We start from the raw sequence: 55,000 nt of genomic DNA on the forward strand, positions 1-55,000 counted from the left end.
GAGGCCTGGGATCAATGTTCCGTTTCCCTAAGGCTGGCCACTGGCGCAACACAATCAACAGTAGCAGCACAGAATCCTTTGTTCCAATTATTAGGTCTTGTTTCCTTCTGCAGCGAGGACCCAAACGATTACAATCGATGTCCATCAAACATTAATAGCAGCACCGAATCGGAATCAGCTCATTGGAATTCCATACGGGGAAGGGAAGGGGTTTCAAACCTTGGCTAAAAGAAACATCCGCTGATGTCATTAGGTGACGTCGTGACAGGAAGGCCTGCGTGGTAATAGAAGATCATACTTTAGACATCATACTTCAGTGTACTGGAGGACATGGATTGTGTTATTCATCTTCATCTGGTGCAAGTATAGGGACATGACGCCGTCTTCCTCACAGTTGGTCTGAATCCAGTAACAATAGAAATAACAATAAACTTTATTTGCTAAAACAATAAACTTCCTGGGCGCCCTCGTGGCGCACCGCATAGTGCCTCGCACGCCTACGCGGCCGTCCCGGGTGCGTTCGCCTCACGCTCCCGGCGATATGTGTCGCATGTCCTCCCCACATCTCCTCCCGCTCTCTCTCCTCTATCGGTCCTGCGTGACCAGAAAAGCTGTAAAAATGCTAAAAAAATTATAATAATAAAAAAAAACAATAAACTTCCAGTACTCAGTATCCTGTATGATGTGCAAAAGAAAAGGTGTAACGTGTCTTTGAAAATGTATTTGAAATATGGATGGATGGAATATGGATATGGAGGAACTGGATGATCGGGCTATATCTGATGGATAAAGCTTTAGGTTATACACAACTGTCCTACTAGCTTTACATTCAGTATTGTCTGTATACCATTTAATTTAGGCTGAGCCTATGAGAAGGTATAATAATAATAATAATAATAATAATAATAATAATAATAATAATAATAATAATAATAATAATAATAATAATAATAATAATAATAATAATAATAATAATAATAATAATAATAATAATAATAATAATAATAATAATAATAATAATAATCATCATAATCATCATAATCATAATAATCATAATAATAATAATAATAATAATAATAATAATAATAATAATAATAATAATAATAATAATAATAATAATAATAATAATAATAATAATAATAATAATAATAATAATAATAATAATAGGTGTGACTGGTTAACTGATATCATAAACAGTTGTTGCCTTCCTGAGGTTGTTGGCACTGTACCAGATAAAGATGAATAATGTTGAATTAATGTTTTAGTTGTTGTTGTTGTTGTTTGTTGTTGCTGCTCTGAGAGTGCCAGAGCACAGGTTCATCATGTGTACTCTCTCTAAAGCCACCATACGTAGTGTACAGGGCAAAGCAAAGCTGGTCCAAAACAGCCAACCTGTGAGGGGGAACTATAAGCTGTTCTATAAGGCCATGCAGTCTCCTCTGCCGACCGAGTAACAACAAACAGTATAAGCCTCTAAACGGGGAGGCGGTAGTGCAGGCACCAATGCCCCCTATGGAGTGTTAAATGTATTAAAGCCAGGCACGGAGCTACGTCTGGTCCATGTTGGCTCGGTTCATGTCCTAGTTAATTCATTTAGCCAGTCCTGCACACATCATCAATGTGTGTGTGTGTGCGTGTGCGTGTGCGTGTGCGTGTGCGTGTGTGTGTGTGTGTGCGTGTGCGTGTGTGTGTGTGTTAACGGGGTCTGTAAGCCATGATCCCAAGAAAGGCGTGGAAATGGGATTAGTATAGAACCACAAACTACCTCTGCACAACTGGCCTGAACTCTACAGGAGGATAGATGCAGGGGCGTGTGTGCGTCTGCGTACATCGGCGCTTATGCTCTCATACTTCTATGTCGCCCATACAAGGATAAAATAGGAGCAAAAAGAACCCATTTTGGCCTGTCCTCACTTTAAAGTAGGTCAGGTTAGAGTTAGGGGTCAGATTAAGATTAGACATGTTCCGGTGCACGGTGAGGTTAAAGGATGAATAGGGAATGAAGTAGAACAGTCCTCACAGGTATAGTTATACAAGAATGTGTGTGTGTGTGTGTGTGTGTGTGTGTGTGTGTGTGTGTGTGTGTGTGTGTGTGTGTGTGTGTGTGTGTGTGTGTGTGTGTGTGTGTGTGTGTGTGTGTGTGTGTGTGTGTGCGTGTGTGTGTTTCGTCCAGCCATCTCAAATGCCATGCGTTAAAATTCAATCTTCCAGCAGCAGCTCGTTGTAAACAAGGAAGCTCACCAGCATGTCCTCCAGAGAATACTGACCAATTCCTTGGAGAGAAGAGAAATTGAAATTGCAGTAGACACAAGTTGACATGTAATCTCTGAAAACACAACACATATGGCTCAGAAGAGTAAATAAATAGCTAACAGAAATTAATTGCGTCGTAATATCACTGGCCTATGAGATACTCTGAGATGATTAACTGCTCCCGCTGAATGTGTTTGTGAGTGTGCGTGTGTGTGTGTGTGTGTGTGTGTGTGTGTGTGTGTGTGTGTGTGTGTGTGTGTGTGTGTGTGTGTGTGTGTGCGCGTGTGTGTGTGTGTGTGTGTGTGTGCACACGACACGTGCACACACATGCATACATACATTTAGTCATTTAGCTGATGCTTTTATCCAAACACAAGCACAAACACAAACACATTTAGCAGGAACAGTTACTCATCTCAGAGTATCACACACAGGGAGAGAAAATGTGTGTGTGTGTGTGTGTGTGTGTGTGTGTGTGTGTGTGCGTGCGTGCGTGCGTGTGTGTGTGCGTGCGTGTGTGTGTGTGCATGACACGTGCACACACATGCATACATACATTTACATTTAGCTGATGCTTTTATCCAAAATCCAAGTTCTGTACGACACATCAGCAGGAAGGGTACAACTCCTTCAGCTGAGTAACAATGTTCATCAAAGGAAGGCTAAATCTGATTACTTTTTAGACTTAGTCTCGAATTCCTACTCTAACCCAGCTAAATTCTGGGGTGCAGTAAACCTGTCAAAAAATAACCCTGCTACATTGCCATTGTGTATTAATGTGGCTGATTGTAAAATCTCGGATCCTCAGGAAATTTGTCTTGCTTTCAATAAACACTTCATTGAGGCTGGGTCCTTATTTGACAGGTTGTCTACTGGGCTGGCTCCACTGGATGTTGACTCTGACCCTAGCCCAATCTTCGATCATGCCTTGTGTGTACCTACATTTTCCTTCCAGCCATTTTCATCTAGTGAAACTCTCAATATCTTGCAATCCATAGACCCTAAGTGTTCTACTGGTGTGGACAATTTAGACAATTTTTTTTTATAAAACTGGCAGCCCCTGTCATTTGTGAGCCATTGTCACACATCTTTAACCTTTCTATTGCATCTGGCTTAGTCCCGCAAGTTTGGAAATCTGCCAAGGTGCTCCCCTTGCATAAAGGGGGGATAGGGATAAGATGGATAACTATCGTCCTATCTCCAAACTATCATGCCTAGCCAAAGCACTGGAGACCTTGGTAAACAACCAATTAAAAACTTTTTTCTCAAGTTGCTCAGTGCTAAGTACTCACCAATCAGGTTTCAGAGCAAATCATAGTACTATTACAGCTGTTACTTTGGTCACTAATGACATTATTTCAGCCCTGGACAATGGGAAGCATTGTGCAGTTCTCTTTGTAGACCTCTCAAAGGCGTTTGATACAGTAGACCATCACTTGCTTTTGAATAGTCTAGCTAGCATTGGCCTGGATAAAGCCGCTTGTGCTTGGTTTCAGGACTATTTATCTTCAAGGTGTCAATCTGTGAATTCAGGTAACTTTCAATCTGATTTCCTGCCATTGTCTAAGGGTGTACCACAGGGTTCGGTATTGGGGCCGGTCCTCTTTACAATCTATATTAATGATATTGTTTCTAGTCTTTCAGCACTAGCAGGTTGTCAGGCTCATCTTTATGCGGATGATACAGTTGTTTACTGCATTGCGGATACTGTTCAGGAAGCTATTGTGAACCTGCAGCTTGCGTTTGACACTCTCCAAAATGCTCTAGCTAAGCTCAAGTTAGTGCTTAATGCTAGTAAAACCAAGTCTATGATGTTTTCTAGAGCCAGGGTTATAGATTATGACATGCTACACCTAACAACAGCAAATGGTTTGTATATTGAAAGAGTTAGTGAGTATAAATATCTTGGTATATGGCTGGATGATAAACTTTCTTTTAAATTCCATATAGATAACCTAGCTACAAAATTACGGCAAAAGATTGGTTTCTTGTACCGTAACCACGCTAGTTTTCCTATGTTCTGTAGGAAAAGAATTGTACAGACAATTTTTTTGTCAATATTGGACTATGGTGATGTCATTTACAGGCATGCGTCTGCGTCTACATTAAGGCCTTTGGATTCTGCCTACCACTCCGCCCTAAGATTTATTACGGGTGACAAATATGATACTCACCATTGTCTTTTGTATGAGAGGGTAGGCTGGCCATCTCTCTCGTTGCGACGTAGTTATCATGGGTATCTTTTTATCTACAAAGCAATTATTGGCAAACTTCCACCTTATATTACATCTTTGTTGGTCTGGAGTGCTGTCACCTACCAAACTCGTTCGAATGATCGGCTTGTGCTCAGGGTGCCTCGAGTTCGGTCTGAGCTTGGAAAGTCTGCCTTCTCCTATGATGCTCCATACACATGGAATACCCTGCAACAGACTCTAAAGCTCGGAGCATTCCCGTCATTCATGGAGTTTAAAGGCATTGCACTTGACCTATGTACTGAATCATGTAATTGTTTTTAATCCATCATTGTAGTAATTGTAATTCATTGTAATTAATAACTGTTATGATATTTGTGTCCTTTGTTAACTCGTCATCACTGTAAATGAGGGAAACCTCAGTGCTTTCACGAGTATAAATAAAGGTTTGAATGAAACAGTGTTGAAACTTGGATGCATAGTAGTAGACATACAGTATTAGTATAGTAGGTAATAATATAGACAAGGGAGATTCATTAGTGGAAGAGTGCATGATAGTAGAAGACAGTAAGAAGGTTAGTGTTTGTTTTAGTTTTTTTATGTATTCTCTTTGATGACCCTCCCGGAGCTCGGATAGGAGTGGGTCTGAGGCAGCCAGAGGATGTAGAGCGGTGGGGTCTTGAGGGTATGTAGTTAGAGACCATTGACCGGAGGTAGGTGGGAGCCATTCCGTTCGATATAATATATACGATATGCCAGGTCAAGGACCTTGAAGCGGAGTCGTGCGGCGATGGGGAGCCAGAAGCGTGACATGGGCTGACTTTGGTAGGTTGGAGATCAGGCGGGCCGCTGCGTTCTGAATGAGTTGAAGTGGCTTGGTGGCGGTGGTCGCACTGGTCGGTAGACCAGCAAGCAGTGCATTGCAGTAGTCCAGGGGTTCCCAAACTTTTCAGGCCGGGACCCAGAAAATAAGGCGTCAGAGAGCCGCGGCCCAATGCACATCGTCAGGCTTTTTTTTCTTTTTTTTTGCCAGGCGACCGATTTTTTAAGCCAAATATCACTTCAATCCTATTAAGTTAGTTCAAGTTAGTTATTCATTTATATGTGCTATTTATGAGAGGGCTAACTTGTTGCAAAATAATAATGATAATAATAATAGCCTCATTAAAATACTATTGTTGCTTCGGTTGTTTTCAGCGTTTTATGTGCATAATCTGTTATTTAGTTTGAAATGTTTGTTGAAATAAGTAGATTTTTCGTTTTTGTTTATTTATTAAGTTAATATAAAACCATATAGTCACATTTTAGAATACAATAGAATATAATTTTAGAATACAACTAGAAACACTGTCCTGGCCTGCTTCTAAGTTCAGTGGCCTGAAAATAAATAAAATAAAATTGTGAAATCATCTCGCGGCCCTCCCGTGGCTGCTCGCGGCCCACCTTTGGGTCGCGACCCCGACTTTGGGAACCACTGCAGTAGTCGAGGCACACACACACACACACACACATGTAGCAGGAACAGTTCATCATCTCCGAGTATCTCATAGGCCAGTGATATTACGACGTACAGACACACACTCACACACACAAGCATATACGTATGTATTATATGCATGTTATTGTACACACAAGCACACATACACTCACAGACATATACTGTAGCTACATGTAGGCACACATACGTACACGTGCACACTTGCACACACACACAAACACCCACACACTAAAAGACATGCATGCTAGTTATACTCCTGCTGTTGAGTTGGTCCCCTGGTGCCGTGTGGCTGCCCACTGCTCCTAAATTGTTAGGATAGGTCACATGCAGAGGACATATTTCCCCAAGAGGATTAATAATAAAGGTACAATGTAACACCACTCTCAAAGTGAATCCTCCGATTCCATTATCCTCTGACTGAGGGGTCTTTGAACAATTGTGTAAATCGGAAAATAGATTTAAAATGGCAGTAATGGAAAAAGAAAATCCTGTGTTATGTGAAACCGGCTGCTTTCTGCATCTGAATGTGTGCAAATACGTGCCTCTGTCTCTTCCATTTGAGTCAATATTAAACCACAAAATGACATAGATATGCTGACTGTACATATTCTGTTTCTGAAAGCCATTACTAACACAGTTCATTTAGGCAGTATTACTTTGGCAACGGCCTGGCAGTGCCCTATGGGCCATTTCATAGTCCTGATGGCTGCTAGGGTCCATAAGCTGTCTGCGCCCCCGATCGATCTTTCTGTCCGTGCATACCTAGCGTTCGTGTACAACAGAATTGACAATACAAAATATGGCTCATGCATGCTCATCAAAGAGATGAGCTTGGAGTATGAAAGGCAAAGGACGGTGGGTCATCTATCCATGTATGTGTGTGTGTTGTATACACTGCACCCTGTACTCTGAGACTATGTTAGCGTCTCAAGAATAAAGAGGCTTTGCACATCGATTGTCTCTTGTCATGCTTAACCCACATACTTATATTGTGCTGGTCCTCAAAAAAGAAAGTTTTCCCCAATCTTTCTACAATGAGGTACCCAAGCCATCCTACGCTCTCCATGTGCTGGATTTGAAGAGGCGGGCTGTAACTAATGGTATTTGGAGTTTGGTTTGTGATTACAGGGGCAACAGTGGCTTAGGAGGTAGAGCAGTCGTCTGGTAATCGGAAGGTTCCTGGTTCGATTTCCGCTCCTCCCGGGCAGCGTGTAGAAGTGTCCTTGAGCAAGACACTTAACCCATAATTGCTCCCGATGAGCAGGTTGGCACCTTGCATGGTTGCCTCCGCCGTCTGAGTGAATGGGCAATTATTATTTTATTATATATTAGGTGAATTTGATGATAATCACCTGCTATTTGATTACAACCACCTGTTGTTTTCGACCAACATGTCTGTCATCGAATATCATGAATAGGTCAACACAGAGTTCTGTAGGCTAAATGTGAGCAAGACCAGCCGAACATAAAGTTCTGTATATTGTATACGTATCAGCCAATATTTTTTTTGCAGAACCTGGCATAACACCTTTCCCTTTGAGGAAATACGCCGAATCGCTCTTTATTTTTTTATATACAGGTATATCTCACTTCTCCAGACACACACCATTCCAAAGATGATTACAACTATTTCCACTGCTCCAAGGATTTAGGCATTTGACAGCAGACATGACGCTTATGTCAGTTTAACAATCGGATACGGCGAAACTGCTCCTCGTTCTGGGTGGTGTTTCGGTTGTTTTGCAGAGATATTCAGGAAAAACGCAGGATTGTGGGACGTGTTCTCTCCTTTTTCTCCAGACGCACACCGTTACAAAAGTGTCAGTTCCACGACATTTCAGTTCAAATTAAAATGAATGATTATAGACAAACAATTAACATAATCTCAAAATATGCTGTAAATAAAGTTCTGTTTGACACATACAATAAATACATTTAAAATCATACATATAATATCATTATTATATGCTAAACTACACTGTAGGTTACATTACTAGGCCCGGCAAAAACCAAATAAGCTGGTATGTACAAAATATACATATCGCTATAGAAATATTCGCTGCTGGCGGGACAAAACCTGGTTTTACAAAGTCTACACAATGGGAAAGCATTAAACCAATCATCTGTCTAAACCTTGTAACTCTATTCGCCCTCAAATCTGTGTTCGTTTTTTTCATCTGCTGAAAAGTTGGGTTTTTGGAGTTATGAGGTTTTGTCCCGCCAGCAGCGTAAGTCCTTTAAATTATTTTACTACTGATGATGTAACGAGGGGTGTCTCATTTCTTAGGTAAAGATTTCAACCCCTTCCCCTTGTAGCTCCGTTCTGAAGGGCCACTACCCACTCCAAAACTAGGGGTAGGGCCAAGGGAAGGGAATTGGGCCTAAATGTGAACAAGACCGCCTAACATAGATTCCTGCAGGATAATGTGAGAAAGACCAGCCTAACATAGAGTCCTGCAGGATAATGTTACGGTTGGAACGTTTTCAAGGCATGATGTGGTGTGGAACCCAATTTGCAGTATAGGACGAGGATAGGATAGATAGGAGACGGTAGGCGTTGGTTGCTTCTTTCAGGATAACGTGCACTTTATTGACACACAGGAATATAATATAAACACAACACTAAGAGAGTACTCACGAGTCACGACGGTGAACAACAAACAAAAGTAATGATCCAGCAAAGGACAGCTGGATCGACAACACTTATATATCAGGACTAATTAGAGACAAGAGGATGATTAGTGAAATGACACACAGCTGGGTAATGACTACACATGAAACGTAACAACACCAAACAGCACATAGATACAGACACAAGGAGACAAAACTAAATTAGACAATGGGGCACAGTAAGGACAACAGATGAACACACAACAGATTGGTGATGACAGACAGGACATTAATAAATAAAAGACAACAAAGATGAATGCACTGAACTAGTCCCCCTGGTGGTTGAGAGACGTAGTTCAGGCGTGGGAATTGTCCATGGACAGATGAGGGTTGTGGGAATTGTCCATGGACAGATGAGGGTTGTGACGCAGGACCGGGGGAACCCTTACAGGATAATGTGAGAAAGACCAGCCTAACATAGAGTCCTGCAGGATAATGTGAGAAAGACCAGCCTAACATAGAGTCCTGCAGGATAATGTGAGAAAGACCAGCCTAACATAGAGTCCTGCAGGATAATGTGAGAAAGACCAGCCTAACATAGAGTCCTGCAGGATAGTGTAAGAAAGACCAGCCTAACACTGTAAGAAAAAAAGCTGCAAGAAAACGGTAAATGTCTGGCAGCAACGGTTTCCAAATACTTACTGTCAAATTACAGTAAAATCAAATACATTTACAGATTACAACCTTTATTTAATGGTTAATATTTTGATAAAAGGTCATTTACTGTATTTTTATGGTATTTACACTTAACGTAGAAAAACAAAGGTAATCTGTAAAATAATACAGTGAATTTCCCATGAAAAAACTTCTTTTATTTTTACAGTGTAGATTCCTGCAGGATAATGTGAGAAAGACCAGCCTAACATAGAGTCCTGCAGGATAATGTGAGAAAGACCAGCCTAACATAGAGTCCTGCAGGATAATGTGAGAAAGACCAGCCTAACATACACTGTAAGAAAAAAAGCTGCAAGAAAATGGGTTTTGCCTCGTCTTTGTATGGATCTGACAGTCTGAAACAAGCTGTTCAGAATGATCGCTCGTCGTAATGTCAGAAGGGGGAGACAGGCAATGAATTATCCTTAATGAATCAATTAGCTGTGCTTTTGGGAGCCAGGAACACTGCCTACCTAATCTACTGAATCTACTGCCCAGTTTGGAAAATATTTGTACTCTTTTGGAGTGTGGGGTAGCCAGGCTTTGCACACAAGCATACACAGTTCTGCAGGATAATGTGAGAAAGACTAGCCTAACATAGAGTCCTGCAGGATAATGTGAGAAAGACCAGCCTAAGAGTTCTGCATGATAATGTGAGAAAGACCAGCCTAAGAGTTCTGCATGATAATGTGAGAAAGACCAGCCTAACATAGAGTCCTGCAGGATAATGTTAGCAGGAAAATGGGTTTTTGCCTCGTCTTTGTATGGATCTGACAGTCTGAAACAAGCTGTTCAGAATGATCGCTCGTCGTAATGTCAGAAGGGGGAGACAGGCAATGAATTAGCCTTAATGAATCAATTAGCTGTGCTTTTTGGAGCCAGGAAGACTGCCTACCTAATCTACTGCCCAGTTTGGAAAATATTTGTACTCTTTTGGAGTGTGGGGTAGCCAGGCTTTGCACACAAGCATACACGCACACAAACATTAACTGTGTGTGTGTGTGTGTGTGTGTGTGTGTGTGTGTGTGTGTGTGTGTGTGTGTGTGTGTGTGTGTGTGTGTGTGTGTGTGTGTGCACGTGTGCACGTGTGCCATGCCTGCTTGTGTGTAAACAGGCTTCAATAGAGTCTCTTCATCTCTAATGCTGCTCTCTGGTGTGTGTGTAACCTCCGCACGGCCAGTCAGGAGGCTGGAACAGCAATTTGCTGCTGCAGCTCTACTGATTACGTCTGCTTACGTGCGGAAACCAGAACTCACAAACACTCTTGTTGCTTGTTCTTTTCAAAACAGCGCTTCGATAGCGGTTTGTGAATAACCGAGGACTAAAATAAGGACACACTTCTCGAGCCACTATTTCAGTCTCTGTCGTAGATTAATCTGGTGAATTATTTATGCGTTATCTGTTAGCAGGGAGAGAGACGATTGCTGATGGAGAGCAAGCAGGAGGGAGGGGAATTACTATGAGGATTGGTTGGCTGTTTATGTCAGTGCTGAGTTACCATTCGTTTAGTTTTGATGGTAATTAATTGCAATACATAAAATTGTATTGGCTATATGCACACTGCTTTTAACCTGACAACCATGAGATACTGACTCCTGATGATCACACACACACACACACACACACACACACACACACACACACACACACACACACACACACACACACACACACACATACACACACACACGCACACCCACACACACACACACACACACACACACACACACACACACACACACACACACACACACACACACACACACACACACACACACACACACACACACACACACACACGTATACACATGCGCACACACTCGCACAGCAGGAAGGCTCCAAGCTCCAGCTCAATTTCACCTCCTGCTGATAATGGTCTATATCACAAAAGCCTGGTTGGCCTAGGTTACAAAATCCCTGTCAGCTAAAAATAAGCCAGAGTCAGCAGACCCAGAGCCCCTATAGCAGCAGAATACCTCATTGCCCGTCTCTTCCTCGCTGCTTTGCTACTTTCTTGATATCACATGCTGAATAAGAGCCTATCAGTGTCCACACTGATGGCATTAGCAGACTCTCTCTACTGTATGTGGATGGAGAGATAGGGATTAGTTCTGCCTGGTTGGTTCCCTCCCACCTGTTATAATAATGCTGTGCTGTGTGAGGAGAGGACCTGTGGTAGAAAACGACCAAGTCGAACAAGCGGATTTGGTGTGAATGGAGGATAACTTTAGGGCAACTGATCTGTGAAGTATAAAATACCCAGGCCTAGATCACAATCACATAATGGCCTTGTATCACTGGTCTCTGACGAGAACAAGTTGCAGGTTGAAAAAACCCTCAGCTCAGAACTCGGCCGAATCTGCACCTGGCTCGCTGATAGAAAACTATCATTACACCTGGGTAAAACAGAGTCCATTCTCTTCGGATCAAATAACAAACTCAGCAAGACCGACGGCTTCTCAGTTACAGTGGGTGACAATATTGTCACAAGGAAAGATGAAATTACATACCTAGGTTCCATCCTAGAGGCAAATCTTTCCTGTGACAAAATGGCATCCAATGTAATAAAAAAAGTCAACCAACGAACAAGATTCTTGTACCGGATCTCCCCTCTGGTAAACAAGAATACCCTGAAGACTCTGGCAGGAGCACGCATTCAAGGGTACTACGACTATGCTTGCACCTCATGGTATCAAAGCACCTCAAAGGCACTAAAAACAAGATTACAAACATCACAAAACAAACTGGTCAGACTACTGCTGGACCTGACTCCTAGAACCCACCTCACCCCTGCCCACTTTGACTACCTAGGATGGCTTAGAGTAGACGACAGAGTACAGCAACTTGCAATGGGCCTGGTCTACAAGATACACTATACGACTAAGGTACGCATGTACATGTCAAAATACTTCCCAAAGGTCAGTGAATACCACGACCACAACACCAGAGGGAGCTCCACAAATCATGTTCAACCCAGATTCAGCTCAAACAAGGGACTAAACATGTTTCGCAATTATGCCACATCAATGTGGAACGCCCTACCCAAAGCTGTAAAGGAATGTGAATCCCTACCCACATTCAAAACCGCTCTTAAAGAGCACCTACGGGAGGCTGCCATTCAAAACTGGCCACTGTAAATGTCCACCACCCCCCACCCCCTCCTAATAGACAGTCTCCTTCCCACCGTATGTATATTTCTCTCCCACCCACCCACCCCCTCCTAATGTAGGCCTACAGTCTCCTCCCCACCGGATGTATATATTCTCTCCCCACCGTATGTATATTTCTCTCCCACCCACCCACCCACCCCCCCCCCCTCCTAATGTAGTCTCCTCTCCTCCCCATCATATGTAAATATTCTGTTAGGATCTATGGGTAACAGTACTGTATATTTGCATATCGTATATGTCACAAATGTAACAGTACTATATACCTGTATCATGTCATGTATGTCCCTATGCCATAAATGTCATGATGTCATCATGTATGTCATAAATGTCACTATGAATTGAAAATGGGGGACCCTGATGTAAACAAGACTAACGTCTTTCTCTGGTCTGCATCCCCTTAACTGTGTAGTGAGCCGTACTGTATTGTACACATTCTGCAATCTGTTAAATAAAGCTTTCATTCATTCATCTCTGCAAGGTTTTTTTACCAGATCTCTTCCGCCCTCCTGTGGTTGTGCGGTGGAACTACGTGGTTCCGGGTTCTCTCGCCCTCTGTGTTGATTGGTTGCAGACACACCCCACGCGTTGTACCGAGCGCGCGAAGCTCCACCGGTTAGCGTGTTAGCATTAGCCACCTAGCTTCATGTGCACAAATGAATAGAGTCTGAGGCAGCTACAGCACCGAAGACAAGGCTGTCTGACTGTACAGCTCAGTTTACATACTATAATAGCCGTCTGGCTAACTGAGCTAATTGTTAATCTATAACGACCGTTATAATGGCAGACAAGGAAGGTAACGCAACCAACACTTCTTGTAAGCTAAGCTAACGTTACTATTGATAATTGTTAGCACTCTAGATAGTTAGCCTTTAGCCAGCCGATTAGCTTAGCATTAGCTCTTATGCTAATTAACCATGCATGCACAACAAGCCAGACTTGTTTATTCCATTGTGTGCAAAGTAATGATCGTGGCCCCCTTTTGCAACGCGTGTTTTGCAAAGTTCTGCGTTACCTGGCTGAATACAGACAACGTTAGCGACCATGGTTGTTTACGTTACTGTTACCCTGGGCTTTAGCAGCACGATAGCGTAGCGTATGTCATGTATGTTGTGTATGTCATAAATGTCACTATGAATTGAAAATGGGGGACCCTGATGTAAACAAGACAAACGTCTTTCTCTGGTCTGCATCCCCTTAACAATTGTGTGTATTGAGCCGTACTGTATTGTACCCATCCTGCAATCTGTTAAATAAAGTTTTCATTCATTCAGCCAGTCATCAAGACAGCAGCTCATCATAACCTAACGTTATTTAATATGCCACCCAAACTTGCGTTGCATGTTGCAATGTTTTGCTAGCTCAGCTGATTGATGTAGCAAATTGCCAACAGTGAAGGTAGACAAGTCAATAGTTGGCCACATCGAAACCTTATTCACTGTGAAATCGATAACCTTAAAGGGAAAAGCCACCCTATCAAATGTAATGAGTGTGAAATATTACTGTAATGAGTAGTATGTGTATGAACCAAGCATCCTTGACTCCAGGGACAACGGTGGAAATAAGTCCTTTGGACTTTTCGTTTCTATCCCTGACAAAGAAAATACTCATGTGATCTGTATTATGCTTGTCTAAATAAAACGACCTACCTACCCTAAAACAGAATTGTAATGATCTTGCATGACTGTTAAACGTTAATTGAATATATATAAAACATAAGACAACTGTCTCCCTAAGCTGGAAATCTCTAACCCTCGAATCAGTGATTTCATCAAGTGACACTCTTTGAAGTGGTCCATTTTATTACATTTTAATTTAACCTTTATTTATTCCATTGATCCTGAATTACTGACTAAATGTAGGTCTTGCAGCTCCGAATCAGTATGAATGAATGAATGAAAACTTTATTTAACAGATTGCAGAATGGGTACAATACAGTACGGCTCAATACATACAATTGTTAAGGGGATGCAGACCTGAGAAAGACGTTTGTCTTGTTTCCATCAGGGTCCCCCATTTTCAATTCATATAGACATATATGACATACATGACATACAGATAGTCAGTACTGCTGCATCTATACATTTATGACATACCAGATTTGCAAATACAGTACTGTTTGTGATACAGAAGGAGTCAAGAAAAGGGAGTATATACATTTGACGTAGAAACTGTACATTGGAGGAGGTTGGGTGGGGGGGGTTGGGTACATTGGGATATTGACAACCATACTGGGTAATTTACATTGGAGGTGGTTGGGGGGGGGGGGGGGGGCACACTGTATAAACAAGTAACACTGTACATTGAGGGGGGGGGGGGGGGGAGACACTGTACAAACAAACACAATTGTACATTGTACATAGGTAAATGACTGTACATTGGAGGGGGTTGGGTTAGGATATTTACAGGGGCCAGTGTTGAATTGCAGTCTCCCGTAGGTGTCCCTTGAGAGAGGTTTTGAAAGTGGGTAGTGATCCACATTCCTTTACAGCTTTGGGTAGGGCGTTCCACATTGATGTGGCATAATTGCGAAACGTGTTTAGTCCCTTATTTGAGCCGAATCTGGGTTTAACATGATTTGTGGAGCTCCCTCTGGTGTTGTGATCGTGGTATTCACTGACCTTTGGGAAGTATTTTGACATGTACATGGGTACCTTAGTCACTCACAATGGGTACTGTCATAGTGTCCTAGTAGTTTCCCCCACTATTCAGTGTCTATGGAGCAGCTTCAGGATCAGGACCTGTCTCTTGTCTTGGTGATGGCCATCATCACTAGAGTCTTGTTGTCTCTGTCGACTTCATATATTCACAAGCCAAAACTGAGCTATATACAATAACATAATATATGTGAGCTCTATTTTAGGGTGGACTTTCCCTGTAATGGCTTCACTATAATATTGCATGCCAGTTTGATTACCTCATACCCTCATCTTGCACCTTGACCTTTTACACTGCCTACTTGCCCATATTATGCTCATGTCCAGAGTAAATTATATTGTTTACACTGCCTATTTTTTTTTTTTTTTTTCTTTTTTTTATTAAACTTCTCCACTGTACTATAATTCAAGTTCAAGTTCTAGTTCAAGTTCTTTAATAGTTGTCATACAGAAGTACAGAATACTTTCATACAAAATGCTTCTTACTGTTACGCTCCAGAGACTGTGCTAGACAAGATAGTATCAAATAACATAATAACATAATATAGCATGAATTTAGAAGAAGAAAAATGAGGTCACAGTGTTCGGTATAGACATATGTACAATGTTCTGAGTTACCATATAATATACAATACACAATACTATGCAGTGTACTAATGTACAGTACTATCTAGTGCAAAGTAGAAATGGGATGAGGTACAATTTTAGGTACAATTTACAGTAAGGTGTACGAGTTGTAGTGCAATCCTTCATCCATAAATATAAAGTGTGGGGAGTGGGTGCTACAGTGTGTTTGTTTAAAGTGGGTGTGTGCTATAAAGTGTGTGGAGTGGGTGCTACAGTGTGTTTGTTTAAAGTGAGTGTGTGCGTGTGGATGTGTGTGCTATGTGCGTTTGGTGGTTGTTGTTGTTGTGTAGTGTTCATTCATTGTTCGTTTAGCAGCCTGATGGCCTGGGATAGAAGCTTCTTCTGAGTCTTTCTGTGCTCGCCTTGAGACTCCGGTATCGCTTGCCTGACCGCAGCAGTTCAAAGAGGCAGTTGTTCGGGTGACTGGTAGGGGTGCACCGATATGAAAATTGGCCACCGATACCGATACCGATTGTTCAACTAACACAATCGGCCGATACCGATACCGATAATTGTGGCAAAAAATAAGTATTTTTAATTTTTTTTAATTTTTTTTTAATTTTTTTTTTAATTTTTTTTAATTTTTTTAATGAAACTACTGTATATTTGTATGTGTGTTTGTATTTGTAGGCCTCTTTACTTACTTAAAAAAGGAAACATCAAGAAATATGTTTATGGTATCACTGATCCCTCTCCCAGTATCGTCTGGCGGCCTGCAGAGGGATACTATTTTCTCAACCAGAGCTTTCAACCAATGCAATGGAACCATTCTGGCGGCCTGCAGCGGGATACTATTCTCTCAACCAGAGCTTTCAACCAATGCAATGGAACCATTTTGATTGACAGTCGATTCGGCCAATTACGCCACACCGCTAGCACCCACCTCCTGCTTACCACCAAGCGTTTATTCATTTTTCTACTTCGGGGCATGCCGCCATTGATCTGCTTGCGAGAATGCGAGTCAAACTTAGAACCACAACAAGCTAATACGTTAGCTGCCCGGCAGTGCCCGCCGACCAGCGCGCTCCACAGGATGGCCAAACGAGACACAATGATTTTACTGCAACAAATTTTATAATAAAACAAAGCCTTTCTATACATTTGTCTGGTTGAAAACTTTATTAACAGATTGCAGAATGTGTAGTTGGGTACGGAATGAGCAACGGAATGTAACCGAGCTATGCACGGCTTGCTTGCTATCTTCGGGTAAATACTATGCTGATGTAATTGAACGTGTAACTAACTATAATAACGTTAATGCCACAAAACGAATGTTTGTGTCATTTTAACAGCAGATACTTTCTTAAATGCCATCCTCCCGACAGAGCGGTGTTGATGGGGAGCTCTGATGGATTCGCTTGGTTGTGTTATTAACATTGAACAGCTAACCGAAAGCTAGGGTTAACTAATGTTAAAGGTTTAGCCATAACGTTACGTTGGCTAAAGTTGGGGCTATTCTTAATCCAGTAATAATGGCTGCAGACCTGCAAGCAAAGTACAGCAAGTTGGCAAAGGAGTATTCCAACGTAAATCACATTTTCACCAGTAACGTTAGTCTTCTGCCTCCCGGCTATGAACGGACTCGGAGTAATGCCTTGCTGCTATGGGTAATAATAATATGCTGATGTTATTGTCCGTGTAACACTAACTATATAACGTTAATGCCACAAAACGAATGCCTTGTTAATCATAAATAGTAACTTTGATGCAGTAGCTTCTGTGTGTGTGGGGGGGACGGCGGGCGTTGTGCAGGTAGGTCGCGAGTGAATTTTTTTTTTTGCCTTTTGACGCTACACAAATGGATGGTTAGTTATCGGCGACTGCTATCGGCACATTTGAGCTTATCGGCCGATAGGCCGATAGCAGTCAACAAGGCACTTATCGGCCGATACCGATACCCGACCGATATATCGGTGCACCCCTAGTGACTGGAGTCTTTAATGATTCTCTTAGCCTTGCCCTTGCAACGCTTGTTGTAAATGTTCTGGAGGGTGGGGAGCCCCCCTCCAATTGTGCGTTCGGCTGAACGTGTCACTCTTTGTAGTCTGCTTCGGTCTTGTGCAGTGCTATTCCCAAACCAGGAGGTGATGTTGCCGGTCATTCTATGACCTGTATCAGTCTTCTAGCTAGGCTAACTATTTAGGCCTAACAAAATAAATGGTTTGGTTCCTGTTGGTTGTCAGTTAAGGCCATGGGTAGGTAGGGAATTTATTTATTTATTTATTTATTTATTTATTTATTTGTTTATTTATTTATTTATTTATTTATTTATTTTATTTATTTATTTATTTATTTATTTATTTATTATATATTTTTTACCACGGCGACTATGGATAGGGAATTTCTTTCTTTAATTAAAATGTTCACGACAACATGGATGCATGTACTCTGCCAGCATGTTTAATATCCATAATACTAAAGGTTTGACAAAGATTTTTATGAAACTTTATTGTAAATAAAATAAAATAAAATTGGGTTGCACCTAAATCGGCAGGGTCAGTCGGCAACCGGAACCAAACCATTAATTTTGATAAGCCTTAGTGCTAATTCATGCTGCTATGATGCCTGAATTTCCCCAAGGGGATCAATAAAGGAATATCTTATCTTATTATTTTGGACACTGATCTCTCTCTCTGTTTCTCAGCAGGTGCATTTGACGATGCAGTGGAGGAGAGGGTGATCAACGAGGAGTACAAGATCTGGAAGAAGAACACCCCGTTCCTCTATGATCTGGTGATGACTCACGCTCTGGAGTGGCCCAGTCTCACTGCTCAATGGCTGCCTGATGTCTCCAGGTAACCCATGCATACAGCGTTTCCCTGAGGTATTGTTACAACCTTGGCTCACAGGAGAACAGCACAGAGAGAAAAAAACTAACCAGTAGGGGGGGGGGGGGGGTCGTCACAGGTATTGTCTAGAATTTCCTGTGCGACTCTGGAATAGTGTGCGTCCAAAACATCAAAACATACTTATCTCCCGGTGCTATTTTTAGTTTTTTTGCCAAGCAGCATAATCATCACCTAATACGTTCTGTGTAAACCTACACCTTAACCCTAAACCTGACCATTCCCACTACCTACAAATAAAAAAATAAATGTATAGACGTCTTTCCCGGTTATGGGATCTAGATTATTTATGGAATAATAATAATAATAATAAACAGACTGGCTGCTGGTAGCAAAGGGTTGATCACGACTCAATGAAAATGTGAAAAATACTGTAGACTTAAGAATTTCTTTAGGGAAGAACAGCTGTAGACTGAATGCCGATGTTCAACGCGTATCGTATGTAGTCTTACCGTGGTAGTCGGTGATACCGGTGATACTCTGTGTCGTCAACTCTGTCCAACAAATGGATACTAATCATTGAAAATGAATCAAGTAGACGCACAAACACAGTGGATCAACGTAAAGATCAAAGTAAGCGCTCTACAGATATAGAGCGTCATTTTGCAAAATATCCTGTAATACCGGTGTTGTTGTCGTGAGTTTATCAGTCATGGGGAATTCCACATCACCACGGCAACCCTAACTGTCTGTTGTCTTTGGGCTGTGCTCCTCAGGCCGGAGGGGAAGGACTTCAGCGTGCACCGGCTGGTCCTGGGCACGCACACGTCCGACGAGCAGAACCACCTGGTCATCGCCAGCGTCCAGCTGCCCAACGACGACGCCCAGTTTGACGCCTCCCACTACGACAGCGAGAAAGGCGGTGAGAGGCGGACATGCCGTCGGAGGCTGTGAGCAGGAAGCCGGTGTTGAGGGCGGCAGGCGGACCTTAAAGGGGCACTTCGCCACAATAGAAACACAATGCGGATAGATTTTGCGCATAATCTCACACACGTCCAAAAACCTCTAAACCACCCATTAATTTAGTTTTGACAGTTATTGAGAGGTAATGAGTTTGGTCACCGCTCACCAGTGATGTCACCGGGGACATTGAGTCCTTGTGTTGTGTGTTAATTACTGCACAATGACATGATAATGGTAGCGGTCCCTATAAGACAAGGTATTGCTATTTTTTCATCTACATCATTCCATGGTGCACACAACAACATGATTCAATGTCCTTGATGACATCACTGGTGGCCGTATTAATTTACTCTTTTACTCTCAACTGTCAAACAAAAGGAATGTGTGCAAAACTGTTTGTTAGCGACCATGGTTGTTTGTAAAGTTTGTTTTCAATATGTGTGAGATTATGTGCAAAATACATCTTTGGTGAAGTGCCCCTTTAAAAGATGACGTTCTTTTTAAAGAAACAAGGAATATCAAAATAAAAGCACACGTTGTTGAACTTGATCATGCATATTTATTAGAAAATGAAATTACAGCACTATGTTATCAATGAAATTAATGAATATTATCAACAAAAGCAACGGAATTGTTTCTGTATACACATTGTTATGTTGCCATAATGTAAGAATAAAAAAAAAAACGACTTAATGGGAAGGGTGTGCTTGTACATTTGAAGTTCCATGATACGTGGCTGCGTTGTGCTGAGAAAGAGGCAGAGATCCGCTTCTACTATGAGGCGAGATCTGTATTTATTGTTTATTGATGTCAGTGCCGAAAATCCGGCCTCACAGAGGTATGTTGATGCGAAGGGGACAAGCTTCCTCAGCGCAGCATTACACAACAATGGGTACTCGTTCCGGACTGATATCCAGAACTTTGCGAGGGCCTGGCCCTGTCCAGTGAACTTGACTTTCAGTAGCTCATCACACGAAAGATCAATGTGCGTCTCCTGCTCAGACAGTGTCTGACAGCCTGTTGCTTCATGCGTATCTTGGTCCGTGCTCTCTCTTTTGGGAAAATAGTTCAGAAATTGTTCAATGAGCCCTTCTACTATGGCTACAGATGATGGGCTTCAAATAATTGTTTGCAACATTCTGTTCCTCCAAAAAAAACATCAAACAGAGTAAATACCCCAAAATCTCCGCTGATTTTCATGGAGTGCCACAAACGGAGTTTCTTAATCCAGCTCTCTATTTGAGCTGCGAGTCTAAACAGGTCTGTGTCTTGACCTTGTAGTCCCAGATTCAACACATTGAGTCAGTCAAAGATGTCTGCTAGATAATAATAATAATAATAATAATAATAATAATAATAATAATAATAATAATAATAATAATAATAATAATTATTATTATTATTATTAATAATAAACTAAGCATGTAGTCCTTTTTCGTTGACTGTTGTTGCAGTTTTCAGCACAGTTTTTTCTGCTCCAAAATCGTTTCTTCTTTTTTAAAGAAAGCTAGCGGTTCCATTTTAAATTCAGCATGTCTAGAGTGCCGCTGTAATTTACTTGTCTTTTACTCCGTTTCGTTTTTAGTAGTGCTGTAGTCGCTACTAGATTCCACCTTTCTTTTGCCAGCATTTGGAATACACAGCCAACCAGCACTGCTTCTGACAACAAACCTATCCATTGCGAGTGTCCAGGTTACAATGCCTGTCCTAAATGAAACAAATCAGCTTCATATGATTGGCCTGGAAAGTCCCCCCCCCCCGGAAGTGCTTTAGTTACGAGACAGTGCCGATCACAAATCTGAGCACACGTTGACTCACAAAAGACTAGGCGTGGCCTCCGCGATTATACATGCACAGGATGTAGTGAGATGTGTATTGAAAAACTGTGTCGGCCTCGATTGATGAAGGGGCGGGACATGGCAAATACACACAGCTGCCACGTGGAAAACTCGATCTGAGTTGGCCTCGTCGGTTTTTCTCTTGATTAATTAAAAAAAAAAAAATGTGTTGCCAATGCGCTACCCCACTGTCACCTACCCATGACCCCACTTTGGGTCGCGACCCGTAGTTTGAGAACCGCTGATCTAGGCCTTTCACACCGGCAGGGCTCTGTTCCGGTTCTGGTTCACAAAAAATTCTGAACCGGCCGCCGCGTTCAGACCGAAAAACAAATTGGTTTGGAATCTGAAAAGTTGGTTCTCAGCTGGAACCAAACATGTTTAGTTTTTTCCTTGCGATCCGTGACATCATCAGTGGGCGTGTCATATTCTAGTCTGTGAAGACAAGAAGAGGAAGGAAAGAGACAAACTGCTTACTTTCACCTGCATTGAGCAATGCCCTCCATTGGTGATGGGGGGGGGGGGGGGAGTTTGGTTCTGTTTAAACTGCTGTGAAATCGCCAGAAAGCAACAAGGTTCAAGACTCCAGAACAGAGCCAGAGCCGTGTGTCTGAAAGCACTGCAGTAATCTTTGATGTATCTGGCCCACTGTAGGAAGTTTACCAAGTCCTGGCTGAATACTCTTTATGCACATTTCTGTCATTATGTTGTTGTATGTTAACCAGTATTCACCCATAGATCAATTGGCTGAAGCTCCATGCAGAAGAATCCATGTATAAATGCTAACCGTTCTCCTTTTGTTATCTGTCCTGCAGAGTTTGGAGGTTTCGGCTCGGTGAGCGGTAAGATCGAGATAGAGATCAAGATCAACCACGAGGGAGAAGTGAACCGTGCGCGCTACATGCCCCAGAACCCCTGCATCATCGCCACCAAGACCCCCACCTCAGACGTGCTGGTGTTCGACTACACCAAGCACCCCTCCAAACCCGGTACAGGTTTCTTTATACATGTATGTATTGCATGTTGTATGACTGAGTACATGTAATTTGGTTGCTGTACTGTAACTAGGGTATTAATTAACAAAGTAAAAAAAACTTCCAGAACCGGAAGTTAGGAACCGGTTCCTATTAGAACCGGTTCTCGGTGCCCAACCCTAATAGGGACTCCTATGTCATATACTGTATACAAATATACTGTATATTTTTTGTGATAATTGCTTCCTACGAAACCACAGCCCCCAGGGCGAAAAGGGTGTGAAAATAGGCGGTCCTGGTTACAATCAGTCCGGTCTAACATTATTGTCCTGCTTCTGTGAGGTTATGTTAAAGCTGAAGCACCATGAAATCAATGATAATGAAAGCAGTTCCCCGATGAAAGGAGGGCGTGGAGGAGCAGTGCTCAATCAGCTCATTAAAACGGTTATTGTCCCTTCTGTAAGCAACTCTTTGACGCTAGGGAGGGAGGGAGTACACGCTCCTCAACCTGTTAGACGAAGACGAGGGCCCGGTGCTTCTCAGAATAGGACTCTGGGCTTTCCCTAAACAAGGGTATAGGGCCGCACCGCCACTATAACAACGCGCCAGCAATTTAGTCATTTATTTATTTATTCATTTAATTGTTGGCAGTGAAAGCTTGGGGCCAGCTTATACCTTAAACTTATTTGGAACTTTTGTTAGCTATTTTATTTAAATAATGTTTTTAAGTTGCAGGAAATTACAGCAAATGGCTTTCTTTATTGCAAATCGTTGGCCTCCCGGATGGGGGGCAGCCTCTTATTGCGGCTCAGCACTGCCTTGTTTGAAAATCCTGGGGAAAGCCCATGGGCCTGGAGAAGGGGAGAGGAGAGTAGTGGAGCACATGGATTGTCTTTAGTTTAATTTATTGGGTATATTAGGATTCAAATACCTTCCAAGAGCCTGTATATCTCCCAGCCTATGATGTACAGGCTCCTGCTTGACAAAGGAGGGTATTTCTCCCCTGTGATCTTATGTCTGCACTTCATGTGCTCATTTTATGCCTGTCTTTCTTCTGTTGTGAAGCACTCTGAGCTGCAATTTCTGTATGAAAGGTGCTACAAATAAAGTTTATTATAATATTATTATTATTATAATTTCCTGTTATTTTACTCTGATGTTGCGTCGAAACATTAGTCCTTCTTTTACCTAATTAACACTTTGACTGCTACTCACAGCTTTTCTCGGATTTACAATAGTTACGTTGAAAGCCACTCACGAGATTTCTCGGATTTATATATATATATTTTTTTTAGCGATCTGAAATCATATTGCATCACACGAGCCTACCCTAGCCTACCCAAAGGCCGCCGGCCATCAGATGTGAAAAAAGCGCCCCCTATCGTCTCCCAGATGACATCAGGGATTTTGGAATGGACTCAATGAAAATGGATGGGGAAAAAAATATATTCCAGTCCACATTTTCCAGTCCACTGATGCAACCGGGGTTACCAGAGTTCATTCTGGAGACTCTGAGCCGCGGCAAGCATGAGTTCTACTGTATACACGTTAGATCTATACACTTATCGATTTTTTCGAATGGTGATCAGGAATTGGAATATACCAGTTGGATACCATCTGATGTCAGGTAAGGAATCTATGTTATCAGTGTTAGGATAATCAGACTCGTTTTGATTAAGATATACGCTTTTTTCTGATATGTGCTCCAGCGGTTTCACTGTAAAATCCATGAGGAAATAAAAACGGCTATTATCAGCGCGCGCCTCGAATGTGCGTGCGTGTACGTATACTATTGATCATCTAGCGTTTATTTGAAAACGTTTCATAAATAGGCCGACAAATATCAACATTCTGGAATATTCCAGTAAAAGACGATTATCACAGAATGGGCTGTTTTTTACCTCAAAACGGGTGCTTTTCAAAATGCTCTCAAATGGAAATGAAGCGATAAAAAACCAATCTACCTTGACAGCACTGACTGGAAAATGATTATTTGATAAGCGACGGGCAGATTAGACACATAGCCATAATTTAAAACATAGATTAGGCGATATTAACGTTAACATTAGCGCCGATGGTGGCATTCAGGCACTAAGTCCTGCACCCCCTGGTGGCACTGAAAGTGTTAAGAAAACTTAAGATGATCAGTTTGCTCCATTAGCCTACTCTCCTCTTCAGCTCTTCAATGCTGTTTGCACATCTGCTTTATTTCATATTGTATGCCTGTAACATTATGTGTGTGGTCTTCCTGTCCTCCCCAGATGTGTCTGGAGAGTGTCACCCTGACCTGCGTCTCAGGGGACACCAGAAGGAGGGCTACGGCCTCTCCTGGAACCCCAACCTCTCCGGCTGCCTGCTCAGCGCCTCAGACGACCACGTAAGATAGTACCTGTAGTACAGACGGTTAGACCAAACCTTCCCTACTGTTCTCACCCTACCTGCAGTACAGACAATTATTGATTGATTGAAAACTTTATTAACAGATTGCAGAATGGGTACAATACAGTACGGCTCAATACACACAATTGTTAAGGGGATGCAGACCAGAAAAAGACTTCGGTCTTGTTTACATCAGGGTCCCCCATTTCTTATTCATCAAGACATTTATGACATGCAGATATACAGTACTGTTTCATCAAGACATTTATGACATACAAATATACAGTACTGTTTAAGAGAAAGAGATCATTAAAAATCATTTTAACCCCACTGGAGAGACATCACATCCCTCCCATAACCTCTCCCACCCCTCCCCCCTGCGCAGACTATCTGTTTGTGGGACATCAGTGCCGTGCCGAAGGAGGGGAAGGTGGTGGACGCCAAGACCATCTTCACGGGCCACACGGCGGTGGTGGAGGACGTGTCCTGGCACCTGCTCCACGAGTCTCTCTTCGGGTCCGTAGCAGACGACCAGAAGCTCATGATGTAAGTAGGGCTGCCCTCCACTGATTCACCTCTTAGTCAACTAATAGATTAGTCACAAAGCTTGTACCATATAATGGCAAGGTCCTGGGTTAATATCCAGCCCTTGTCCACCATTTATTTTTGCATGTCAAACCCCCCCCCCCCACGCTTTCTGCTTATCAAATTAAGCAGAAATGTATAAAAAATATGGAAGAGAAAAATTACAAAAACATTTCTTAATCTAATGGGCACAACCTGTAAAATTCAGTTTCGTACATCGTTGTCCCTCTTCAGATGTGTGCAGTCATGCAGACAGACCTCTTTATAATCTGGCGCACTTGAAAGACCAAAGCATATTTCAGAATATTATTGAGATGCCAGAGAGATGCTCATCATTTTCCATCCATGATGAATAAGTAATTCAGCAAAATAAACAAATTAAACCTTGTTGATTGAGACCCTAATAATAATAAATCCAATTTATATAGCGCCTTTGAAGAAACCCAAGGTCGCTTCACAAGTCAATAACATTAGTCCACTAACGTCAGAATCTTGAAAATATAAATCTGTGAGATCTAATGGTTGGACTTGTCGGTGCATCTGAATAATTAACTGAATAATTCATGAGAATATTTCCATTTTATCCCCATTTGCCTCTTTGTTTTCACACAAGTATGCAAATACATGACAATGATGCCATTGTCCCCCCGTCTCTCTTTCTTTGTCTCTCTCTCCCTCTTCTCTTTCTTTCTGTCTCTCTCCCCTCTTTCTGTCCGTCTCTCTTCTCTCCTCTCTTTCTTTCTGTCCGTCTCTCTCTCTTCTCTCCTCTCTTTCTTTCTGTCCGTCTCTCTTCTCTTTCTTCCCGTCTGTCTCTTCTGTCTTTTCCTCCCTGATCTCTCAGCTGGGACACTCGCTCCAACAACACTTCCAAGCCGAGCCATGCGGTGGACGCCCACACTGCAGAGGTCAACTGTCTGTCCTTCAACCCTTACAGCGAGTTCATCTTGGCCACCGGATCGGCGGATAAGGTAGCGTAATACCTCCATCGGCCTCTAGCTTCTGTTACTCTATTGAGTTATTGCTGATCAGGCCGGATAAAATGTATAGTGTTACACCGATATCGTATCACAGCGTGAAGAGCATAGGACTGGTATTTCGTAAAAACATCTCTCTTGTCTCTTCGTAGACCGTGGCCCTCTGGGACCTGAGGAATTTGAAACTGAAGCTGCACTCCTTCGAGTCGCACAAAGACGAGATCTTCCAGGTAAAAGAGATTTAAAATCCCTCCCGTCCCCCGTGTTCTGAAATGGAGACGGCAGATGTCATTGTGTCCAGTCTCCCTGTGTAGTGGATCCGATACCAGCTCTCTGTGCGACTGTTTCAGGTCCAGTGGTCGCCTCATAATGAGACCATCCTGGCGTCCAGTGGAACGGACCGGAGGCTGAATGTCTGGGACCTCAGGTACACGACTAGACACTGTGTTACTGACTAAACACCATGTTACTGACTAGACACCATGTTACTGACTAGACACCATGTTACTGACTAGACACCATGTTACTGACTAAACACCATGTTACTGACTAGACACCATGTTACTGGCTAGACACCATGTTACTGACTAGACACCATGTTACTGACTAGACACCATGTTACTCCCCACATGACTAGGTATGTCGCAGCACTGTGTTGTTAACCAGGTGTGTTTCGTGTGTCTGTTTGTTCCCCCTTCTCTTTAGTAAAATTGGAGAAGAGCAGTCGCCAGAAGATGCAGAGGACGGTCCCCCTGAACTACTGGTGAGCTACCTTTTTGATTCTTGAATTTGAAAAGGGAATGCATTTCACATCCGTCATCCCTGTGCCACAGATGCATTAATATGCACCAGTCCTTTGAATTCATGTTGTCACCCGGTCGGTCAGATCGGTGGGCTTGCTCAATAGAGCATGAATGGCCCACTGACTTTGTGGGTCCATTGGGATTCCCTTCTAATCTCAGTTGGTGCAGAACCAGCAGTCTATCCTCCTCATGAATTAGCATTGTCTGTAATTTGGTACAAGTTTGTTGCCTAACCGGTAACATTGGTCCTCATTCTCGAATGGATTTACGAGAAAAGTTATGAGCTAATTTTATCGTAACTCCACTTATGAGCTTTTCGGGCCGACATCCTCGGATTTCAATAATTATAATAATAATAAATAAGAAAATATTTATCATAAAAAATTATCATTTACATTTATAGTCATGCCTCAACGAGGCATCGTGATGTCCGAAAATAAATAAAAGCACTACACAAACACTGCAAATGAATAAATACATATATAAATAAATAAGAACTCAATCGCACGGATATAGCTATAGTGGAATAGAATTAACTCATTGATCGCCACCCTGTTTTGCCATCTTTAATATCTGGCGCCAACGTTTCAGACCGTTTTAACGATGTTTGTAGACCCATCGTATATTCTATATTATAGCTATGGAGACATATGTAGAATACACATTTACAGCATTTTTTTTATATGGTCCATTTGCATGTTCTTGGTATCTGATTCTAGGGACATCTATGGATCTCAGGGAATGTATTCCCAGTGTCAGAAATACTGTGTCTGTTACTAGGCTTGAGTAAATTGTAATGAACCAAATGAGAATATCAATAATTTTTTTTTATCTTTGACTGTGAATAACACTATGCTCAAATTGACCAGACCTGAAAAATCTAAGCAAATTAATAGATGGAAGATTATTAAACAGAAGGTTTTGTAGATACAGTACTGAATTCTGCCATCCGGACACATGATATAGAATATCAGGCATAAAATGGTTATGCGATTAAAGTGCGATTAATTAGATTAATTAATTACAAATCCTGTAATTAATTAGATACATTTTTTTAATCGCATGACAGCACTATTAATAATATATATTATACATCTAGTTTATTAGCAACAACGCACTAACAATACATTTGAATCTAATCTAATACAATTCTGATCAGTCGCAAATTGCTTTCGCGCTACCTGTTGAATATTTTCATGGGGGTCAGCACAACCCAGTTGCAATGCTTAGCCTCTCCCTTCCATTAAAAGGAGCTGTTCAATCAGTTTGCACAAAGTCCTTGCATGCCCTATAAGGAGCTGGCGGGGCGTTTCTGTATGCAAATTCGTGTGTATGAGAACACGCTTTCAGTTTAAGAATGAGTCGCAGCTGCGATCATTTTGGCCATTTACGAGCACCCGCTCACGTTCAGGTATCCGGAGGAGGACTATCGTATGTTTCCTCTTACGAACGTACGAGAATGTTAGTGAATGAGGTCCATTGTGTTTTATATAAAGTCGTGATACTAGTGGATATCCTCTCTTACCAGTTCATCCACGGAGGTCACACGGCTAAGATCTCAGACTTCTCCTGGAACCCCAATGAGCCCTGGGTCATCTGCTCGGTGTCTGAAGACAACATCATGCAAGTCTGGCAAATGGTAAGGAACCGCACACATCATTACAAACGACACTTCAAGCAGGGGTGTTGGGTACAAGTATAATAGGTACTGCTTCCCTCATCTGTACAGGATCATAAAACGAATAATTTGTGAAATAGAATTAGATGAAGTCAGTCTGGAGTGGTAGAGTGTGTGCCTCTCTCAAACCCCGCCTTCCTCTCTTGATCCTCCAATCACAACTGTCGCTTCTCTCGGTCAAACTGGTGGATCGAGAAAAGACGGCGGAGCTTGAGATAGAGGTACATTTTGAGCGGTAATGAGCTTGGGAGAGAATAGGCGTAAAAAGGAATAAAAAAAGTAACCATAGGGACTAGGGAGTTTTCCCTTCAAAACCAACCACTGGGGGGGGGGGGGGGGGGGGGACCAGCCTGCTCTTTATTTCTATTTGACTGTCTGGAGTGAATATTTCTGAGACGGCAGGACTAGTTAGCTGTGCAGAGTCCCTATTCAGAGAGAGGTGAAGAAGAGGAGGAGGAAGAGGGAGAACAGTAAAGCTAGACAACTCAATAGTGTATATGTTTATATGCACTTTATACTGTAGTTGTACTGTGATAAGAGTTTGTTGTTCTGCCTCCTGTATCAGCCAGCTACAACAAGCCCCTCGTCTCCCCAGCTACATGTAGTGGAAAACATCATTTGAGTGTGAAGTGATCCTGTATGGGGTCAATGGGCAATAGCATGGCGCTAACACTAACACACTAACACAGGGTTGGGGGTTTGATTCCCATAGCTAAAAAAAATTTATGCACTCGTGGCACTGTAAAGGCAGCAGACGCTTAGGATAGAATCGTCCACCCCAAATGGCATATTATGGTATGGATTTCTGATGTGTTCATTTGTACAGTACGTCTCAAACGCCGATTCTCCTTCTAGGCCGAGAACATCTACAACGATGAAGACCCTGAAGGTTCTGCGGACCCCGAAGCCACAGCATAACGGTGTGACGCCTCCATCCCTTTCTCCCTTCATACTCTGCCTCCTATGCCTCTTAGTCTGCAGCACGTGTGTCAAACTCGAGGCCTGCAGGCCGTTACATTTTCAGCCAGCCCCCACTCCCGACTTAATTCACTTATCGGTTTATTTTTTGCCTGCTGCCTCTCCTGGCGATTCCGCTGCCCGTCATACAAATCAAACGCACCTTCCTCTCGCGGCGGCGCGCCGATGCAAATTACTTGACTTTTCAAGCAAACGCACAGATAGTTTTCTGCACCTGTGTTGTGTTTTCATTTAATAAGAACACATCAACTCGTGGACCATTGGAGAAGGAGTCGGACCCTATTCAGCCTTCAGTTGTACCGTACTTCACTTTCAGTAGTTTTTCTATTTTTACTCAACTCAGGACACATTTCTATTGTATTATTCGCAGCGTTGTGCTCGTTACTGAAAAATAGTAACAGTTACTTTACTAGTTACTTAATTTAAAAAGTAACTCAGTTACTTTACTAGTTACTGTACTTATACCCAAAAGTAATGTGTTACTGTGAAAAGTAACTACCGGTATTTAATTGCTCCCTCTCTTCCTTTAATTGCTCCCATTAATGCCCTTACAGATTCTTACAGTCAAAATCTGTTGATCAACTTGACAGTTTCCATTCATTTGCATTCACATCACTGAACTCTGCTAAGCAATGTGGTCTATACAAACACAAACCTGACACAAACACAAAGATATGTTGTCCCGACGTAATAAGAAATGCGCGTGCCGAGACGGCTAGATTGTATCGCCGCATGCCCGTGCGTTTATCTCTGGTTTAGGTTCTAGGTTGAAAATAAGTGCATGCTTAGGTTGAAGCCTTCGGCCTTGATGTCGGAGCGTTTCATTATAAGCGTTGCCATCTTGCAACGTTGGTTAAGATATCAATCGTGCATGAAAGGACTATATTGTTTGAGAAAAGTTAACGGCAACTTGTTTTTAGATGTGCAACAGGCAAAATAAGTAACGTTTTTATTTTCTGTAACACAATATTTTTGATGTGATAGAATGGGAGCCAACTTCAGCCAAGTCATGCTTTTAAATTCGAAATCTGTTGATCAACTTCATTTGCATTCACATCACTGAACTCACCAAATGTCTGGCGAGTGGCTTCGGAAGTTGGGATGAGTCTGTGTCGTTAACGTTAGACTCAGCTACTAGCTTCGTTGAACATTTTTCAACAGATTTGAATACCTATTTTGGGCAGTAGATAGGATCTTTGAGCCAAGACACAATTTGCATTTAACTAAAACGTTATTTTCTTTGTGCTCAACAAAAGAGAAATAGTGAGAATATCCATGTGTAAAAATTCGACTGGGCGCCGCCATGACTAGACTAGAGTAAACAAAACACACCCACAACGTCTTCAGAAGTCAGGACTGCGCTCAAGCTTGCTACTGCTCGCTACCAATCTACATAAAAATAACGCAGTGACGAACCATTTAGTAACGGTAACAGAGTTACTGAATTTAAAAAGTAATGCGTTAGAGTACTAGTTACTGCCAAAAGTAACAGCGTTACTGTAACGCGTTAGTCCCAACACTGATTATTCGGTTGCATCCTACTTCATTATATCAAGTGAATTATTGCTAATTCATCACACCTACTCTGAAATTGAAACCGTGGAAATGATTGGTTTTGCGCAAGATACGTTTTGCACTCTGGTTGGACGCCAAACCTCTTTTCCTTGTACTGTACTTGTACTGTATAATGACAATATATTTTAATCTAATCTAAAGTAGAGCGGGAGAAACGCTGAGATAACAGACACTGTATGTTTTGTGTGAATGTAGGTGTTCCACTTAGTTCTCCAGGACCAATTTAACCTAGGATCATTAATCTTACAAACTCTTGTGGGTGAATAATTAATTGAAACCTAATATGTATCATTAGGTTGCAACTGCATTATTATCTTAAATTATTTCACATACCTACTCTGTCATATCAAAGCCGTGCAAATAATTGGTTTTCTGCAAGGCAAGTGAAATCCGAGGAGAGATGTTTTGTGTGCCTGCCTGTGTGTATTATGTCCTTCTCCAATAGTCCAGAGCCAGTTTAGCCTAGAATTGCTAATCTTACAAACTATCGTGGGTGAATAGCTAATTGAAACCCATTCTGTAATAAATTAATCTATGATAAGCTGATATCCATAACAGATGCCGCCTCGACCAAAAACAAATAGCCTTCCTTGTATTCATTGATGCACCAGAGAATAAACATACCGTAATTTTCACACTATAAGCCGCACCTAAATATAAGCCGCAGCAGCTAAATTGAATGATGTGTACATATATAAGCCGCACTGGACTATAAGCCGCAGGTGTTTTAATGTTTAATTACAGTCTTCCCACCAGCATTGGGACACAATACTGTTGGACAAATAACAAGAATTAACTCATTTACAAGTTGTATTAAGTGTAGCAAATAAGGGAACAGATAAATAACATTTCAATGCAGTCAAAAAAGCAATATTTAGATTTGTACATTTTCGGGTTTGGTCACGTCGAGTTATATAAGCTGCACCTTTATATAAGCCGCAGGGTCGAAAAATGGGGGGAAAAGGTGCGGCTTATAGTCCGAAAATTACGGTAAGTTAATTTACAATATCCTATTGAGCTGGTATGCACAAATTGAATAGATAAACAAAATTACCGATTAAGCGAGTAACCTCAGGAAGATTCACCCTTTTTTCTGCATCATTACGTATCCGGCCTGTGAGATCATCTGTATTTTTTTATAAATCTTTTTTCATTTTGGCCCCTTTTGGTAATTGAGTTTGACACCGCTAGCCTCATCACACACTGCCAAGGGTCCATCTCAATACCTCCGCTCAGCGACCTTTTCCACAGTCTCCTTTCTTTACTGGTGGGACCGTTGACGTTTCAAGTCCGTGTAAATGAAGAGATGCAGGAAAGAACTTGGGAACGTATTCAGATGCAGCCCCACTCCCTTTTTGGAATTCCTCCTAAGACAAGCTCTCTCTTGTAGTGTAAAATAAGTAATTTATTGTCTCAGAAACCTGTCTTTATGTCTACCGTATTGGTCTGATTTTATACTGCATTGTAAAAGGTGTATTTTTGTATTCCAATTGGCTTTCCCTTTACACACATGTACTGCCACACTTTTAGCTATAGGAGTGTTCAGGAAACCTAAATAAGTTCCAGATAAAATAGAAATAATAAAAAACAACTCTGGGACATATTTCTAATTGTTATTTGCTCAGACGATTTTGACACCAGCATATTCTTGCGAAGGTCGTGAACCTCCTTTTTTGCTAATTTTGATCGGTCGAGCTAGAAGTTCCCAAGTGACATCAACATTTTTGGCTGAAACTGTATTTTAAGACAACCATTTATTTGGTGCCACATCTCCAGTTTAGATATTTTCTGTCCATTAAATGTTGTCATTATGTTGTGATGTAGCCATTTGTAGTTGTACTTTTTTAGCTGTCTTTTGTTTTTCTTTTGTTCTGCAATTGTACAGTGAGTGCATTCTTAATAAAATGTTTTTCCATCAAACCTTTGCAGTACAGTTCTATCTGGCCATCAGGCCATCAGGCTGCTAAACGAACAATGAATGAACACTACACAACAACAACCACCAAACGCACATAGCACAGCACACACATCCACACGCACACACTCACTTTAAACAAACACACTGTAGCACCCACTCCACACACTTTATAGCACACACCCACTTTAAACAAACACACTGTAGCACCCACTCCCCACACTTTATATTTATGGATGAAGGATTGCACTACAACTCGTACACCTTACTGTAAATTGTACCTAAAATTGTACCTCATCCCATTTCTGCTTTGCACTAGATAGTACTGTACATTAGTACACTGCATAGTATTGTGTATTGTATATTATATGGTAACTCAGAACATTGTACATATGTCTATACCGAACACTGTGACCTCATTTTCTTCTTCTAAATTCATGCTATATTATGTTATTATGTTATTTGATACTATCTTGTCTAGCACAGTCTCTGGAGCGTAACAGTAAGAAGCATTTTGTATGAAAGTATTCTGTACTTCTGTATGACAACTATTAAAGAACTTGAACTTGAACTATCTTAACCCTTTCACTACCACACTACAAAGGGTTAACCTTTTCACTACCACACTACAACGGGTTAACGCTTTCACTACCACACTGCAAAGGGTTAACGCTTTCACTACCACACTATAAAGGGTTAACACTTTCACTACCACACTACAGACTGTTAACCTTTCACGACCACACTAATCTATAGTGTGGTTGTGAAAGGGTTAACCTATAGTGTGACGGTGAAAGGGTTAAGTTGGTAGCATCTTCTACCTACCATTCCAATGGTGTTAACATCCTTGAGTGTCGGGAGCTAGTTTCAAGCCAGCCTTCCAGGTCCAAACTTGGGTTTCAGGAGGTTGATGACGTCTATCATGTCTAAACAGTGCATTGGCTCAATACGTTGGGAGTCCGGCAGAGTGACGCGTCCCCCCTTTTCTGTCCGGTGAGGCTTCCTTGCACTCTATCCTTCTCTTGCAGTGTTTAGATCTGCGGCTGCAGTGCCCTTATAAGCACACTGACCCTTCTCTCTCTGGTATCTGACTCTTGAGTAGTTAACTCTTCAGAAACACTCGGGTTACAATGAAAGCACAAACCTTTTATTCATAACAAAACCCTCTCTACAAAGCGGGAAACTGTTCCATCTGTACTGACCATAACCAGGAAATGTTCTGAAGTCCTCGGATACTGAAATTACTGGAACTGGCTAAAACCATAAAAGCATTTCATTCTCATCTCGTGACTACATTAAATGCACACATCCGTTGAATCGTCTCGACACGAGCGCCTCATGTCTTCTCCTCTTTGTGGTCACATTTGCTGTGGTCCTCTATTTTGTCCCTGTAAAAAAAAGTGTTTTTAAATCAGAGACCTATAGCCAACCTCACAAATATTACTTTGGTTCATCCGCTAATAGCTTCACTCACTCATTAAACGTCATAATAAGTGATGGAGAGCCGTATGTCGTACCTATAAAGTGCGAGTTGTTTTGTGAGGCTGTCCTTCAGCTCCTCCATCTCTCTGCTTTTCTTCTTCTGGATCTTGAGTTCAGTTTGCAGCTCTCGACTGTTCTCCTCCAGACCATAAACGATCTCCTGTGAAGGCATAGAGTGTTTCAGAGAGGCTTTATAAACCACCACACAAACAAGTTAAAGAGCTATTTGGCCACTTACATGGGCATGGGTTAAAGGGGCGCTACACCCAATTTTGTGACTGTCCAAAGATATCTGGAGCTGCTCCTTGGCTTAGACAATGAGTTGGGTAAGATGACAGAGGTGACACTGAACACCCAGGTTGATGTTCTGTGTATACAGTGTACAGGTACATTTTCTCATTTATTCACCATAGAATAAAGCTTAACAGGGTTCTGTGGGTCCACAGAATCAGACTACCATTCATTATCTATGGAGCAGCTCCAGACTTTATCCTTGATGACAGATGACATCACAAGTGTGATTCTTCTGGACTGCATTTATAAGCACGTTACAACTTATGCGAGCGACAGTGTCTCAAGAGCTAGAGCAGTCTGGTAATTCGGAGGTTCCCGGTTCCTTGAGCAAGACACTTAACCCCTAATTGCTCCCGATGAGCAGGTTGGCACCTTGCATCGTTGCCTCCTCCATCGGTGTGTGAATGTGTGAGTGAATGGGTACAAATGTGAGGAACAAATTGTAAATAGCTTTGGATAAAAGTGCTATATAAATGCAGCCATTTACCATTTATGCCTCACATTCACCCATTCACTTCACTCACACATAGATGGCAGATGCAAGGTGCCAGCCTGCTCATCCGGAGCAGTTAGGGGTTGAGTGTCTTGCTCAAGGACACATCGGTATGCTGCAGGGAGGAGCAACAATCAAACCAGGCATCTTCCAAATGCCAGACAACCAATCTGCGCCTATAGAAGACCATGTTATTAAAGTCCCTGCTGTCTCCATCTTTCATTCCCTCCTGCTTTTCTTTTACACGTGCCTCCTGTACATGTTACTCAGACTCTCATTTCACTCATCAAACTCGACCGATCTTTCGCCGTCGACTAAATACACACTTCTTCAATCAATATCTGAAATGAAATAAGAAAAAAAGAAACTAACCATACTGTCTTCTACTATCATGCACTCTTCCACTAATTAATCTTCCTTGTCTATATTACTACCTACTATACTATGTCTCTACTACTATGCTACTATACTAAGCACCCACGTTTCAACACTGTTTGATGCACATTGTTACTCAGCTGAAAGAGTTCCATTCCTGATGACTTGTCATACAGAACTTGTAAGTCACTTTGGATAAAAGCGTCAGCTAAATAACCCCACCCCTACTCTTATCCCTGTCACTTTAACCAAATTCTCCCCCTTATTCGTCTCGATCCATTCACCCCTCCCTCCTTCCCTGACCCCTCCCTCCTTCCCTGACTCATCCCTCACCTTATACTGCTCCACATCTTCTCTCCTCTGGGTCTGCAGCAGTTTGAGCTTCTCCTCCAGGCAGGTCCTCTGGAGTCCCAGTCTATGTCTCTCTTCCCTCAGAGGCCCCACCCGAGCCCTCAGCTCCTGGATGTGTTCCCTGGCCTTCGCCATGGCTCCAGCCGCCACCTCCTTCCTCTTCAGTAACGCCAATAGCATGGGCTCATATCTGAGAAGAACACATGGGAACCAGTGGCTTTTCTTTTTGAACGTGTTTCTAGCTAGAACTGGGGTAGGAGGACATGTTTGAATGTTTGCTGCAGGTTCTAATCCAGTTGATTAAAATAGATGTAAATGGTTTTAGAATTCATTTAGAATTGCGATAACCTTTAATAAGGAGAAAGAGAATCCCTGCGGATCAAACAATAGCAATACCTGCCCTCCATTGCCTTCATCCCATCCTGCAGGTACTGCTGGACATCCTCACAGGAGCGCCTCCTGTACTGGATCAGCTCCTCCTGGGCTGTGGCTATCTGGCTGGAGCCCTGCGCTTGGAGCCGGGCCTGCAGGCTGGAGGTCTGCTGCTGGTGGGCTGTGTGGAGTTGGGAGCTCTCCTCCGTCAGCTGGGTCACCAGGGACTCTAGCTGCTCCTGGAGTAAGAAACCACGAGATTCAAGAGATGTATTTGTCACATACACATTCAGACATGTAGTGAAATGAAGGTGGCCATGCCCCTTCATTACAATAATAAGATAGAATAGATAATAAAAAAATAGACATGATAAAGTAATAAGAATAAAATACAATACAGTGCTAAGCTAAGAAGCATTGTAAATGTACAATAATATACAATATACAGTTATGTATTTTTAAAGTGACTAAGATTGTATTGTTTGAAAGATTGGATATACAGTATGTACATGTATATGTACATGTATATGTTATTCATTTAGCTGGTTCAGTAAACTGACGGCGCTAAAAGGGCTTTGGAAAGGTTCTTAATCCTACCTGTGCTTTCATGAACTGCTCCATCTCTCGTTGCTGCATAGTCAGGGCAGCCTGGCTGTGAGTGCAGTCCCTAACCGCGGCAAACAGCCTCCTCCTCAGCCTCTTGGTCTCCTCTTGCAGCCCCTGTCTCTCCAAGTTTATCCTCCACACCCTGCTCTCCTCCTCTGCCCTCTCCTCCCTCAGGCTCTGCACCTCCTTCTGCCACTTCTCCGTCCTAGCCTCTGCCTCCTTCTTCAGCGCCTCCATCAGCTCTGCCACTTTCTGCTCACTTATCCCCTCTCCCTCCCCTCTCTCCTCCTGCTCCCCTCTCCCCTCCAGCACCTCCTCCAGCAGTGCCTGCCTTCTCCGTTCCAGGCTCTGCACCTCCTCAATGCACTCCTCCAGTTTAGATCCCAGTGCCCCTAGTTCCTCCATGTAACCTCCCGGTTCAGCCAACCTCCTCTCTGGATCTCGTCTGACTTCAGTGGGCAACTCTATGTCCATCCTAGACATGTCTCTTCCTGTGTGACTCTCATCACAGTTGGGCATGTGACCGGTGTTTGTTCTTTCACAGATTCCTGAGTCATTTAGATGTCTCTCTCGGGGGACCGGGGCCCCTGAAGGCCTTAACCGAGCGTCAAGAGCCCCCAGATCTATGTCGTAATCCACACAAACCCCAGTCTCGGTCACATGTGTTTCCATTCCTTCCCCTGACATGCCCCTGACATCCTCCTCCCCTACCTCCCGAGGCCTGAGTGAGCTTGCCTGGGTTGCAGATCCTTGCATCGCCCCTCCTCTACTCTCCATGGAACCTTGCCCTGTAGCCCCATCTGTAGTTTGGCCAACCCGGGACCAGAGTGGTGCCGGTTGAGTCTCCAGCCTGACCGTCCTCCCTCTGTCCACGGGTCCCAGTGTTGTGGCCCTACAAACACCACGATCTTGACTAACGTGTACATATTCTTGGTTAATAATTTTATCCCACTGCCGTGGGTCAAAATCCGTGCCGCCCTCTTCCATACAGTTCTCAAGCATGGCCAGCATTCCCAGCAGCTGACCCTCGTATTCTACCATGTTGCCGCTCAGCTCGGTGCCTGCTGCGGTGAGGGAGGTCTCGGCTTGGAAAGGAACCCTCTGGGTATCCGCTATGGAGCCCATGCCCTGTCGATAGCCTGGCATTTGATGATTCTGTGTTCTGGTCCCATCCATGCATGTGTCAGTGTAGGTAGGGGACAGGTAGGGCAGAGGAGAGATGCTAGTTCTTTCATATCTGTCCATCATGACTTCTCCTCTCCGCTGAGTCGATCCACTCAGGTCCGTGTAGCTCGGGGAGAAGCGAGAGCTGAAGGGCCCACCTGTGAGATCCTCACAGCTCTTCAGCAAGTCGTCCATCTCCCTAAGGTACGGGTGGATCTGAGCCGAGGGATCCAGGTGCGTTCCTGCGAAGGTAAACCCAGGTTCTGCCGCATGGTACTGTGCTCTCTCCGCCTCAAGGGCTCCCTCCTTCTCTCCGTCCTCTTCCCGGATGACGAGGGGGTCCGACCCGGTCGGTTCTGGTGACGGATCGTCCTCTCGGTTCTCCATCTGTGTGTCCTTTTAGTCATAGAGACGGTCGTCCTGGTGAGATAAAGAAGAACATCACGGACGACCCTGGTCTGTCCCCGGACAAAAGCAGATGCACGTGTTTAGAGAGAGCATTAGTATTAGTATTTCACACAGGTGCTTGGGTTCCCCGTGGGGTCAGGCTGGTAGGCAGAACCACCAGATCTGTTGTGATGTGTTAAAGGAGGAGTTTAATTTCTATTTTAACTTGATCCCTGCAGATGTCAATGTCGTTAGCACATGGGGGACATGTACAGTAGAGATGTTTGTGTGGGGGTGGGGGGGCTTTAGCAGGGGGCATGTTTGTCCTATCGACAGCTGCTCTGGCCTAAAGGCCTCACAGGGACCAACCGACAGCTGGGCTGTGCTCTTACACACACATTATACGCATACGGATCGACATACTTGCTCTCTGGCATTCACACAAGCGCAGTGACACACCGCACTGGTATAAACACGCGCGAACGCCTCGGCTCAATAGCTCCGACAAGTGGCATCGCATAGATTACATTACTGGGCATATTATACATCATAATAACATGTCATTGTGTCAGCGGACGGGCATGCATTGTCTGGCTGTAATTTCACCTCTTGGAGAGCTTGACAAGGCTGATCACAGGATCTGTAACAGTAAGTTGATCAGGATGTTCCCAATCGTGTCAGCACACGGTAATTGGTAGTGTAGCAAGGACAGGGAGGATGAATGGGATACTGTACTCTCCGCTTCCTAGCCAAAGGCTTCTTCATTCAAATTCAAACCCAGTCATTATCTGGCCTAGCTGACGGGAGGGAATAGATCCCATCTGGGCGGGCAATGGGTTAGCGCCGCATTACAGCCTATACTGTTTCGCTGCACCCCAACAAGCCCAAATACAGGAACAATACCCCTAGAGTTTTGATTTGATTTGATTTATTTAGAAAAGCAGTAAAACATATTTACAGCAAATCGAGGATGTCACAAGATAGTTGTGGGACTTATTTCCATTGAGGTCCTCATACAATCAACAGTTAATACGTTAAAGATACATTAAAGAAAAACATATACAGTACATACACAACAACATGTCTGCGAGAGCCGGGGGCGGAAGATAACTCACAGGCAGATGAGGTTACGGACCACGGAATGGACATGACTCTGAGTTGGATGAGCTATTCAATGAAGGACAGGGTCTCTGACCTGTCGTCCAGAACTAGGACTATAGAGAACAGCACTAGGATGAATGCATCAATGAAGGGCAGGGGTGGAGCGGTAGAGGGAAAGAAGCTTCAGATCTGTCCCTGTGGCAGTAAGATAAATAGTAAAAGGCCTCGGAATCCATTTGGGATATGAAGAACTGCTTGGTAGAGGGAGTGCAGGTTTGCAGCATTGATCAGTAGTTCTTGAGGAGTCAGTCGGTCGAAGTCCAGCAACGGGTAGAAATCCACAGTTTGCAGGATATTAGTAACCCTGTCACTGAGGAGGAGGGGGACAGGGCTGGAGCAGGGGATGTAGATGGTACTGAGGCCAGCCTGCTGGTCAGAGAGAAGAGCTGTGGGTAGAAAGCTGGAGTTAAATGGCCTATAGAGCAAATGAAAGGAAGGAATGGGAGACAGATAACATGGAGTTGATAAATATGTTAGATGGGCTTAAAAGGATCATTATTTATAGGCATGTTAGGCTTTATTTTGGCAATTGGATTGGGTTTCTTCATTGAGAGCTTAGCCTTATCATTAGGGCACAAGTATCTTGTGTTTTATTAATTCAGAAACAACCTAGGGACTGCTGTGAATAGAGCAGCTGACAACTAGGGAAAGTCCATGTGACGGCTTGGAAAGACCGGAGGGAATAGACCCCATCGGGGCTGGCATGGGTTAGCACCCCATCATTACAGGGGTGGTGCAGACGGTAAACAGTTCTGCTGCATCCAAAGAAGCTACAACAAATACAGGACAAATACCCCTAGAGTCTGTGAGAGCAGGGGTGCGGAAGATAACTCACAGGCAGATTACATGGTTACAGACCATGGAGCAGACAGGACTATGAGTTGGATGAGTGGTTCAATCGAGGACAGTGTCTTGGACCTGTCCTCCAGAATAACTATAGAGAACAGCACTTGAATGAATGCATCATTGGAGCGCAGGGGTGGTGTAGTGGTGGAAGGAAATAAGCTCCAGATCTGTCCTTGGCTTGTGGCCTCCGAATCCATTGGGGAAGAAAGAAGTGCTTGGTAGAGGGGGTGCAGGTTTGCCACACTGATCAGTACTTCTTTAGTCAGTCGAGTCAGTCAGTTGAAGTTCAGCGACGGGTAGAAAACCACAGTCAACCCTGTCACTGAGGAGGAAGGGGAAAGCGCTGGAGGAGAGGATGTAGATGGTACTGAGGCCAGCCTGCTGCCAGTCAGAGAGAAGAGCTGTAGGAGGGGATGTAGATGGTACTGAGGCCAGCCTGCTGCCGGTCAGAGAGAAGAGCTGTGGGAGGGGATGTAGATGGTACTGAGGCCAGCCTGCTGCCAGTCAGAGAGAAGAGATGTAGGAGGGGATGTAGATGGTACTGAGGCCAGCCTGCTGGTCGGAGAGAAGAGCTGTAGGAGGGGATGTAGATGGTACTGAGGCCAGCCTGCCGGTCGGAGAGAAGAGCTGTGGGAGGGGATGTAGATGGTACTGAGGCCAGCCTGCTGCCAGTCAGAGAGAAGAGCTGTAGGAGGGGATGTAGATGGTACTGAGGCCAGCCTGCCGGTCAGAGAGAAGAGATGTAGGAAAATAGCTAGAGTTAAATGGCCTAGTGCAAATTAAAGGAAGGAATGGGTCCTGTTAACATGGAGTTGATAAAGGGCGTTAGATGGGCTCAAAGGATATTATTTATAAAGTGTTAGACTTTCTTTTGGCAACGGGATTGGGTTTCTCCGTTGCGCTCTTATCCATATCATTAGGGCACAAGTATCTTGTGTTGTATTAGTAATTAAATGGCGTTTGTCTCTTTCTTTCTTTTCACCGGTAACCTGAGTGGGGCAGGGCAGAGGCATCAGCTGTCAGCCTTGGGGGTAAACATGGGCACGGGACACATTTGTCCCAGAGTACCAGAATATCGTCTTGAAACTACAAATCACTGTTGCTGGAGATCACCTGAGCATCTGTTTTTTAACGTCATCTGAACCTCAACGTTTGGTTTAGCAGTGTTCACACACACAAACGGTTCAACAGTTCAGAACCATCTTTCTCAATCTCTTCCGTGCAAAACCTGTGCAGATCGACTAACCCTCCCCCGCTTTCCTTTGATAGAATAATTTTTTTAACTTACTCACCACACATCAAATACTGTATCCCTCTGTCGTCAAACAATATCCACGGGATGGAGCGCCGAGACTGAGGGGTCGCAGACAGAACGACAAGGAAAGTGGCAGAGAAGGAGCGGGAAGAGAGAGAGAGAGAGAGAGAGAGAGAGAGAGAGAGAGAGAGAGAGAGAGAGAGAGAGAGAGAGAGAGAGAGAGTGTGTGTGTGTGAGGGGGGTGGGTGTAGAGTGAGCAGAGCAGACCCTGCCTCTTTCTTAGTCAGTGTGTAGTTATGTGTGACCATGGCTACGCTGAATCTGTTTGGTTTATTAATAAACACTGGGTAAAGGGAGAACGAGGAGACACAGTAGCCTGGCTGTTGTCTTTCCCTCCTGAGAGTCACATGGTCTTTGCCAAACTGAACATTTTAATTCCTGTGAGCACTCAGTTTGGCATGATCCTGTCACCTGGAATTCTAAAAGGCAGTTCCGTATCTGAAATGGAACTTTTTTCTTCTTCTTTTTTTGACTTTAGATTTTAGTTTAGTTTTTTCCCAATGAGCCAATGGGGAAGCACCACGTTTGAATCATCCAACGGGAAAGGAGGAATGGTGTCTGTAGGCCGTTTCAAACTTCAAACATAAAATATCTAAATTGGTCTAAATGTCCTGTTGCTGACGGGAAGGAAGTAAACCTGGGCCAAAGCTGTTCCCCTAGCAACGCAATTCCACTGAAAAGGTCTATAGATTGTAGAAGTATCTAGCCATACCTACATACACACACTACCACACAACACATTCCATGTACCCATACACACACTACCACACAACACATTCCATGTACCCATACACACACTACCACACAACACATTCCATGTACCCATACACACACTACCACACACCACATTCCATGTACCCATACACACACTACCATACATACATTAGTGTACCCACACCCTCTGCTACACATGCACTTATTCAAGAACATAAAAAAACAGCATTGCAAATACAGTATACAGTATCGTACAGTACTGAAAAAGATATTGCACATTGGTGGAAAATATTGCACTTGTAACCTCTCATTTCTGCCATCCCTCTCCCCCTTACTCCTTCTCCTCTGTCTCTGTCTGTCTCTCTCTCTCTCTCTCTCTCTCTCTCTCTCTCTCTCTCTCTCTCTCTCTCTCTCTCTCTCTCTCTCTCACTCTCTCTCTCTCTCTCACTCACCCTCCTGGGACAAGCTGAGTTAAAGTGGGGATCATCCATCATGGCCGTTGAAGGAGCAGCCAAGCCGCCTTGTGTCTGTGTGGAGAGGGAGAGCATGGCTCCCAGATTCCACTCGTGCCTGGTCATTATCGAGGCTCCCTCAAAATAGCTCCCTGCACTTTGACTGCCCTCCCACCGGGGATCGGAGGACAGGGATTGGGTTCCCCCCCCTAAGCCCCTGACTCGTATCGCGATGAAACACAGGTGGTCTTCTACTCTGTGAGGAGGAGGGAGAAAAAGAGAGAGAGAGAGAGGGGATAGGAAGGGGATAGGAAGATTGCCAGGGAAGGGATGAGATGGTTTGGGGGATGTGGAGGAAGAGTGAAGGATGCAGGGAGGGAGGGTGAAGAGGATGCAGGGAGGAAAGGATGAAGGATGCAGGGAGGAAGGGATGAAGGATGAAGGATACAGGGAGGAAATGATGAAGGATGCAGGGAGGAAAGGATGCAGGGAGGGAGGGTGAAGGATGCAGGGAGGAAAGGATGTAGGGACACACTTAGGTGAAGTCTCTTCACTGGCTCCCTGTCTCACTCAGGATTGAATTCAAAGTCTCCCTGCTCACCCACAAATGCCTCTATGGAAACGCCCCCCTATACCTCAAAGAACTCATCACCCCTCACTCCTCCTCTCGACATCTCCGCTCTGGCCAGGCAAACCTCCTCCAGCGCCCAAGGACAAATCTATGCACTATGGGAGATCGGGCTTTTTGCTCCTCCGCTCCCAGTCTGTGGAATGCTCTCCCTGACTACCTGAGAGCACCACAGACTGTGGATGTTTTTAAGAAAGGCCTCAAAACCCACCTTTTTAGTAGTAGCCTTCTGTTGACCTTTTATCAAATGTTTTGCTCCACACATTTTATGTTCTTTTACCAATTTATTTTATCAGTTTTATTATTCTATGTTTCTCTGCTATGTTATGTTTTAGTCTTGCCTATTTTTATATTCTTTCTTTCCTTTATTCTCGCTAGCTTTTAAGTCCCTTTAACTGTAGCGCTCTGAGAGTTGCCCCGCAACTGTAAAGCGCATTACAAATGAAATCTATTATTATTATTATTATTATTAGGGTGAAGGATGCAGGGATGAAGGGTACAGGGAGGAAGGGGGAGATAGTTGAGGGAGATAAATGTTGAAGGGCGGTTCTATTGACGTTTGAGGAAAGAGAGCTTCATCATCTCTAGGGATGAACTGTTATTGTCTACAGCACTACATTTACATTTAGTAATCAAGTCATTTAGCTGATGCTTTATCCAAAGCGACTTACAAATTGTGAACAACAAGTCAGCAGGAGAGGTACAACTCTGGTAGCTAAGGGTCAGTGGTATTGTTGGTCAAACAGTGTCAAACCTCAGTGCTAGACTAATACATAGTACATACTGTAGTATAGACAACATATTACCATGATAGGTAGTAGTATAGGGATAGTAGCATAGTACATAGTAGTCGATTTTACACAATGGAAGAGAACATACAAAGGCAGATAAGAACATATACACATAAAATAATAAAACAAAGAGATAAAAATCTGAAATACCAGCAGATATCTACAGATTTTAAACCGGGTTATGTACACTGAGTGAGTGACTTTGAAGTGTATTCTTGTACAGAGATAATATACAGTATACACATGTGATACTCTTGTACAGAGATGTACATGTGGGATCCATTTTTGGTCCAAGAAGGCCTGTGTTACCACCACCTCTGTTGATCTGTTTAATCGTAGGGGGAGAGAAGTACATCACCAATACCACTAGGTGGCAACAAAGTATTACTCTTAAATCCTCTTGTATGATGTATGTTAATACCAGGGATAATATCAGCCATCCATAATTTAAATGTAAGGTGTAACAGTTTCCCCACTTAACCAGACTTTCTGTCTGCCATCTAAACAGTGATTCAGATGATAAAGAGCTAGTCATTATGGATGGATAAACATATATTATTCTGCTTAAGGCTGATATTATCCACTATCTCAAACATGAAGGAGCACACAGTGTTGCATGCAGTGTTGTACTTAAATATAACACTGCATGCACTGGGCATCTTTTCTGTTGTGCATTTCTCAGTCTGTCCGTCTGTCTGTGTTTGTCTGTCTGTCTGTCTGTCTGTCTGTCTGTCTGTCTGTCTGTCTGTCTGTCTGTCTGTCTGTGTGTGTGTGTGTGTCTCTCTCTCTCTCTTTCTCTCTCTCTCTCTCTCTCTCTCTCTCTCTCTCTCTCTCTAACACTCAATCACACACTCACACACATACTCACTCACTCGCTCCCTCACTCAGACTTTGCTATTGGCATGTGGGGGCCAGCTGTCTGTACAATAAGCTTGTGAGGAGGAATGGATTGGAGGAAAGAGAGACACAACGACGCCCCGCTGTGTAGCCATTTTCTTCCACAACACAGACGACGGCAGACTGACGCTGTAAAGCCTGTTTACTGGAGCCGCTGTGACTGCACATCCCTGTGTTTACCACAAGCGCGCTCATCTCTCAAGGAGAGTGAAGTCATTTCTTTAGGGGACCACATTTGGGGGATTTAGCGCGTCCAAAAGAAAGACGTCATGTTCTGGCAAGGCTGGTCCCTCAGAGACGGCCCATCATTTACGTGCCGTCATGTCCAGGGATTGTCTGTTTCAACGCCGTGCTGAAGTGTCATGTTCATTATGGGATACACCCAGTTACACATTACTGGTACACGGCTGCTCTCGTGATGAGCGCACACAGAGATTAAACGATTTAGTGAGGAGATTAACAATCTTTCCCCTCACACTTGGCAGGAATCAACAGCCTCTTACCTGCTATTGTATGTTCTCTTTTCTCCATTTTGTATACTTTTCTCTTTGTGGAGGACGGAGGGATGATCTGTGTCTGTGTGCGTGTGTGTGTGTGCGTGCGTGCGTGCGTGTGTGTGTGTGCGCGCGTGTGTATGTGTGTGTGTGTGGGGAACATGAGGAAACCAAATATTTAGAGGGGGCGTTGCGGTTGAGGCCTAAACGTCCCACAGAGAGGGACCATATGCTGGACGTCTTGTATACGCTGTTCTCCAGCCGGGCCAGAACGTCTGTCCCCCTCCGTGTCGGTCTGTCCCCCTCCTCTCTGTCTCTCCTCTTCCTCTGTCTATTTCGGTTTCTCTTTTTCTTCTTTTTTTCTTCTCTTAATGACATGTTTCCCTTCACATATTTATCACCGTGATATCTGCCCTGCAAACCGCCACCCTCCCTCGTGTCTCTTTCGGTATTACGACCGGGAGACGTATTTTTCTTCTTGTTCTCACAAAGTACCCGTTTTATGTTCTACTTTTTCCATTGTCTCTGCCCAGTGTGTTTTTCCGATCAATGGTACTATATTTTTACATTCCCCCACTCCAGGGGGTTATTATTATACCGGGCAGCAATATGGGTTGGGATCGTGGGTGTGTCGAGGGTTGACGTGTGTGTGTGTGTGTGTGTGTGTGTCTCTATGTTTATGCACGTACGCGTGTGTGTGCGGGTGCAGCACGTGTTGTTTCACAATGTGATATGTGGTGTTGTCCTGTCGTGCCCTAAGTGTGCTTTAACGACACTGATCTCATCCAGTGTTGACATTATGGAGGGTGCCGTCTGGCGGATGATCATTAGGCCCCGCCGTCCCTCTTCTCTCTGTCGTCAGGCCACGCCTTGTTTGTACAAGCTGGCGTTTGTAAGGTCTTAAGTGATCACTTGATATAATGAAGTAGCAGACTCTTGTGCACTTCTGAGTGTTATTCCGTTGCTCTGCTCCGAGCTGTGCTTCCTCCCTGCCTTTTAAAGGCGATGGTGAGCATAGGAGGTGAGATGATGTCATCGATGCCAAGCTAACTGGTCCTCCCCGAAGTGCCTGTGAGCCACCACTAGGGGCAGAGTGGCTGGATTACTGGCTGAGTCAGCGACACAGTACCCGGTCATAGAGGTGCTTCGCGTCTAAAAATACTTTTTAGACAAGTCCTTTATGCTGATGTTTTTTGTTTTGTTTTTGTTTTTAACCCTGTTACTCTTCGTAGCAGCTATTTCATTCTCTTAAAGGGGAACTATCTTATAAATGGCCTTTTTCAGTGTTTAGCATTGTTTCCTAGCTATGTGGACTTATATTAATATGATCTATGTCTCTAATTCTCATATTGGCGCATTCTTCCAATTCTCCTCTCACAATATTCACCCTCATTGAACTGAGTCATCTGAAAATGTGCTGATTTGTGATGTCAGAGAGACACCGCTGCATGATAATCAGCTGAGTTTCCACACAGTTCCCACAGTGGTTGTAGCCCAGGCTCAAAACAGCTTAAGATCTTGAGGTAGAAAAATGCTGTTTTTGAGGACTTGATTAGAAATACAAAACAATGAATAAAAAAAAAAAAAAAATTACAGAGGTGTTCCATAAACCCACAGGAATTGTGTAAAAGTACCCAAATAGTGAAAGAAATTGTAAAATAGTTCCCCTTTAACATAGTTTTGCTAGTAATCAGTGCCTTTACATTTACCCTTAGTTAACCTCCTGCAGTCCTGCAAATTTGGCATAAAACGCCTGTTGATTGCATACCCAAAGTAATTTGAAAGTTATTCTTGAACCATGTAGCCTACTGTATATATAGCACATGCATGAGTCTGGCCTCTTTTGAAAGGAAACATTCAGAATTTTCTTCCACAACAGGAAGAATCAGTCTGAGTGCTACTGTAATTACAGTTACAGAGGTTTGAACACACTGAAATAAAAGTATTTCTTTTTTTACTTACGTCTGAATTATCTTGCAAACAGATGCCTGCAAAAGAGTTCCAGCTGAGAGGTATGCGCTGGAAAACACAATGAATCCATAGCCTGAAGTCTTGTTATAAGGCAAAGTTGAAAACAATACCACAGAAAATGTGTTTTACACATGTTTTTCTAATGGTATGTATCGGTATGTTTATGCAAAATGGCCATTGGTGTAACGTTCTGGGTTCCCTCTCCCGGGTTGGTGACTACTTATTCTTTCTCTGTTCCCTTGTTTGTTGTCGAGGCTTCAGAATACCGTTCGTGTGGGAAGGAGCTGGTCAGAGTTTGCTGAGCCACTCGCGATGCACTTATATTACTTTTGCCTGTTCTCTCTGTTGAGCCCGGCGTCTTTCCTGGATTATCGCTGCTCTGTGTGTTTTAATAAAGACACATCCTTAGAAATAGCTACCTATCTCCATCTCTCCTTGTCTCCTCCACCATTGGACTCACTACTACTCACCCCCATACGTAACACATTGGTACCAATGAATTTGCACATGCAGGAGAGTCTTCTGGAGTGTTCTTCCTTTGTGCCTGTGTGGAAATCGTGCCTGTGCGGAACATTGCACCCCTTGGGTCCTCAGCAATACAGCCACCAAGTGTGAAGTCAATCGGATGTGCGGTTCTCGAGATATGCGAGCCACAATCAGACATGCAGACGTTCATTGTTATAGCGCCACCATCTGGCCAAATGGCATCAAATTGGACCGTGCACTCCCATGGGTCCTCAGCAATACATGCGCTGAGTGTGAAGTCAATCGGATGAACGGTTCTCGAGATATGTGTGCAGCAGCCAGACATGCAGAGATTCATTCCTTCATTCCAGTTAGATTAAATAAAATCATCAAGCCGTGTCCCTTCTTTCACCCATGTGAAATCTGAAGATCTGCTCTTACCTCATGCTCTCTTTCCGCTCCAGTGAGCCCTACCTTTGTGTTCGGTCACAGTCAAAAACAATTCCTACAAACCGCTGCTGAGATGAAAGCAGCTGATAGGAGAGATGAGAGAAGCTCTCAGATGATGAGATAATCAGTTCAGCCAGTCAGCCAGCCTTCCTCTCTCTGTGGAGTCATGGGTCACTGGCTTCTCTAAAGACTCAACAATTAAACCACAGGGGAGATATTTACAGCTTATAGGCTATAGATTTGAATGCATATTTACGTGGAGGGTTTGTGGAGGGTTTCACCAAAGGGTCAGGTTTATATTATGTTGTTTGCTAAATGGAGCAAGCGCTAAGAGCTTGTGTGCAGACACACAGTGTGTGAAAGTGAGAGTTTTAGGCCGAAGTTACACAGTCAATTATACATGCATGCAGTTTCTGGTTGCAGATGATGTCATTTTCAAGTTTCAACAAGGGGACAAGTTTGTTGATCGTTGCATGGGGTGTTGCATCAGATGCAACTCAACTGCATGCACTCACTTTTCATGTGAAAGTCGCTTGTGTAACGCCAGCCTTAGAGTGTGAGAGAGTTGTGTGCATGTGTTGTTGTAGATATATATATCAGGCAGCTCTCTAATCCTATGCTCAGGATGTTGGACTGAATGTAAAAGTCCTGAGGGATCACTGTAACATATTAACTGCCCCAAAGGCATGCAGCGTTCCTGGAGCCGTACTCCCCCTCTCTCATCACGTATCAGCGTAACAGCACGTCTTCATACACATATACTGTAGTGAACACCTGTAGCAAGGCCTCTAACCATGAAGATATACTGTAGTGAACACCTGTAGCAAGGCCTCTAACCATGAAGATATACTGTAGTGAACACCTGCAGCAAGGCCTCTAACCATGAAGATGTACTGTAGTGAACACCTGCAGCAAGGCCTCTAACCATGAAGATATACTGTAGTGAACACCTGCATCAAAGCCTCTAATAGACTCCATTAGCTACAGTATATTCAGCCTGGCTGGGCCTAGCCATGGTCTAGCATGGTATGGTATGGTTGAGTTTGTGTCTCCATTGTGTTTCTTGTAAAGTTCAACAGCTGTGGTTCACAAACTAAACCATGATGATGCAACAGTCCCAGCTTTTACCACAACCATCTGTCCATTGCGATGTGCAATGTGTGGTGTGTGTGTGTGTGTGTGTGTGTGTGTGTGTGTCTGTTTGCATCCTTACAAGGTATTGCGTTTTTGCAATGTGATTTTTGCGTAGCCTAAATGTTGTGATAACATTCAACAGTGAGGACGGTGAGTACAGTAGGAGGTAAATACATGCGATGGCAGGTGTAATAAAATGTATTTTATGATTTTTTAAAGGCCTCTTGTACAGAACGCTCTGAAAACCCTAAACTGTCCAGTGCTCAGACTAAACAGTCTGGTTCCTCCTCCCTGTTGTGATTGAATACTGTTGGTTCCTCTCGCCAGACGTGTGTTCCCCTGAGTGCAACACCACCGCTGGGGAAAGCACCGTGTTTCCAGCGCTGTCCGCGCGCCAACCCTGTTGTTTTAATAAAGTTGGAGTTGACTGAGGTCACAGTCAACACTTCCTGAGCCGTGACGTCAGTGCCTCATTTAAAAGACCCCCCAGAGAGAGTGAGAGAGAGAGAGAGAGAGAGAGGTGTGAGAGAGAGAGAGGTGAGAGAGAGAGAGAGGTGAGAGAGAGAGAGAGGTGAGAGAGATAGGTGTGAGAGAGAGGGGTGTGAGAGAGAGAGGTGAGAGAGAGAGAGAGAGGTGAGAGAGAGAGAGAGGTGAGATAGAGAGATAGGTGTGAGAGAGAGAGAGAGGGGGGTGAGAGAGAGAGGTGAGAGAGGTGTGTGAGAGAGAGAGAGAGAGAGGTGTGAGAGAGAGAGAGAGGTGTGAGAGAGTGAGAGGTGTGAGAGAGAGAGAGGTGTGTGAGAGAGAGAGAGAGAGAGGTGTGAGAGAGAGAAAGAGAGAGAGAGGTGAGAGAGAGAGGAGTGAGAGGTGTGAGAGAGAGAAAGAGAGAGAGAGGTGTGAGAGAGAGTGAGAGGTGTGAGAGAGGTGAGAGAGAGAGAGAGGTGTGAGAAAGAGAGAGAGGTATGAGAGAGAGAAAGAGAGAGAGAGAGGTGTGAGAGAGTGAGCGGTGTGAGAGAGAGGTGAGAGAGAGAGGTGTGAGAGAGAGGTGTGAGAGAGAGAAAGAGAGAGGTGAGAGAGAGAGGTGTGAGAGAGAGTGAGAGGTGTGAGAGAGAGAAAGAGAGAGAGAGAAAGAGAGAGAGAGGTGTGAGAGAGAAAGAGTAGGACCATGGGGCGGATAGTTCCTCTAAATGGGGCGAGGGAGAGAAACGGAAGAAGGAAAGAGAGGAGGGAGGGGGGGGGGGGGGGGGGGGTATTGTGATGGATGGATGGATGGATGGATGGAAAACTAGGCCTGTTTTCGTTCAGTCCCCAAACAACCCAGCAGCCACACCCACCCTGGCATTCCTGCTGCTGCTGCTGCAAATTATGTCATGTCATGTTTTCAAAGGAGTAGTTCAACCTTATCACAACACAGTCACTGTTTTCTTACCTCGAACGCCCCCCCCCCCCCCACCCCCCATAACACAATAAAACCTACATGACACAGCAGCATAGTATATCATACTACAGCATGGCTATAACCGACCTAAATTATATTTTGTGTGATATTTGGCCTCACACAGCGTCTGGGTCTTGGGAAGCTGGGCATCTTTTTGCCGCAAGGCACAAAAATATAGAACAATACGTTCTTTCGTTCGTGTCCAACTGTCTGACATTGTACCACCAGCCGCAGTTCATTGGTTTTGTTCACATATATCTGTTTGTATACAAAGTGGCTGAAGATGACATGACATCCAGCACACTGTGTTCAGGACTCGTGGATATTCTGGCCTCGACACCGGACTGTAGCTAAGTGTTCCAGGCTGGGTGTTTACTTGAGTGAATCCTCTCTTTGTGTGTGTGTGTGTGTGTGTGTGTGTGTGTGTGTCTGTGTGTGCGTGTGCGCATGTGTGAGTGTGTGTCTGTGTGAGTGTGCGTGTGTCTGTGTGTGTGTGTCTGTGTGTGTGCGTGTGTGCGTGTCTGTGCGTGTGTGTGTGTGGACAGCTGGCCAGATGGTTCTTGACACAGCCTGTGTGTGTTGGCTCTAACCAGCCCAGCGTTCTGAGAAGTGTGTTACAGTCCACAGTACAGGCAGTTTTACTCTGAAAGATATCCCACAGATGTCCTTCGATGTTCGTATTGACTTTTTGGTTTTGTTGTCTCGTCCTTGAGAAAAGACTAAATGAGCAATGTCATTGGTGAGAGACCACTCGGTCAAATTCACATTTCTATGTTTTCACATTTCTGTGTGTGTGTGTGTGTGTGTCTGCTGAAGCAAGTGTCATTAACAGACTAGCTGGGACTTGTCCAAGTGAAGGGTCCATGTGGAACTCTGATTGGCTGAACTCTGATTGGCTGAAAGTTGACGGATGACTTGCAGGTCAGACAATTGGCCTATGACAACCGTAAAAGGCCTTAAAATACATCATGGAATGAAGAAGTGCTTGGTAGAGGGAGCCAGGAAGTGCTTGGTAGTGGGAGTCAGGAAGTGCTTGGTAGAGGGAGGCAGGAAGTGCTTGGTAGAGGGAGTCAGGAAGTGCTTGGTAGTGGGAGTCAGGAAGTGCTTGGTAGAGGGAGCCAGGAAGTGCTTGGTAGAGGGAGTCAGGAAGTGCTTGGTAGAGGGAGTCAGGAAGTGCTTGGTAGAGGGAGCCAGGAAGTGCTTGGTAGAGGGAGCCAGGAAGTGCTTGGTAGAGGGAGTCAGGAAGTGCTTCGTAGAGGGAGTCAGGAAGTGCTTGGTAGAGGGAGTCAGGCAGTGCTTGGTAGTGGGAGTCAGGAAGTGCTTGGTAGAGGGAGTCAGGAAGTGCTTGGTAGAGTGGGTACAGGTACAGGTAAAATGTAAATGTAGAGTGGGTACAGGTTTGCCACAATGATCAGTACTTCTTTAGAAGTCAGTCAAGTATCCTGTGTTTCATTGACCTGGTAACACTACATGGATTAAAGCTCATTTGGCTCCAAAATCAAGTCTCCCATTCACCTTTTATGGAGCAGCTCCAGACTTTAAACCTGATGACGTCATAAGTCTTCAGTTCCGTGTCTGACTTTGGTAAGGAGTTGTTCATGTTCACAAAGTATTGACCGGACAGTCCTCGACCGTAGGAACATTATGATATGGTTGCTTAAATTGGGTGGTATTCCTCTTTAAGAACAGCCTCAGATGGGCAGTTGTCATCTCCCCAGTGATGGGCAAGCTACTTGGAAAATGTAGCAAGCTACACTACAAGTTACTCTCGATTAAATATAGCTCAACTACAATGGAAGCTATCCCCAGAGAAATGTAGCAAGCTACACTACAAGAATATGGCAAAAATAGCTAGCTACATCGGCACTACTTTTTTTTTTTTTTTTACTTCGTGACCAAGTTTCCACCAAACAAATAGGCAGGAAAAAAAATTCTCAGTTTGATTGTTTATTATAAAACTGAAACAAGCCCTCGGTCTGGCTTTTTGTGTCATCCTTTTAACATGAACTTGTATTACACACTTCTTCAATATCTGAATTGTTTTACTTCATTTTACTAGTATTATGCTACCATGTATATACTACTACCAGTACCAACTATGCTAATATGTCTATACTACTACAGTATGTACTCAGAGTATAACACTCAAGCTTGACACTGACAAACAATACTACTTATCCTTGGCTGCTAGATATGTACCACTCCTACTGACTTGTTGTACACAATTTGTAAGTTGCTTTGAATGAAAGTGTCAGCTAAATGACCAAATGTATTTAAATATGTAACTCACAAAACATTCCATGGCCCCAAAATCATGTGGGGACCCGCCCCTGGGGGTCCTGTCCCACAGGTTGAGAACCACTGCTTTTCCCTCTTTTTTTCTTTTCTCCACCCCAATAATATTGTTCATTTTCTGCCTACAGTGAAACATCATGATAGCAGCTATCTTAGTTAAAGCTGTTGACAAAGTGTACTGACTTGTGTGCTGTTTGGGAATCAGTTGATTTTCATCAGCTCACCTGAATGTGTCTTCAAGTTGAGAGCAGCATAGTTTTAGCCGTTTTTTCAGTCAAACTCATAAATGTGTCCCAGATAGGGCCATGGAGAGTCATTGTTGTTATTGACATCATCATCTTCATCAATGCCATCGAACCCCTCTGCCATTTCGCTCAGACTGGTTCTTGTTCATGTAATCCGTTAAATTGCATTCATTCAATACGTCTGTTTGATTTTCACTTCCTGCTTTGCGGCTGGGAGTCCCGCCCTATCCTGCCTCTGATTGGCCTACCCATAACGTTTTTGGCCTACCATACCCAATCGTGAAGTCGTCACTCATATCTAAACAACCAAGGCAACCAATCATAGTGGGTTTTTTACGGGGGATTTTTTTTCTCCTCGCAGATATTCTAGTGAATGAATGAATGAATGAATGACTGTTTCTCTCGAAAGTAGCGTGTAACGTTTCTCGTCGCTACATTACTACTTCGTTCTATAAAGAGCTCCGCTACAGAGACTGCTACCCTGGTTAAAAAGTAGCGAGCTACCAGCACGCTACTGAGAATTGTAGTTAAGCTATGTAGCGTCGCTACTTGTAGCAAGCTACTGCCCATCACTGCATCTCCCTGACGGGGGACAAGGTCAGGTAGAGGTCAGCAGGAAACTAAATGAAAGGACAGGGTAATATAGTCTGGAATTGTGCAATGCCTGATCATGAGTTATGAGTCACACGGGTGTGTGTGTGTCTGTGTGCGTGTGCGCGCGCGTGTGTGTGTGTGTGTGCGTGTGCGTGTGTGTGTGTGCGACATGCAGTGATCTACAGTACTCCCACCCACCAGAAGGTAATTACATACCTGCCTGCAGAGATGACAGACACTGAAGTGAGGTTGGAGAGTTACAAGATGCTGTGCTCCAATATATTGCTTTACCTTGAGGGCCAGACTTCTGGCTAATAAGAAAATGACTCTCCCTGTACTTCTCTCTTCCTGTTCCCATGCTCTTACTAGGCAGCCTCAGACCCCAAAGGCGCCATAAAGCAGAACAACAGCCTGCTCTTAAAG

General features: G+C 43.6%; 2 protein-coding genes across 5 annotated transcripts; one reads left to right on the plus strand and one right to left on the minus strand.

The window, feature by feature from the left end:
- The first annotated feature begins 13,059 nt into the window (after positions 1–13,059).
- Positions 13,060–33,171, plus strand: rbbp4 (retinoblastoma binding protein 4). Of its 4 annotated transcripts, none has more exons than XM_084313434.1 (12): positions 13,060–13,251; positions 18,363–18,513; positions 19,281–19,426; positions 22,121–22,294; positions 24,541–24,656; positions 25,044–25,204; positions 26,085–26,211; positions 26,370–26,447; positions 26,568–26,644; positions 26,923–26,980; positions 28,549–28,659; positions 29,554–33,171. In XM_084313434.1, the coding sequence occupies exons 1-12, from the start codon at positions 13,215–13,217 to the stop codon at positions 29,614–29,616; spliced, it is 1,299 nt and encodes a 432-aa protein (XP_084169560.1). In that variant the 5' UTR covers positions 13,060–13,214; the 3' UTR covers positions 29,617–33,171. The 4 variants fall into 4 exon arrangements, with proteins under 4 accessions (XP_084169560.1, XP_084169561.1, XP_084169562.1 ...); XM_084313435.1 differs by having other exon boundaries at positions 19,281–19,423; XM_084313436.1 differs by having other exon boundaries at positions 13,060–13,230.
- Positions 33,172–34,419: 1,248 nt separating this feature from the next.
- Positions 34,420–42,064, minus strand: sync (syncoilin, intermediate filament protein). The gene is made up of 6 exons (XM_084311915.1): positions 41,990–42,064; positions 37,131–38,723; positions 36,558–36,772; positions 36,144–36,351; positions 34,684–34,808; positions 34,420–34,554 (listed from the first exon to the last, which is right to left on the minus strand). Exons 2-6 carry the CDS (start codon positions 38,688–38,690, stop codon positions 34,503–34,505), a joined length of 2,160 nt encoding a protein of 719 aa, XP_084168041.1. The 5' UTR covers positions 38,691–38,723; positions 41,990–42,064; the 3' UTR covers positions 34,420–34,502.
- Between the last annotated feature and the right edge of the window lie 12,936 nt (positions 42,065–55,000).

The sequence above is a fragment of the Notolepis coatsorum genome, assembly GCF_963971535.1.
Source record: "Notolepis coatsorum genome assembly, chromosome: 4".
NCBI lineage: Eukaryota > Metazoa > Chordata > Actinopteri > Aulopiformes > Paralepididae > Notolepis > Notolepis coatsorum.

Coding starts and splice junctions, on each gene's coding strand:
- rbbp4 (XM_084313434.1), top strand. CDS start 13,215: ATGGCAGACAAGGAAGGTAACGCAACCAACACTTCTT. Junction 13,252..18,362: donor TAACGCAACCAACACTTCTT/GTAAGCTAAGCT, acceptor TCTGTTTCTCAG/CAGGTGCATTTGACGATGCA. Junction 26,645..26,922: donor CTGAATGTCTGGGACCTCAG/GTACACGACTAG, acceptor CCTTCTCTTTAG/TAAAATTGGAGAAGAGCAGT.
- sync (XM_084311915.1), bottom strand. CDS start 38,690: ATGGAGAACCGAGAGGACGATCCGTCACCAGAACCGACCGGGTCGGAC. Junction 36,352..36,557: donor ATGAAGGCAATGGAGGGCAG/GTATTGCTATTG, acceptor TGTTCTTCTCAG/ATATGAGCCCATGCTATTGG. Junction 34,809..36,143: donor AAGATGTGGAGCAGTATAAG/GTGAGGGATGAG, acceptor ATGCCTTCACAG/GAGATCGTTTATGGTCTGGA.